The 50868-nt window shown below is 45.5% G+C and overlaps 1 protein-coding gene across 1 annotated transcript; it reads left to right on the top strand.

Annotated features, from left to right (window-relative positions):
- Positions 1 to 21357: 21357 nt before the first annotated feature.
- DHCR24 (24-dehydrocholesterol reductase) lies at positions 21358 to 50264 on the top strand. Its single transcript, XM_019742880.2, has 9 exons — positions 21358 to 21969; positions 25719 to 25874; positions 31812 to 31917; positions 32632 to 32750; positions 34679 to 34942; positions 39746 to 39889; positions 45703 to 45900; positions 46279 to 46457; positions 47518 to 50264. The coding sequence occupies exons 1-9, from the start codon at positions 21739 to 21741 to the stop codon at positions 47669 to 47671; spliced, it is 1551 nt and encodes a 516-aa protein (XP_019598439.1). The 5' UTR covers positions 21358 to 21738; the 3' UTR covers positions 47672 to 50264.
- Positions 50265 to 50868: the final 604 nt, after the last annotated feature.

Below are 50868 nucleotides of genomic sequence, written 5' to 3'. Positions count from 1 at the left end.
CCACTGTCTTCAAAGATTTGGCGTAAAACCAGCCTGAGTTGATTTAATTACAGTAAATATATCTTTCGATTCCACTAATAAAACATACATTCAAGTGCTAACCAGCAAGAGAACACCAGTATGCCCACACTGAGGTGTAATTCCAACCAAAGCCACAATACATGGTGCTTTCTTTCAATAGTTTATGACTCCCATCCATGGGTAAATGTATGATTTATATCATATCTTATGCAATTTTGAGAATTACCCATTACAGATGCAGGGGAAGTGTGTGTGATAGTGTAGGTTAAATAGCCCAGGCAATCCAGGCTGTGCTCTCTTTGTTCCAGACACTGTCCTCGGGCAGGGGATCCATAGAGGATAAAACAGAGCTGGTCCTCATCTTCCTGGAGCTTAGAGTTTAGAGGCAGAGACCAGTCTTAACCAAATAATCATATAAAAAATATCATCTCAAACTGAGATAAATGCACTGAAGAAAACATACATGGGGCCAAAAAAGCAAATAACTGGGGGATCATTTCTGGTTTGGGGGAATCCCTGGGGAAGTAAGTTTTGAGCTGAGATCTGAAGAATGAGTGAGAATCAAGGGAATAGCACTGCTATGGACTGAATTGTGTCCCTTTCCCCCAAATTCATATGTTGAAGTTCAATCTGTATTTGGAAATGTGGCCTTTAAGGAGGTGATGAAGGTTAAACAAGGTCATAAGGGTGGGGCACTAATCCGATAGGACTGCTATCATTATAAGAGGAAGAGGTATCAAAGATCGCTTTCCCCACGGGAGGACCAAGGAAAGGGCCATGCGAGGAAACAGTGAGAAGAAACCAGTCGTCTGCAAGCTGAGGAGAGTGTTCTCACCAGAAACCAATCCTGCTGACACTTTGATCTTGGACTTCTAGCCTCCAGAACTGTGAGAAAATAAATTTCTGTTGTGAAGCCACCTACTCTGTGGTGTGTTGGTATGATAGCCCAAGAAGACTAATACAAGCCTGTACAAAGTTCCTGAGGTGGGCAGGAGCCTGATCCATTAGAGACTTTGAAAGGTCACTGTGACAGTAGCGTGGAGGGAAAGGGGAAGGAGGTACAAGTTGAGTCTGGTGAGGTTGGGGGTTACCATAGCGGGGCTGGTAGGCTAGATCTGTCTAGGAACAATGGGAGACCAACGAAGAGTTTTTGGCAGAGGGCTGACATCTGATACTTCATTTAAAGAAAAAAAAAGAAAAAGAAATCTTGGTGCCATCTGGAAAATGAATTGGAGTGCGCACGAATGGTTTCAGGAAGACCTTTGAGGAGGTTATGGAAGGGCCACTGACAGGTGGTGGCAGTTTGTGCTGGGGAGATGACAGAGAAAAGTCAGCCAACTCCAGATATACTTAGGAGGCAAAAATCAGCAGTGCTTGGTGACAGAGATGGGGAAGAGGACAAGAGGGGGTAACAATGATTAACTCCTAGATTTTGGGCTTATTCACCCCCACAGACAATGGTGCTCGAGATGGGGGTCACTATAGAAGGATCGGGTCTGAGATGGGGAGCATATGTTTGGTTTTAGGCAGGTTGCATTGGAAGGGCCCGAGGGACATCCACTTTAAGATGAGGGGGTTAGGGACCGGCCAATAGGGCTGCTTCCTAGCTATGTCACTCGTTAAATTATGGAACCCTTCTGATTCTCCATTTTCTATGTCCAACAGGGATAAGAAAAAGTATCACATTGAGTGATTGCAAGGATGAAATTTGGCGAGAAGATTAAATGAGCATATCATAATATTAAAATGGAAATTTTTAATAAGATACCAAGATACAATCAATATCAAATACTAGGGGCCGAGGTAACTGCAAGGGAAGGCATTTTAGGAAAGCAGCTTTTTACCACTTGGCCCAAAAATGTTTCAATATTTTAACAACCAGCACAGCCACCAGTGGAACATCAGTACTTCTTAAAAGGTGTGAATTCTAAAAATGTACCCATATCTTAATCCCTGGACCCAATGAGTATGAGGAGGCATCATTCACATGATTACGTTATATGGCAACCTTAAGAATGGGTGGACCTAATGTAATCACTCAGTTTTCTCTAGCTGGTAACAGAAAAAAGAGGCAAAGAGTTTCACAGCACAAGGGGGATTTGATATGTCATTGCTGAAGATAGGGACCAGGCAGGTGAGAAGGAATGTGGGTGCCTTAAGGAGTTGAGAGAGAGGCCAACAGTCAGTTCTGCAACCTTAAGGAACTGAATTCTGCTAAAGACAGCTTGGATGTGCTTCTTCTCCCTGAGGCTTCAGACAAGAGCCCACCCACTGACACCTTGACTCTGGCACCCACTTGAGCCATTGTTTTGTTAAAAGGCCCTGTACATGCAAAATGAAGGAGAGACCAAAGAATGAGGTGGACAAGTCCAGCTTGTCGGTTAATGAGTGTAATGAGAGCTTACATACAGAAACACAGTCTTGGGCAGCAGCAAGACAATCAGCTCTCTGCACCTTTTACCTTCCAGACCATCTGCTTATATCCCCACAGCAAATGAGTCTATATGCTAAGAAAAGAAATGCATGGTGATCCAAGGGAACAAAGGGACCAGAACGGGGGCATGGGGGTGGGGCACTCTGGCATCAGAGTGAATTCAGACAAAAATAACATTAAGGGCACCTCATCCCCAGTGGAAGGGTTAATAAGGAATTCTGCAATTAGCCCCGAGCCTCTGTACACATTCCAGAGTCTACTCAGGGGCAAGGGAAGGGGGTCAAGTGTCTGGGTTGACTCTATAGGTAAGATGACGGATTAGCTCTACGATGGAGTCAGCTCTGTCTGCACAGCTATGTTAGACGTCTGCCCTGCAGAACAGTGAGACAATACATTTGTCTGGCTTTAAGCTTTACGTTGGTGGTCATTTGTTACGCAGCCATGGAAAGCTAATACAGAGGGTCTGAAAGTGTGGGTGCCAAAGGAGTGCTCATGAAGAGCTTTCTTTGGAGATGGTGGCTGATGTGCTGTGCTACTTGCTACCCTTGCCTCAGTTCCAAAGAGGAGGACTGCTGGGGTCCTCTCAGCCCCCTAGAGTTCGTTCCTGAAGCACAGCAGCCTGGGGCCTGACTCCCAACTGAAGAGCTGAGGAGGCTGCAGCAGGGGCTGGAGAGCAGGGCAGTTCTGAGAACTCCAGGTGGTCCCCAGCACCCACTGGGCCACAGACGAAGCCTGCTGGAGCCCTGGTGACTCCTACAAGCGGGCCATCCAGAGGTGATAGGCTCTAGCTGGGAGTCTACGGCTCTGACATGTGGGAAGACTAGAGGCTGAAAAAGAGGAGCATCAGCCAGACAAACAGAATACAGCAGAGCACCCCATCCCTGCCAGGCGTGCCTGCAGGTAAGAGTCTGCTTTATGCCCCAGAAAAGGCAAAGCCAGCCTCAACTGTGGCAGTCAGATAAAATCTTTCCTACACTCACTCCCTTTCCCTCTCCTTCCCCAGCTCCAGCAGAGGGGCCTGAAGCAGTTAGCAACCTTCATCATTTATTGAGCACATCCTCTCACCAAATCGCACAACTCTCCCAGGCAGGTATCTTTAACCCCCATTTACAGATGAGGAAACTGAGGCACAGTGCAGTGAAGGGACTTGCCCAAGATCACAGTCAGTAAGAGCAGCCCTGAGATTCAAACCTACCTCTGTCTAAAACCAAAACCCCTATTTTTACTGTGCCGTAAACCCTCAGGGAGACAAGAGTGTGGTGTAGACACTAAATGTACAAAAGTACAGTGTTTAGCTCCTTGCTTATACTATCCAGTTAAGTGTTTAAAGGTTTGACTATTACTTTCATTCAACTTGCGTCTTTTTTCTTTTTTAATTTTATCGGGGAACATTGGAGAACAGTGTGTTTCTCCAGGGCCCATCAGCTCCAAGTCGTTGTCCTTCAATCTAGTTGTGGAGGGCGCGGCTCACTGGCCCATGTGGGAATCGAACTGGCAACACCGTTGTTCAGAGCTCGCGCTGTAACCCACTGAGCCATCGGGCCGCCCCACATTTGACATGTATCTTAATTGGCTACTCAGCTCTCTCCAGGCCATTGACAGTTATCAGTAATAATATCCTCGGCCTCCATCTACCCTCCGCTCAGGCACCAACATGAAATCCTTAAAGCCCAAGGCCTATCCTATCACTCTGGAGCTTAATGCCTTCTCGCAGCTGTTTCCAATGGCAGAGTGTTCAGATTTCCTACTCTGGGCAATGGCCCAGACCCTGCCACCCCTGCCTCACCTCTGCACCTCCAGGTTTTCCCCCAGGCACCCTCCCTGTGGCCTGCACCCAGCTCCTGCTTCCTGCCTCCACACAGGAGGGCTCTCTGCCTCGCTGCTTTGTCTAACTCCCACTGGTCTTTCAGAACAATAGGGCTGTAATAAAAGGTAATAATAATAACTATGCATAATAATAACTATGCGTAATAATAACATATTAAATGCACATGTTGAGCATTTACTACGTGCTAGGCATTGTGCTGGGCATTTTCCACACATTATCTTCTTTAACTGTTACCACATCCCTGTGAGGTTATATATTAACCCATTTTACAGATGAAATCCACCTTAGACTTGCTCAAGGCCACACAGCGAACAAGAGGAGGAATTAGAATTCCAACGCAGACATGTCTGTCTGCTGAGCCAGAGTTCTCAGCCGCTAAGCTCCTTTTCAGGGCAGAGTGGAGCCTTAGGGATATGACTGCAGTGGCAGTGAGTTAGCAGGCTAGGTTGCAGAGGGAGAGATGGGGCCATTTAAATAGCAGGGTGTCCTCCAAGCCTTATTTATTTATTTATTTATTTATTTATTTATTTATTTATTTATTTTTAAGGAGGGTGCAGCTCACAATGGCCCTTGAGGGGATCAAACTGGCAACCTTGGTGTTATCAGCACCACGCTCTAACCAACTGAGCCAACCGGCCACCCCATCCTCCAAGCTTTACATGTCTGGTATTCTTTTGGTCTCACTTGGCCCTGATTAAATTTTGAATTCCTGAGGTCGGAGCTGACTTTAATTCACTTTGTAGCCCAGCCTGTGGCCCAGAGCCTGGCACCCAGCAGTCCCTCAGTAATGCGAGTTGAATGAATTAATCGAATGTCCTGTGCGCTTCCAAGACAACAACCCTGTACCACTCATCTCTCAGCCCTAGTGCCCAGCCCTGGGTCTGGCACATAGAGGTCCTCATGTCTGTGAGCTGATGGCCTCTCCCTCATCACCAGGGTCCTTACAAACGCAAAACCTTCTCCGAGACGTCTTTAGGCCTCGACTCCCTCCCTATCTTTACTTCATCAGAAAATTACCCCCCATTTATCTCATCTTCATGGACAATTTAACCTTCCCAGTCCACCACGTGCTTCTTGTTCTTCTCGGCTGGAACCTGATTAGAACAGCGTCTTAATCCTCTTTGAACATTGTGCCCTGGCAGCTCCAAGTGTGCTCCAACCTAGTGCCAGGCCTGACTTACATGACTTCTACTTCTAACAACAGTCCAAAGATACGTATCATTATCTCCACCTTCCAGAGGAGGAGATGGACAGGAAGTGGAAGCAATTTGCCTAATGAGTGGAAGGACTAAGATTAGAAGCCCAGATCCTGTTGATTCTAAAACCTGGACTGTTTTGCATTGCTTGCCACCTCTAGGAAGCCTAAAATTTATTTTCAGTTCAACCAGCATATATTTTATAATAAGGCCGTTCTGTGGGTCTAGCATGAAGAGGAAAGTATGTAACAGCCTCATCCATTCCTGTGTGTGTGCATGTGTGTGCGTGTGTGTGTGTGTGTGTGTGTGTGTGTGTATTTGCTGCTGTGCACCTGGCACTCACTCCGATAGACACGCTGGACTCATCACAATGATCTAGTGGCTGCCCTCCAGGAATTCAGAGTCTAGTGGGATGTTCTGCTGATTTTTAAATTAACATGTCATAGAGTATATTAGTCAAGGTCCAGTTATTTTCACAGAGAGAATTTAGTATACAGAAATGCAAGCTGGCTTAAAGTCGCTGACTCAGTAACTGAAAAGTCAAGAAGAAATCAGATATCATGGAGGGAGCACCTGCAGGAAGCTGCCCCACTCCTAGGGTGGGCAGGGGTGGGGGTGCAAAAGGAAGAAGATGGAATCATTAAAAGTAAACACTTGGAGGAGGGCTCCGTGGTCCTGAGGCCCAGCTCCTGAGGAAGGGGTGCCGGTGCCTGTGAGGCTGAGGCACGACGAAGAGGTTCTGCAAATCCTGGGAAAACCGCAAACTGGCTCCAGTGCTGCCACAGGAAGAAAATGCTACTGAGGGTGGTAGAGGAGGGTAAACGGGATCAAATATATGGTGATGGAAGGAGAACTGACTCTGGGTGGTGAACACATAATGTGATATATAAATGATGAAATACAGAATTGTATACCTGAAACCTATGTACCTTTACTAACAATTATTACCCCAATAAACTTTAATAAAATAAAAAAAGAAAATGCTACTGAAACAGGAGTATAGTCAGGTCAGATGCTCTCAGAAAAAGGAAAGCAAATACATGTCCTCATGAAGCAAACAGGAAGTAGCAAGTCCCACCCCCGCACCCCCCCACCCACCCCCACAGCACCCCACCAGCTGATTCTCTCTCTCTCTCTCTCTCTCTCTCTCTCTCTCTCTCTCTCTTTCTCTCTCTCTCTCTCTCCTCCCCCTACCTCCCCTCTTGAGCTCATGCATAGATCCTAACATGAGGCGAGTGGGCAAAGCAAAAAAATGTGGTTTGCAGAATTCCAGCTCCAGCATCCAAAACAAGTGTAGAAAGGTAGGGCTGCAGCTGAGTGCAGTAGCGTAATGACTGACACACAATGTAGGGAAGACTCTGGACTGGAAATCAGGGTTCCTGAATCCTTATCCTGCCTCTTCCACTAACTTGCTATATGGCTTGAAGTAAGTCTCTGTACCCCTCTAAGACTCAGTTCCTTCTGCTACAGAATGCGAGGGGTGCTCTAAACTCCTGCTTCTCAAACTGTGGTGCTCAGACCAGAAGCACTGGGAGGGATCATTTGGGAGCTTGTTAGGAATGCAGACGCTCAGTCTCCACTGCAACGTCCTGAATCCAAATCTTACCAAGTTCTCAGCACACAGTTGCACTTAAGCGTTGCTCAAGTCCCCCTCTAGCGAGGCCCATAGGAGGTGAGCATAGCAATGCACTGGAAAGGCACCTGGTTTATAGTCAGGTCAGATTTGAATCCTCGTTCTGCCATGGGAGCCCAGGCAAGTTGTTCATCTTCTCTCAACTTCACCTTCCTTATCTGAAAAAAAGGGGGGAGGTGGTTCCATGAAATGCACAGATCATGGTAAGGATGAACCGAGGTGAAGTATGCAAATGCTCCCAGCACCAGTGGGGTCGCAAGGTTATTTTGTACAATCTGTTACAGTGTGGGTGAGGACATCCGGGAGCAACACTGAAACTGGGCCTCAATGAATTCACAGGATAAACAGTCAAAGAACACTTCAAAGAAAATGGAATCTGGAGGGACTTATTAAAAATGTGGGAAATGTCAAACATTCTCTCTCTAGAACAAATGGTGCCATAGGAAGAGCAGGAACCTTGAATTGTGTTGTATTGGTCGTGTGACCTTGAAATCATGATGAGTCTTCTGACCTCAGTTCCCACATCTGTAAAATGGGATCATTTCATAATTTTCCCATGGTGATTAGTACTTATATAATGAAAAGATATTTATGTAGTGGTTTATTTTTCAAAGGATAAATCTAATGCTTCCAGCCTAGGGGACTGTACTGATTGTGCCACAATCCAGGATATGCTGATTTAGAGGTTGCTATAGGACTCCAAGTGGAACTGCCCTTTAGCATTGCCTACATAGGACAAGAAATGGAGGATATTTGTATATGTGTCCCACTTCATCTAATCAGTGTACAGATATGGTCACATTTGTTTTTCAAATAAACTGCTCAAGCCCCCACCTGCCCTTCTTAACACGTTGCGTACGGATCCCAAGAATCTTCACGAGGGATTTAAACCCCGCCGTACGCAACGTGTTAACAGAAAGTCCAACATCTCTCTTTTAAGAGACCTTCCTCCTTCCCAGCTGGCCAAGGACTCCCAAAGCTCTGAGGATGGAAGTCTTGCACTAACTCACCACTGTCAGAAGGTGTCACTGTTCAACACCACTCCGTTGCAGCCCATTAAGGCCAACCCTCCCTTTCTTCTCCCAAAACAGACCAGCACAGCTAAGCACCACCCAGGAACCAGCTCTCATCTTCATTGTGGGAGGGGTGCTCATCTACCAGACCCCCTGTGGTATGTTGTCTTTTGAGGCTTCTGATGTCCTCTCCACCAGCTCCAGGACCAAGGACAAGAGCATGGGGGTCTACCTGCTGGGTGTCCCTACCTTCAGATCTCAGGGACTAGGGGTTGGGGACGGTTGGTATCTCAGGCCCTCCTCTCCACAGGGCTGCTGGATTTCTATGTCACTTGGCCCATGCTCCCCTCAGATCCTCTACTTATCAAGTGGAGAGGCAGATTTGTCTAAGACCTTCTTCTCCCAGAACAGTGTGGCCAAGTGCAGACACTCTGCACAGAACCAAAAAGCTCAGCACCAAGGTATTTTGCTTGAAACCTGCGTTTCTGCCTTACCAAACTTCGGCCACCTGGGAAGGTGTGGGAGGAAGCCTCCCCATGTGGGTGATGAGTGAGATCACACTGGTAGGGGGAGGAGGGGTCAAATATTAAGAAAGCAGTGGGGCAAGAAGGGCTGAGGAGTCAAACTGGTTGAAGGAGGGTGCTGGGTTATAGGCCAGGGAGGACAGGGCTTCAAGGAGAAGGGAGAGAGAGGACCAAGAGGGCAGGAAGGAAGACTGAAAGGGGCCTCCGGATCTGACAATTCTAAAGTCACCAGTGGTCTGGATGCAAAGGGTTAAGGGAGGGCCATGGGAGCCCGTGGGAACAGAGTGAGGAAATGGGGACAGAAGTATGTCTATAAAGAGAGGCAAGAATTGGGGTGGAGAGGGAAGCAGAATCAAGAGAAGGCTTTGTTGTTAAAGGAGCACCTTTGAAAACAGGACAGAGAAGGGTAATTGTCTGAATGAGGGAGGAGAGAGGGGGACTGAGGACAAAGGTGGGGGAATAATAAGAGGAGAGGGAGATAAACAGGAAGGATGACAAGTCCCCTTCTTAGGTCATCTTTTGACAGCCAGCTTAAGGAACCTGCGTTTGTGCAGACAGCAAGGAGCCCTGGAGCTGGTTGAGCAAGAGCTGATAGGATTGAGCTGTGTTTACAGAAGATTCATTTAGCTGGGGCGTGAGTAAGCACTGGAGATCGCTGGAGTTGATAATGTGCTTTAAGCCAATTTATCAAGTGATTATCAATGATCTAATTAATATATATTTCCACACTCTGATTTCTCACCCCTACAATTTCCACCATGCTGGTGAAGAAAGAGGGGACTTGACTTGGGTTAAGCCTGTTTTGGAAAGATAAACAGGCCAGTTTCTGTGGGGGATAAAAATGTGCTACAACTAGATAGGGTGCTGGTTGCACAATTCCGTAAATATATTTTAAAAATCCATTGAATTGTATACTTTAAACAGACGAATGTTATGATATGTGAGTTCTATGTCAATAAAGCTATTATAAAAACTTCATACTCAACTAATATGCAGCCTCCTACGAAGCAGCAAGCCAAGGGAAACGATTGGTTCTCCCACCTGTGATGAGAAAATACCTTATGGCTGGGAGCTCCAGCATTCCCAAGCTGCCTGCACACTTCCCCTCCAACGTCAGCATCTGCAGCACAGCACTGCTCCGGGGCCAGCGCTGGCTGAGTTTTTGTTTCTATGGGTTTTGTTTCTATGAGTTTTGTTTCTATGTAATTAGAACAGAGTTCTAATTACAGAACATCTGATTTATTCACTGTGGCATCTGCACCATCTAGCCGACCACCTAACACATGGTAGATGCTCAACAGATATTTGTTGAATAAATAAAGGAATGACTTAGCTGGAACGAACATTCAGATTAATTTATACTATCACTAACTTAAGGACAAGATGCGCAGAGAGGTTAAGGAACTGAGACCACTTAGCTAGTAAGAAGCAGAAAAGTTCATTTCAACATGTATGTATTGAGCATCTGTACATGAAAAATTATTCTAAGCGCTCTGAATGGTACCCACACAATGAAAACGAACTCCTTGCTCTCAACAAATAGGGGATATAAATCATGTTACAGATGCAGGGGAGAAGGGATTGGATGCTGGAATCAGGCCCTGAACAGGGGCCTTCCATCTCCCAGTCTCCGTTAGTAATTACAGACACCATATGAGGGGGTAAATTAGGTCATCCCCAATTTACAAATAAGGAAATTTAATCTCAGGAACATGATACATTAGTTAGAGGAAGACTCAGAATTTGAATCCAGGTCTACCTGGTGGCAAAATAAAATTATTTGCGTAACACTATTATAATTCAAGAAATAAAGGCCAAATGAATTAAAAAATAATAATTTTCAGGGTAAAAGCCCAAATGAGTTCAAAGGAAGAAGTTGCCCACATCTGTTTGGGAGTTGTCGGAAATGTTTCATGAGAGAAGTAGCGCTAGGTTATTGAAAAAATTTTTGACAGAGTTATGGGGCACGCAGAGGCTTAGATGGAGACGGGTGGCCATTTTGGACAGAGAAAATGCAGGAGGAACTTCATGTATAAAGGAAAGCCCATAACTCGGTTCAGCTGAAACCAGAATCCCTGTAGGACAGAATCCAAGAATGGGATATGGGGGTTGGGGGAATTTAAGGACATAGCATATACAGACCCTTGGAAGCCTGGAAGAGAAACTTGGACTTAATTTGAGGGTGATGTTTCAGCAGGGAGATGACATCATAATCAGAGCTGGGCTTTAGGAAGATTTACTTTTCAGCATATGTAGGCTGGCTTGCAAAAGTCAGAAACTAGAGACAGGGAATCAGTTAGGAGGTCGCTGGAATAATCCAGGGCCAGAAATAGGCAGGTTTTCACTGGAGCTGGAAAGGAGACAATGATTTACGTTGCCAGAATGCACATGTGTCTGGATACAACCCATCTCTATTGTAATTATGTAATTGCTGAGTACACCTACTCAGTAATAACAGATATTTACTGTACTCACTCTGTACCAAGCACTTTGCTAAGTGCTTTATCAGCACTATTTCATTACTACTCATAGAGCCTTATGAGGTGGATGCTATTATTATCCCTATTGTACAGATGAGTAAATTGAGGTTTAGAGAGAATAGGAAATATACCCACGGTCGTATAATTAGTAATTGCAGAAAACGGAACTCAACCTAGATTTGTTTGACTCCAGAGTCCACACTCTTATCCCTATGCTACATCTCATCCCTCGTGGCCATCTCTTCCTGGCTCAGCCTCTCCTAAATTAACAACATTTTGATGGAAATTTAAGGGAAGTCTGGTGTAGTGGAAATAACATGAGACCTGGAGTGCCACAGACCTGAGCGTGGAATCCTGGTTCAGCTACTTACAAACTGAGTGATACTGAGCGTGTTACTTGACCTCCCTGAACTTATTTTCTTTCTAGAAAATGGAGATAGCAGACCAACTTCCCAGGGTTGTTGAGAAGATTAAAAGTGGGGAAAATGGAATTTCCCTAGACAGAGCATGGCACATAGTAGCAAGTGTTCAATAAATTGCCGTCGTTAATAATCATAATAAAAGGGCATCCAGATGAGGGTGATCAGGCTAAGAGTAGAGATCAAGCCCCAAGAGGGCCCGTGAAAGCAGTGGCTGTGCTTACCTGATAAGGGAGCTACAAAAGTCACCTTCAAATGTACAGTGTTGTCAAGTGGGGGTTACACAGACAGGATTCCTTCTATGTGTCTCGAGAGGGCGGAACTGAGACCAAGGAGGCTATTCTAGGAGTTTCTAACCACCTGAGGTGACTCACATGGGAACAGACTTCTTTACGAGTTGGGGGGCAGGGGGGTCCTCTCACTGGAGGTTTTCCAGAGAAGGTGGGTGCAATCCATCTAGAATGGATGCTGTACAACAGTGGCTCTCAGACTTGAATGTGTCAAAAATCACATGAGGGCTTGTTAAAACACACATTGCTGGGCCCACTTCCAGCAGTTTTGCTTCCTTAGGCCCAGGGGTGGAGCCTGAGAATTTGCATCTCTAACCAGTTCCCAGGTGATGGTGATGCTGCTGGCCTGGGTCCAACACTTTGAGAACCAATGCTTTAAAGAGCAGTACTTTCTAAATTCCAAGCCTATTTGGTTGGTCCAAATCAATGCTTCCAGAAATTACAAGAAAGTCAGAAAAGCTATGAAATGCATCAACTGTTTCACAATGCTAAATGTGTTCATTTCAAAAGACTGTCCTTTATTCGGAGGCTGTGATCTTCTGACTTTTTCTGACATTCAAATTTCCTTTCTTTTGAGGAAAGATAATGACAATAGATGGTAGTTCTTTTGTTAGTTTGTTTCTTGGTTTCTTTATATGGCAAATAATAAGCCTGGACTAGTCCTCAACTAAAAAAAAAAAATCTTTTTGGTCTGTGTACCTCTTAAATCCAGAACACGCTGCTCCTGGGCGTGTAAGTGTTGAGACCAAGTGGTTTCTTGTGGGGACAGAGCCAGGAGTGCAGTTTCCAGGCTCTCGGCCTCACGTGAAAAGGTGCTCACTTGGGTAGTAAATAGCCATCAATTGTGATTGGATGGCCATCAGCTGTGGCTAGTTGGCCATCAGCTGTAACCAGTGAGCCATTGGCTACTAATATAACTGCTGTGGCTACACTAGCAGAAAATGGGGGCTAGCAAGAAGATGGTGGCTGGCAATTGCAGACTGCAGAGAGGCGGATTGCAGCTAGCAAGTGAGATTGGTTGGCAGAGAGAAGTGGACGGCAGGTTGCGGAGTGTGGCGGATTATGGATTGCGGATTCTGTGGCTCCTGCTTTCTGTGTCTCCAACCCAGCCGCCAGCGAGAGTATAGTGGTATGACTCCCCTATCTATGGCTCCGTGGGTGTTCCTTTTTGGCCTCACCATGTCCTGCGTTCTTATGTGGGGAGCGGGACCAGAGACCCCACGTGACACCCTGCACGACATTTCTCTAAGAGATCCCATCAAAAGTTAAGCTCAGGTGTCTTTTAAAAAGGTGTTACACACCCCTTTGCCTGAATGAACAGCTTACTCAGAACATATGTGACCTTTTATTGATGCTTCAAGTGATCATTATGCACATCTATTACTATAAAAGCTGTCAAACCCACAACTATGCCCTCTGGGAGGCTATTTATATAGAACACTTTGTCCCTCATTAAACAACCCAAGCTGCTTTTCTGTCTATGCGTAGCAATCCTGCTGCCTCTGCAATTCACTCTCACCCCATCAGCTGTCCCTTCTCCGTGTGTCAACTTATTCTTCCACCCATCACTCCCCAGAATGTCAAGCCACCAAGCTTATTAAATCTGGTTTCATTTTACACCTCAATTTAAGTAACAGTCTGTGACTTGGGGTCCGTTTATCACTGCCCAAGAATAAGGGCATAGGCTCAGTAAATGATCACGGAGATTTGTCCCTTTCTGTTGGGAAATGATAATGCCAGATGATATTCACTGAGAACTTTCCGAGGGCCAGAATTTATTTAGAGCAGTTAAGTAACTTGCCCAAGGTTAACATATGGAAGAGCCAGGTTTCAAACCAGAACTGTCAGAATGAAATTGGTACTGCTAACCTCTACTCTCCCTGGCTTTACTGGTGTTTCTAATAGTGAACTGCCAGATGTCTGACCACTAAACAAATTGTTTGTATGTAATGCTTATTTGCTAATAGTTTTGTTTTTAAGGGATGTTCTGACTTTGTTAGAAGAAACTGAAATTATTCTGATTCAAGAATCAAGCTAGGGACCAGTTGACTTTGGGACACTGGCCACGTGCTGGGCACTTGGCACATGGAGATTAAAAATATTAAAACAAATAAATAAGAGGGGGCGCAAGCTAATGCATGGCAGCTTTATGACCACTCTCTTCGATAGATACTCAATGCTTTATTAATTGGTTTTTAAATGAATGAGTGTTGCAATCCAGAACTTTAGTCAAAACGTTTGTGGCTGACCTGAGCATAAAGAAGGCCATGGCCACAAAGGAGCTACAAGAACTGTCCTTGGGAATGACATATTAGGTTGGTGCAGAAGGAATTGCAGTTTTTGCAATTATTTTTAACCTTTTTGACCGCGATTCCTTTTGCACCAACCTAACAGTAAAGTGTGAAAACACTCTGGGCTGCCACAAGACCAAGCATAGAAATGGCAATACCCCTGATTTCTGTGGACTGCCCACCTCTTAATAGCCAACACTGGTCAGCCTGAGACATTTGCTTCAATGTTTCCTATCTAGAAAGCACTGAGAACTGGACATCATGGCAGGCTGGAAAAGGAAAGTGGTGGCTGAATTTCCTTTGTGGTCAGCTGGTTTTTGGCAAACTTCTTCCCTGTGTGCTAGAAGAGAGACTACAGGCCTGATGGTGCAGCCATTTACAGCGTCTGAAATGCCTACCATCTGAACAACCATGAGATATCATAATGTCAGTAAGGGCGTGGGGAAATTCTTACATCCTGTGCGTAATGTTTCTGGAGAGAAATTTAGCAATAGGTTGTAAAATATAAAAGGAAATTTAAGAAAATTTTAGAAGTTCAAAACATATATGATAACGAAAATTCACTGGAACTTTGCTCATCAAAATAAAACCTTGGAAACAACTTAAATGTCTTTCAATAGATGACTGATTGAATAAATTAAGCTACACACATGCACGCACGCGCGCACACACACACACAGTTATATACATACAGACAAACATACATATTGGGACACAAAGAAACTATTAAAATGTCATAGTATATGGTAAAGTTTTTAAAAAGCAAATTGTCAAGCTCATGTTGATTTGATCTTGTTTTGTAAAATTATATATGTGGGCCTAGAGATATATCTAGAAGGTCGGTCACGAATATGTGAACTTTAGTTATCTCTGGATGATGAGATTTGAGTTGATTTTTTTACTTCTCTGCTTTCCTACATAGTTGGAATTGTTTAGAAGAATATAGCCCACATTGACAAAAGCAATAAAGCTATTTTTACATAAAATATAACTTACAGCTGTTATTAATCTCTTTTTAAAAAACATTGCTCCTTCTATAACAGCCATGCTTTAGTAAGGGCTAATGTGTCAGATTGATTCATTAGCATCTTGGAAAGAAGACAACAGTACCCCAAAGGGAAACGATACAGGAAATGGACTCTCATGGCTTGTCTGCTGCTCACCCCTGATGATGTCCCATTATCATTTCTTTGCACCAGACCCAATGACCTCTGACACACGTCTCAGTCAGTTCAGGCTGCCATGACGGAATATCATAGACTGGGCGGCTTAAACAACATATTTATTTCTCACAGTTCAGGAGGCTGGAAGTCTAAGATCGGGGTGCCAAAATGGTTGGGTTCTTGGTGAGGGCCCTCCTCTTGGTTCACAGGTGGCTACCTTCTCACTGTATCCGCACATGGCAGAAAGGACCTCACATGGTCCCTTTATCTTCTTATAAGGGCACTAATCCCACCATGGGGACTCTACCTTCACGACCTCATCTAATCCCAATTACCTCCCCAAGGCCTAATACCATCACATTGGGGAGTAGAGTATCAAAAATAATAATAAATGGAGCCACTTCAAAATGGAGCTGAAGCTGCCATACCAGAGGAACTGCCTTGCACGTCTTATGCCTCAAACCTTTGGAATGTTGAAACAGGGTAAAATAACCTTCGGACTGGGCCTAAGCAACCTTGTGCCTTGCAAAAGAACAGTTTGCAAAGATAACGAGCAGTTATTATGACTACTGGACTGATGTACTGGACTGAAAATTAAAAACATTGTTTAGAATTAATATCACTATGTTATGTTATCTGTACCAATAGAAATGCCTTCCTTCTAGTGATGTAACTATTCCCCTTTCCCTTCTCATAAATACCCCTCGCCTTTGTCTACTAACTGGAACACTATTTGGGCTTCTGCCTGAATCCATGCATCCTAAATAGCTATTCTTACCTCAAATAAACATTTGTTGCCTCTCACTTTGGAAGGCCTTTTGATTTTTAAGTTAACATGGGTTTCAATATATGAATTTGGGGGGATACAAGCATTCAGTCATCTTTTCTCCTACTTTTCTCATCTTTTCTCCTACTCTACCCAACCTATATTCTCCACCTTGTTGGTAAACATCCCCATCTGCTTTGTCATCCGAGCAAAATACCCAGAAACCATCCCAGACTCCTCTTCTGCTTTTCCCTACCTTCTCCAATATCTCTCAAACTTTTCACTTATTTTCCACTTCTCCTAGTACTACCTTCGTTTTGTAATTTCATCACTTCTCAGCTGCATTCTTATTACGTCCTCCTACCTGGCCTCAGTTCTGCTCACTGATTCTTTTTCCTTTCTGCAACCAGAGCCATTGTTAAAAGGTGGGGGTGAACAAGGCACTTTCTCTTCTAAAATGTGCTAGTTGTTCCCCATTGTCTACACTGTACAGGATAAGTTCCTTTCAGTTGCCCAGATACCACGTCCTTCTGCGCTTTTGCACATGGCATTCCTCTGCTGGAATGTTCTTCCTTTAAACTCAAATGCTTTACCTGGCTAACTCCTATTCATCCCGGGACCATCACATAGTCATCAATGTGTCTCTGTTTAGTTATCAATTCTTCTCAGAAGCCTTCCTGGACTGTGTGTGTGTGTGTGTGTGTGTGTGTGTGTGTGTGTGTGTGCGCGTGCGCACCTCATGTGCTTCCGTAGTACCCTCTAATTCCTTATCAGAGTACTTAACACATTGATTTATCATTACTTATTGATTTGTCTAGATCTCCACGATGATCTGTCAGGGTCTGGCCTGTGCCTAGTTCATTACTGTAACCCCAGTACTTTGCACAATTCCTGCATATTAATAATCACTGAATGAATCTGCTGCAAATACAGGTAATTTCCATCTAAAATTTATTCCCTTTCTTTTGCTGTACGTTGCTGCACCTGATAGAGCACCAGAACCATGGCCATTCCAGCTATCCTCAGGAAAGCTGACCTAGGAAACACAGAGTAGGCAGAAGAGAGGAAGCACTGTGTCTGTCAAGATGTCATTGAGCCAATGAATTAACCAACTCTGGGTCAACCTACGTTCAGCCTGCTTTCTATATGAGAAAATAATCACCCTTGTTGTTGCAGCTCTTTCACTTACATGCAGCCAAATCATCACAAGTTAGACTGTGTGAATGAATGAATGAATGAATGAATGAATGAATGAATGACTCCATCCAATTGCATAAGAAAGCCAACTTCCCTAGAATCGAGTTCAAGTCTTGTCTTGGAGACTTCAAAAACTGTCTAATGTTCTTAAAAAATTCGAAGTAATAAGGTAATAAAATCTTGATTACCTGGAAGTTAGCGTATTATAGTTTTCTAGTTTTTTAGGTGAAAGCTGCCCTTTGCAAGGGAAAAGAACCTCTTATTAGGGCTTTTATTAAACAAACAAACAACAACAACAACAAAACAAAGAAAATGTTCTTAGAGAAGTTTCAGAGTCAATATGCATTCAATTCAATCTCCTCAATGTTAGTATGCATGAGCATAGCTTGGAGACTTTTTAAAAAGCCCATTCCTGGGCTTCACCTCTGGAGACTTAGATGCAATGGGATGTGGTGGAGTCCAGGATTCCGCATTTTTCCAGCATCTGATGTGGCTGGTCTGCAGACCATACACACTTCAACTAGCCCTATTCTAAAACTTCCACTCTATATCTATGGGACTGAACCTGTAGAAATAGTGTTTCACCCAAAAATCAAGGGAGCAGATTCAACTGATGGAAAGACCCAAAGGACAGGAGCCCTATCTTGACTTGTCTATTTACCAGAATAAGACACTGATCAGGCAAGTCACTTAATCTGTCTGTGTCTCAATGTCCCCATTTATTAAAAACAACATGGATTAATATTTCTCTGCACTGCCATCCCTCAGAATAGTTGTAAAGACCAAGGATCTCAGTAGATGTACTGTACAAATCTGAGAAAATGCTCTTTGTTAGAACTCTGGTGTTTATTTAGCTCCTTAATTAAAAAAAATTGTGTTCATTAGGCTTTAGTCATTAGGAAAGAAACGGGGACTCACGTGTTAAAAAAAATTGCTACATTTTGCTTAATTTCCAGTTAACCTGAGAACTTGTTAACCAGAACATCCTATTTCTAAGCATTCTAACTGACTGAGTTTTCATGCAAATAATGTACTAACAGTGGGTATTTATTAGCATTCATAGGTAGACTCCCTGTCAAAGGGAGCTGCCTTGACTTGGGCAACAATTAATGGGCCCAACACCCACAGAATGGGAGGAAATATTTGCAAACCATATATCTGATATGGGATTAATATCCACAATATAAAGAGAACTCCTAAAAGTCAACAACAACAAAAAAAACCAACAACAAACAACCTGGTTCAAAAATGGGTAAAGGATTTCAATAGACATTTCTCCAAAGAAGATATATGCAGGCCAAAAATCACGTGAAAATATGCTCAGCATCACTAATTAGGAAAAAGTAAATCAAAACTACAATGAGATACCACATCACACCCATTAGGATGGCTACTATAAAACAAACAAACAAACAAAAAAACCAGAAAGCCACAAGTGTTGACAAAGATGTGGAGAAATAGGAATCTTTGTGCACTGTTGGTGGGAATGTAAAATGACAGCCTCTGTGGAAAACAGTATGGTAGTTTCTCAGAAAAGTTAAACATAGAATTATCACAAAACCCAGCAATTCCACTTCTGGGTAAATACCCAAAAGAATTGAAAACAGGATCTTGAAAAGATATTTGTACACCCATGTTCATAACTGCATTATTCATAGTCGCTAAAAAATGGAAGCAACTCAAGTGTTCATTGATAGATGAATGGATAAGTAAAATGTGGTACATACAATGGGATATTATTCGGCCTTAAAAAGGAAGGAAATTCTGCAATATACTATAACATGGATGAACCTTGAGGACATTATACTAAGTGAAATAAGCCAGTCACAAAAAGACAAATACTGTATGATTCCACTTATATGAGATACTTAGAGTAGTCAAAATCATAGTCAGAAAGTAGAATGGTGGTTGCCAGGGCCTAGAGGGAGGGGGGATGGGGAGCTATTGTTTAAAAGTATAGAGTTTCAGTTTTGCAAGATGAAAAGAAGGTGATGGCTACACAACAATGTGAATTATTTAATACCATTGAACTGCACACTTAAAAATAATTAAGATGGTAATTGTTATGTTATGTGTATTTCACCACAATAAAAAAAAACTACTTAAAAAAACATTGATGGGGCCAAAATTACATACTGCCTGATCTCACTCATGTGACCTTCTGGAAAAAACAAAAGATAGTACAGAGAACAGAGCAGTGGGTGCCGGGGGGTAGGGGAGGGGAAAGGACTGGACTACAAAGGAGTCCTGGAGGAAGTTATTTGAGGAGTTGGAACTATTCTGTATCCTCATTTTGTTGGTTAGAAGAACCCTCACACGTGCTAACATTCATAATCTGTACATTAGATAAGCACTTCAACTATACGTTAACTTAAAAAAATAAAATTAATTGACCCAACTCACAGTAACTGTTTTCCTTGCCCAGATAATAGCAATCCAAAGGGTTGGAGTTCATGGAGAGAGAAAAGAAGAATCAGAGCTACAGTAGAGTGGGCAGGAAGGGAGAATGAGAATATGCATGCTGGGTAAACAATTGTCCTGAGTATTTTTTCACTTTTATTCTTGGAGAGTTGTCCCCTAAAGATCAGTCTTATTTATTTCTTGGGGCTTCCTCCTCCTCTTCCCAACTGTAAAACTATTCTGATTATCAGTAATTTCTGTTGTTTGTCCTACAAGGCACTCAACACTTTGGTGCAATGTTAATTTTTAGGTTGAATTTTACTTTCCAGATTACCTCATTCCCCAACAATGCTGATGATGGTTAAGCTTTCAAAGCAAAGCCCTCTCTACCAGTTCCAACGTTGTAATTCAGACAGAACCAGGGAAAAGGCATTTTTCAGTGTCTCTCCTCTTTACACTTTAAATGCCCTTCTTAATCAAAGCTGCTAGAAATATGGGAGACAAATCTGTAATTTTTCATTTTTTAGTAGCCACCTTAAAAACATGAAGCAAGAGAAATCAATTTTAATACTGTTTTATTTAACCCAATATATCAAAATGTTATCATTTCAACATGTCATCCATATAAAAATTATTAGATATTTTGCATTCTTTTTTGCACTCCGGCTTTGAGATCCAATGTGTATTTTGCCCTTAAAGTCGCAATTTGGACTAGCCACATACCAAGCCCAACAGTTAAACAGCCTCTCATTATTTGGACTTTAATCATTATTGAATGTTTGAGCCTCTGCCTCCATTCTTCATTCACTGATTGGTCAGCAAACACTGGAGGGTCTACTATGCACCAAGCATTATGCTGGAAACTGGAAATAAAAAACCAAAGGAGACATTGATTGGCCTAAAGCTCAGTCTGTGAGGGTGGGAGACACAAAGGGGCGATTATAAAATAATGCGAAGGAATGACATATATGCACTCTATCTTATGAGCACCTGAAAGGGTAAGGAAGTGCCGTAAATGTTATTTTAGAAGTGGTCCTGGGCTGGCTTCAAGGATGTGTAATGTTAGCTCTATGAAGTGTATGGGAAAGGGCATTCCAGAGGTGGCATTCCAGTGCCACCTTGAGCAAAGGCACTCAAACAAGGGAGCATGGGTCCCAGGGAACATCCTAAGAGTACATATTGGAGCAAAAATGAAACAGGAAAGTGAATACGTAAGCAACCCCAGTAACGGGGTTTGGTAGGTTGTTTGGCTTGTAAAATAAAAATCTCCTACATTTCCTAAAATTTCAAAAGAAGTGAAATGCAAATGACACCGGATTTAGGCTTTGGCCAGTAACAGTCGCCGTTCCTCTGGAGTGACTGGGTGCTCCACGAGGGCAGAGCCATCTGCTTTGCTCACCACCCTACCCCAGGGCCTGCCACATTGCCAGGCACAGGGTGGGTGCTAGAGGGTTTACAAGAGCTAGAGGTTTCTCCTTCATTCTCTCCCCTCCAGTCCTCCCCATGCAGCAGAGTGGGAAAGGGGAAAGGGCAATAGCCAGACAAGGAATCTCCGCTTAACCGCGGGGCGCCCCTGCCCCACGCCTCGGGAGGTAACTCAACGCTTGACCGCTTCACGCGCCTCTCGCGGAGGCGCCATCTAAGGGGCGGGGGAGGAGAGAGCAGCCGCGCCCCTCGGCTGAGGCTGAGGGGCGGGACCCGCAGCCCCGCAGGATCCGAGGCACGAGTCTGGCAGCCCGCGCCGCTGCAGACCCCACGATGCAGAGCGCTGGGGACCCCACCAGCGCGCAGGTTCCCGTCCACCCCTCCCCGCGCTTTGGCAAGAAGAGGGTGGAGCGGCATGACACCCGCAGCCAATAAAAGCAGCGGGTTCCTGGTCCGATCTCCGATGCGGCTCGCCATTGGTCGCCACCCAGGTCTCGGCCCACCGAACCTTTGCGACCCGAGCCAATCGCGAGTCGGCGAGGCGACCCCCAGCTCCCTAGAAGCCGGCTGCCGGCGCAGGCGAGCGCGGAGCGGCTGGCGGTGACAGAGGACGAGAGCTAGCATCCCCTCCCCCTCGAGGCGCGCCGCCGGCCTCACCATGGATCCCGCGGTGTCGCTGGCCGTGTGCGCGCTGCTCTTCCTACTCTGGATCCGCGTGAAAGGGCTGGAGTTCGTGCTCATCCACCAGCGCTGGGTGTTCGTGTGCCTCTTTTTGCTGCCGCTGTCGCTCATTTTCGACATCTACTACTACGTGCGCGCCTGGGTGGTGTTCAAGCTCAGCAGCGCGCCGCGCCTGCACGAGCAGCGCGTGCGGGACATCCAGAAACAGGTGAGCGTCCCCGGACGGGCGCCGGAGCCCCAGGCTCGCGGGACAGGGCGCGGAGTGGTGTTTGGTGTAGGGGGAACCCAGACTGCAAGGAGGAGGTGGGTTTGAGGGGGATTTGAACTCAATAAAAATGTGATGGTTGAGGCTTCCCGGGAAGGGAATGGAGTAAGCAAAGGCATGGAGGGAACAGAACATTGCTCTGCTGTTTATGGGGTGCTCGGGTACCCGGAGGGATATAAAGAATCCTAAGATAGGGGAAGGTGGGCAGCGCACAGGTAGTTGTTATTAGGCCCCAGCGATTTCAGAGGAGGGAGGGCTTCCGGGAGGTGGAGCTGGCACTAGAGACTGGAAAGTAGGGGAAATGATTGGGGGAAGGTGTATCGGGTGGAGGATCCGTTGTGAGCGACGGTAGAGAGGGGGAGAAAGTTGAAAAGTGAGTTTGGAGCTTGGTTGGGGAGAAGCCTTGAGTTTGGGGTTTACTATGTAGCAGCAAGGAGCTTTTGACACCCTTGCGATAAGGGACCGAAGTGGCAAGGTGGTGCATAGCCAGGGTGAGGAGGTAATAATAGCAATGGTATTATTGCAGTGGGGGCCAGGCACTCACTCCTGGACAAGGCATTCATCTACCTCCCGGTAACTGTCCATCCTCCCCTGTGTCAGTGCCCACAGAGCCTGCCCTGCTGCTGCCTTCTCCCACGGAGGGGCTGCATGGGCATCGAGCCTGGGCAGGTTCTTGGCTCCCTCTGTCCCTCTTTGTGTTCGTCTCTTAACTGGAGTCAGGTTGCAAAGAGCTTCTGTTTCTTGCTGCCCCTCTCACCGCAGGTGTAGCAGTCCCCATGTTCTGTTTGCACTGTGTTGAGTGCTGCAAGCAAGAGCATGAAGATGGATACTGAGAGGATCCCCATGAGGGGGGAGACGCTTGGGAGGTTGGGGAATGCAGCATCTGGAAGTGCTTTGCTTGGGCTGCCCTGGGTTTTGCTGGTCCCAGTCACAGCTCCGGAACCCTTCCTACCTTTCCTCCCCAACTGCACCCTCTTTCGTAGCTCTTTCCATGCGTTCAAATTCTTCATTTACCTGCTTGTCTCCCCCAACAGAATGGGAGCTCCTGGAGGGCAGGGACTGGTGTCCCACTCACCTCTGCCCCAGAGCAGTCCAGTGAGCACTTGTTTACCTAAACTCAACCAAAGGGCTCACTGTGCACACCCTGTACCACTGATGTCCATTATTTCTAATCCTTACAGCAACCCTGGTAGGTCTTGTACCTATTCTACAGATGGGAAAAGTTGAAGTTCCAAGTATAAATCAGTACTCAAGATGATGGGGCTGGAACCCAAGTCAGCTGATTTCAGAACCTGAACTCTGACATTTTTTCTTTCCCATCCCATCCCATCCCATCCTGTAGGTCTGGTTCTTTTGCCTCACACCTGGCGTGTTGTAATTAGCTACCAGAGTAGTTCCCCCTTCTTGGGCCCTCCCCACCTCTCTTTGGCCTACACGCAGTCACAAGGACTACTTTCCACAGCATTGCTTCCTTGTCCAAAATCTTGGTTGGATCCAATCCAACCCTTATTTCAGGCTTTATGGCTTCCCCATTCACTTCATGTTGTGTGGCCCACACTCCAGCTTGAATGCAATACCCCAATCCATTCCCCACGCCTCTGAGCTTATATTACATACTGGGACTGCAGAGTCATGCAGGGATAAGGCCTGCTTGGTCATGGAATCCCACATCTCGTGTCTTCACCTCTACTCACAGGAATCCATTCTTCAATAACTCCCCACCGTCGGACACCTCTACTTCCCGTGGCACCCTGGCCTCTGATTACAGGGAAGTTCTTCCCTGTGTTGAGTTGTTTGCCTGAATAGCTTCAATGCAAACTCCTCCAGGATTCTTGGTTGCAAATGATAGAAACTCAGCTCAGACTGTTGACCAAAATAAAGGGCGGACTTTATTGACCCAGGTCCTGAAAAGTCCCAGAGTAAAACTGGCTCAGGCATGACTGGATCTAGGATCTTCCATCTCCATGTTTCTGTCCGTCTGCCATCTCTTGGCTGTACTTTCCTCTGGGTTGACTTCACGCTCAGGCTGTCTCCCTGCACCACACACTACTCCCTAACAGTTTCTGGCTTATATCCAATCAGCTTAGCAGCCCCCTACAGCAATTGCCTCTCCACAAACGGTCTTATTGGCTTGACTTGGATCATAGGCCCATCCCTGAATCAGTCACTGTGATCAAGAGGATGGAGTCAGACCTCAGTCATGTGCCCACCTCCTGGGGTACGGGGAGAATCAGCATCACTTGAACCAAAGAAAGTTGGGAGTGTTAGAAGCAGATGAAGAGGGAATGGATGGTCACAGGTCATAGTGACAGACAGCCACCTCCCTGCCCTTGTCCGTCTCAGCAGGAAGGGAACACTTCCTTCCATGTTACTGATGGCCTGTTGTCTCCTGGGCTTTTTGTTCTCTGTACCCTGGTCACTTATCATAGAGGTTTTTCAAAAGTTCTTCCTTCATTAGCTTGGTGGTCTTTCTCTGCCCCAAGTGATACATGAGTTAACACATGCAAATATTGAGAACGGGGCTTGGCACATAACAAACCTCGGTTTGCGTTAGCTATTACTCTGTTGACTGTATATATATATATATATATATATATATATATATATATATATATATAAACTTTTTTTTAAAGACCAATGAAACTAAGAGCTTATTCTTTTTTTTTTTTTTTAAATTGGGGAAGGGATACAGGACTTTATTGGGGAACAGTGTGTACTTCCATGAAGTCAACTTGTTGTCCTTTCAATCTTAGTTGTGGAGGGTGCCGTTCAGCTTCAAGTTGTTGAACTTTTCAGTCTTAGTTGTGGAGGGCGCAGCTCAGCTCCAGGTCCAGTTGCCTTTGATAGTTGCAGGGGGCGCAGCCCACCATCCCTTGCGGGAGTTGAACCGGCAACATTGTGATTGAGAGGATGCGTGCCAACCACTGAGCCATCTGGGAGCTCAGTGGCAGCTCAGCTCATGGTGCTGTGTTCAATCTTAGTTGCAGGGGGCGCAGCCCACCATCCCTTGTGGGACTCGAGGAATTGAACTGGTAACCTTGTGGTTGAGAGCCCACTGGTCCATGTGGGAATCGAACCAGCAGCCTTCGGAGTTAGGAGCACAGAGCTCCAACCGCCTGAGCCACCCGGCCGGCCCTACTCTGTTGACTGTTAATACAAGCCCATCTGTTCTTCTAAAAGTCAGATAGTTCTGGCTGTTAATCTGGGCTCTATCCTTCACTGGTTGTGTGACCTGGGCAAGTTATTTTGCCTTCCAGTTTTCTCGTCTGCAAAAGGGGATCATCCCTACCTCCTGGGGTTGTTGTGAGAATTAAATGAGATGGTGTACAACAGGCGCCTGGCACAGTGGGGTTACCTAGTAAATGATTATCATTTTTATGGTTGCTGTTATTACCATTACAAAACCTTTCCTGAATTTCCCAGTTAGAGTTCATGTTTTCAAAACGTGATGACTCGGTATTCTAGCTCTTCATTCTTCTTTGTGGTGTGGCAACACCTGTCTTTTCTGTTGGCCTCACTAGCCTGGGAGGTTCCAGAGGGTAGAGCCAGTGAGCCTGAAAGAAAGCAAGAGCGCAGTAAATGTTGGCTGAAAGTGAAGGCCTCCTTCCCAGCTCCCTCTCCTGAAAGCAAGGCTTCAAGCTGCTCTGGGGACTCTGGGGAGGGCTAGCTCAGCCTCTGTTCTATGGTTGCAGGTGCGAGAATGGAAGGAACAGGGCAGCAAGACCTTTATGTGCACAGGGCGCCCCGGCTGGCTCACCGTCTCACTCCGGGTTGGGAAGTACAAGAAGACACACAAAAATATCATGATCAACATGATGGACATTCTGGAGGTGGACACCAAGAAACAGGTGAGCAGGGCATGGTTCCCAGACTGTGTGAGTGGGCGGGGCATTGCCCCAGTGCAAGTGACTCACAGGGAAATAATTTCAGCCAAGGGCATTCCAGGGTACACAGGTCCGAGACCGCTGGTCATCACAGAAGGCTCTGCCCACCACTGCCATCCTCCAGAGCCTCACACCTTTGGAAGAGATTGGTCGTAGCCCCACTTCACAGGTGGGCAGACTGAGAGTTCAAGGGGATTCTCTGATTATCTGCAGTTCCACAGAAAGAGAGGGATGGGCATATCATGGGCAAAAATGACACACAAGGCTTCCGGATCTCTGAGAAAGACTTGCAGACAAGTAGAAGGAAGCACAAAGTGAAGCCAATTTGATTGGCTTGCTTTATCTGGTTTCTCATTTTGTTTACATTTAAATATGAACATCACACCCTTCTCCAGTATCTGTCCTGCAGACTCCTGGTTGGGAAGCGCTGTATTAAATTTTGAGAATGTACCTAGTTTTCTCTTTTTCATACAGTGCTTTACACCTTTAAAAATTAACTTGTTTAATGCAAAATAAGACCTTGAATGATGAGTCATATTAGAGCTGGTTTGATTATTAATAGTTATCTTTTAGGAAGAAGCTTTTTCCCTATGTAAGATGTTATAGTGCAGATTTCAAATAATAGGCTATCAATAAAATGCTTGAAGTGATCATTCATGCTTGAAAAAAAAGGGAGACACAAAAGGGAATCTATTTACCCCTTCTCGATAAGGAAATGTGCTGGTAAACAGTGGGTTGTGCAGGTGGCTGGAAAGGTGAGCCTTGTTCAAACCTTCCTGGGGACCCACTTGTTAATAGCTATAGACATGTGTATACTCTTTGGCCTAATAATAATTCTGGTTCTTAAAACCTAACTTCAGGAAACAGGAAACAAGATTAAACCAAAACAACACAGAGAGAAATTGTATGATTCCTTCTCTCTCTTCCATCCTCCCATCCTCCCTTCCTTCCTTCCTTTCTTCCTAAATCACAGCTTTATTTATAATCCACAACAACACAATATTCAATAGTAGGGAGTTATTAGCTATGGTATCCGCATGATGGCCTTTTGTCGTAAGGCCTTTTTTCACCACTAAATAGCTTTATGAAATATGATTGACGTATGATAACCTGCACATACAGTGTACAATTTGATAATAAATTTTGACACATGCACCTATAAAACCATTACTACAATCAAGACAATCAGCATACTGATCACCAAAACTTTCCTCCTGCCCCTTGGTAATCCCTTCCTCAGAGCCCCCTCTGACTCCTACCCCACATCCCTAGGCAAATAATGACCTGCTTTTTGTCACTGTAAGTTAGTTTGTATTTAGAGTTTTATATAAATGGAATCATGCATTATGTACTCTTGTTTTGTCTGGCTTCTATCACTCAGCACAATTATTTTCAGAGTCATCCATGTTGACATATGTATCAGAAGTACATTCTGTGTTATTGCTGAGTAGTCCATTGTATGATTGTATTGCAGTTTGTTTATCCTTTCACTTATTGATTAATATTTAGATTATTTCCAGCTTTGGGCTATCACAAATAAAATGGCTCACAACTTTTAGGAACACGCTTTGTATGGACATATGCTTTCCTGCCTCTTGGGTAAATACCCAAGAGAGGAATGACTGGATCATATGACAGGTGTATGGTTAACTTTCTAAGAAACTGACAAATTGTCTTCCAACGTGGTTGTAGCATTTTACATAGAGGTTTAGCGCTATAAATTTTCCCCCTTGAGCCATCCCACAAACCTTGATAGGTTATCTTTTCATTTTCATCCAGTTCAAAATACTTTCTGGTTTCCTTTTTGACATCTGCTTTAACCCATGAGTTATTTAGAGTATGTTATTCTGTCTCCAAATATTTGGGAATTTTCTAGAGATCTTTGTTACTGATTTGTAGTTTCACCCAATTGTTGTCAGAAAATATGTTTTGTATGACCAGAATATTTTTCCGTTTATTGAGATTTACATTGTGACCCAGAATATGGTCTATCTTGGTAAATGTTCCATGTGCATTTTTTAAAATGTGCATTCTGCCATTTTGGGGTAGTGTGCACTGTAAATGTCAATTTGGTCAAGTTGGTTGATAGTGTTATTCAAGTCTTCTGTAGCCTTACAAATTTTCTCTCTACTTAGTCTGTCGATTATTGAAATCTGTGCCTATGACTGTGGATTTGTCTATATCTCTTGCAGGCCCATCAGTTTTTCCTTCATGTATTTTGAAGCTCTGTTATTAGGTGTATAAATGTTTAAGAATTTTATGTCCCCTTGATTAATTAATCCTTTATAATTATGAAATGACCTGTTTTATTCCTAGTTGTTTTTTTATAGCTAGTTTATTCCTAGCTTTTTTTTTTTTTTTTTTTTTTGACTTGTGGTAGCATGATGTGTCTTTCCATCTTTTCACTTTTAATCTTTGGTTTTTTGTATTCCAAGTGTGTTTCTTGTAGGCGGCATATAGTTTTATCTTGCTTTTTTAGCCAATCTGACAATCTCTGCCTTTTAATTTGAGATGGTAAGACCATTTACATTTAATGTTATTATTGATAAGGTTTGGCTCCACTCTGTCACCTTAGTCTTTGTTTTCTATTTCTCCCATTTGTTCTTTGTTCTCTTTTCTTTCTTTTTTTCCTTATCTTCTTTTGAATTACTGAAAAATTTTTATGATTCTATTTTGGCTCTTTTGTTGGATTAAGTATAACCCTGTTTTGTTATTTTAGCAGTTGTTTTAGGATTTATAGTATATACTTATCAGCGCGTACCTTCAAATGATATCCTAATTTATGTGTAGTATAAAAATCTTATAGTAATATACTTCCATTTTTTTCCTCCTGACCTCTGTGCTATTGTAGTCACACTGTTACTTATGTCATAAAGCCCTCACTACATTACTTTTTAATAGTCAGTTATCTTTTAAAGAAATTTAAATAAGAAAAAAACTTACATACTTACCCTTATAGTTGCTAGTTCTTCATTTCATTGTGTAGATTTGTATTTACATCTGGTTTAATTTTCCTTTTGCCTGAAGAACCTCCTTTAACATTCGTGTATTCTAACTCTGTTGGCGATGACTCTTTCAGCTGTTGTATGTCTGAAAACATTTATTTTGCCTTCATGTCTTTTCCAGTTTTTATTGTGGTAAAATACACATAACATAAAATTTATAATAATAACCATTTTTAAGTGTACAGTTCAGTGGTATTAAGTATATTCATAAAATTATGTAACCATCACCAGCCATCCATCCTTATAACTCTTTTCGTCTTGCAAAACTGAAACTGTACTTTTAAGCAATAACTCCTCAGTCCCTCTTCCCCCAGGCCCTGGCCACCACCATTCTACTCTTCTGTCTCTATGATTTTGACTAAGTATCTCATATAATTGGAATCATACAGTATCTGTTGTTTTGTGACTGGTTTATTCCACTTATCGTAATGTCCTCAAGGTTCACCCAGGGTGTGGCATATTGCAGAATTTCAATTATTTTTAAAGCTGAAAAATACTCCATTTTATGTATATGCAATATTTACTTGTATATCTATTCTATCAATGGACAGTTGGTTGCTTCAACATTTTAGCTATTGTGAATAATAGTGCTATGAGCATGAGTGTACAAATACCTTTTCAAGACCCTGCTTTCAATTCTTTAGGGTATATACCTAGAAGTGGAATTGCTGGGTCATATGGTAATTCTGTGTTTAATTTTTTTGAGGAACCGCCATACTGTTTTCCACAGTAGCTGTATCATTTTATGTTCCCACCAACAGTGTGCAAGGGTTTCAGTTTCTCCACATCCTCACTAACACTTGTTATTTTCTGGGTTTGTTTGTTGATTTGATAGTAGCCATCCTAATGGATGTGAAATTGCCTTCATTTTTGACAGATATTTTCACTGGGTATGGAATTCCAGATTGACAGTTTTTTCTTTCAGCACTTTAAAGATGCCTCACTGTCATCTTGCTTGCATTGTTTCCAACAAGAAATCTCTTATCCTTTATCTTTGTTCCTCTGTATGTAACATGTCTTTTTTCCCCTGGCTGTTTTTAAGATTTTCTCTTTATCACTAGTTTTGAGAAATTTTACTGTGACATGCCTTGGTATAATTTTTTTCATAATTCTTGTGTTTGGGATTCATTATCATTTTCATCAAATTTGGGAATTTGGGGGTCTTCATATCTTCAAATATTTTTTTCTGTCTGCTACTCTCTTCTTTGAGAACTGCCATCACACATATATTAAGCCACTTGAAGTTGTTTCACAGCTCAGCTCACTGATACACTGTTGATTTTAATTTTTTTTTCCTGTGTGTTTCATTTGGATAGGTTCTATTGCTGTGGATTAAATTTAGTACTCTTTTCTTCCACAATGTCTAATTTGCCATCATCCCAACCAGTGTATTTTTCATCTCAGACATTGTGGTTTTTATTTCTAGAAGTTTGATCGTAAATCTTTTTAATGTCTCTACTTAACTTTTTGAACATAAGGAATACAGCAATAATAACTATATTAATGTTCTTGTTTGCTAATTTTAATATCTGTCAAATATGGGTCTGTTTTATTAAAACAGATTAATTAATTTTTCTCCTCATTGTGGGTTGAATTTGTCTGCCTCTTTGCATACCTAGTAAACTTTGATTGGATTTTAGACGTTGTGAATTTTACCTTGTTGGGTTCTGGATATTTTTGTATTCTTATAAATATTCTTGAGCATTGTTTTGGGATATGGCTGAGTTACTGGGAAACAGTTTGATCCTGTTCTTGATTTTTCAGTTGGGGCCAGAGCAGCATTTAATCTAGGGGTAGTTATTCCCCATTGTGAGGCAAGACCATTCTATGTACTCTACCCAATGTCCTGTGAAGCATGAGGTTTTCCAGTCTGGCTTATGGGAACAGATACTGTTCCCTGCCCTGTGTGAGCCCCTGCACTGTTTCTCGTGGCTGTTTCCCTGGCCTCAGCCTCAGGTAATTTCCTCGTGTATACACTGATCAGTACTCAGCTGAATACTCAATGGGCACCCTTTTGAGTTCTTCAGCGTTTTCTCTCTATACAATTTCCTCTCCAACTCTGCCCTGCAAATTCTATTCACCTCAGCCTTCTGGGATTCTCAACTCAGTCCACTGGGCCCCCCTGGGTTCCCCTTTCCTGCACTGCCTAACTCCAGGCAGTTAGCTGGGGCATTTGCAGAGCCCCCCTGTCTCAGCGATCATTAACTTAATTGCTTGATATGCACTATGTTGAAAACTCTTATATATTTTTCTCTGCTTCTTGTTTTCAGGCAGCAGGGTAATCTGATCCCTGTTGCTCTATCCTAGCTGGAAGCATAAGTCCACATGATGGCATATTAATGTATCCATTAAAAATCATGTTTTTCAAGAATATTTAATAACAGAATAATGGTCATGGTATCGTGTTAAATTTTAAAAGCAAGACATAAAAGCATGTGTTCGTGTGTGTGTGTGTGTGTGTGTGTGTGTGTGTTCACATTGTATTAAAACATACAAAATAGCAATATAGACATACATAGAAAAAGACTAAAAATAAATACATTCCAGTGTTAACATTGATAACTCTGAAGAACTGGATGGATGATTTTTGTCTTCTTTATATGTGTTGTTTCTTCCAAATAAGGGAGTATTTTTTCTATAATCTAGAAGAAAAATAAACTCAGTATTAAGTGTAAAGATATTTGAAAGGACAAGATTAAACAGTAGCAAACTCAGAGCCAGAAACTTCATTCATTATAATGAAGTGTAACGTTCTAGAAAGAGGCTATACGGGCAATGTAGGAATCTCTGCATTGATTGTTTTGGAAGATTTGAGAAGATACCTTCTACTTGCAGAAGCCCCTGGTAGGCCTGGCAGCCTCCTTGTGACTCAGGGTCTCTCTTCTTGTGTCAACAGATTGTCCGTGTGGAGCCCTTGGTGACTATGGGTCAGGTGACTGCCCTGCTGAACTCCATTGGCTGGACCCTACCTGTGTTACCCGAGCTCGATGACCTTACAGTGGGTAAGGACTCAGACAGTCCTAGGATCATAGCTGAGGCACCTTGGCCCACCTTCTATCCAGTGCAGGAGTTGCCACTGTACCATCTGTGACAGAAATCCGCCCCCCATCTCTGTTCGCCCAGCTCCAAAAACGGGGTGCTCCCTGCAGGTCATTCCATTTCTAAACAACTTAAATTATCAGCACTGTTCAATCTCTGGCTTGAATCTGCTTTCCGGTGACTTGTATCCATGGCTCCAGTTTTGCCCTGTGGAGCACACAGAGTAAATCTTTCCTTCTAAAGGATTCATCATCCCCAAAGCCTTCTCTTTTAAAGGGGAAACACCTTCAGTTCTTTTAACTGTTCCCATGGGACATGGCTTCCTGCCATCCAACCAACGCCCCTTTTCATTAAGGTCCCTCTTAAAATGAATGCACACAGGTTTGTAGGTTGGGTCTGGCCAGAAGTGAGGGTGTAAGCGTCCTTGACAGGGTCTCCCATCCATCCCTCTCCTCTGAGCAAGCCCTTATCCTCCAAGCTGAGCCCCTCCTTCTCTCTCCTGCTCATTAGCTCCACAGAGATGAGAAATCTCCCCTAAATGAACAGCCCGTTTGTGCCAGCCCTGTCATACCACCCTTGTGCTATGAGCTTCCCTGCTCCTGCGATGTGCCCTTTACCTAATTCTCCCCCACCCCACACCCTGCTGCTCCACCTGGCTAACATGTGTGTCTCTACAGGGGGCTTGATCATGGGCACGGGCATTGAGACATCATCCCACAAGTATGGTCTATTCCAACACATATGCACTGCCTACGAGCTGGTCCTGGCTGACGGCAGCTTTGTGCGATGTACACCGGTGAGTTCAGAGATGGGGTGTCCCCACCAGCCTGCCCTGGGCATCAAGGACCCTGGCACTGGGGAGGTGGCTCCCCTTGGGGTGCTCCATTTTAAATACACTTATTCAGTCTGGGTCTGTATTCATAATAATAAAGATGTATATAGCCCCTTTATGTGCTCAGACACTATAATAAATGCTTAATATATATTAAGGCTTTTAATCCTTCAACCACTTTATGAGGTAGGTACTATTATTAGCCACATTTTATAGACAGGAAACTAAAGCACAGAGAGGTTAATCAACTTGACCAAGGTCAGATCGCTAGTACATCCTGCTTAGCTGGGATTCAGATCCAGGTTATCAGGCTCCCAGGTCAATGTCCTTAGCTTTTCATCACACTGGACTGCTTGTTTGGGGGCAGGCAGGTCTCAATATCAAAGCTCTATGTCAGACGGTGTGAGAGGTAACTAAAAGCGATCAGAGGGGCTGTTTTGCAGAAATAAAAGACAATTCTGCTGCCCAAAGTGGGACACAAACATTTAAGGCATTTACCCTAAGGAGTGGGACAGGATTGAAACTTTAAATATATTCAGATCTCTCCAAACATATCTGAGGGGCCCCTGGGATGGGAGGGAGAGTGCAAGCCTTCAGAAGCAAATGTTTCAGGGGGTTACCGGAGTTGTTGGCCTCACAGAAGAGTGCAGGGCAGGACTCCCGGATTGGGAGCTCTGGTCTTGGGCAAGAGAGACCCCTTTCACATTAGTTCAGTACTTTTCCCTACACGGGCTGGGCTCTGCCTTGTGACTATTACCAGCAGAGAGAGGAGACAAACATTCATGAATTCCTTCCCTTCTCTGAGGCCAGGTTTGCTATCTGACAAATGTGATGTCAGGAGGAGAAAGTAGACCCCGTAAGGGAAGCTCCTAGCATAGAGCTGGGCACGCGGCAGGCAGACGGTTGTTAGTACTGATCTGACTGTGATCGGGGGGTGGCCCGGGTGGGGGTCGGCTGGCCTACTTGAGTTGTTCCAGAGGCTTCTACTGGTCCACTGCAGAGCTTCCTGGCTCCATCCCCCTGTCCACTGCACCCACCAAGCCCACACTGAGGGTCTTCAGCATGAGCAGACACCACATAGCTGTCCTCTGGGTGAAGACCATACAAGGCTGGACTTTTCCAAAAGGCGCTCTATTAGAATCAGAGAATCTGAGTTAGAATGGCCAGATGAAAAGTCAGTCGTCTGTCTCCCAGACAAATGACAAATGATGAATTTAGAAGCAGATGTGGGGAAGCAGATGAGTGTCACAGGCAGACGCTGGATCAGGCGGTAGGCCATCTAGCCTGAGTCCCGGCGTCACCACGCTGTCTGTGGGGAGCCTTGGATGAGCCTTGTTACCTCTTGGTGCCTCACTTTCCTCACCTGTTCAGGGGAAGTGTTAATGCTCTCCCTAGGTTATGGGGGAGAGGGTACAATTCCACAGCTAACCACTGGGAAAGGCTTTGTAAATGTGGGTAATGGCCCAGAAGGGAGGCTTTTTAATGTTCTGTGGTGACCCTGACCCTCAGTAAGGCTTCAGCTCTTTGTTTAGCCTGGCCTGGGATTCCTGGCCCTTAGTCCCCCATTTTGGGTCTTTGGGCAGTGCTGGTCATGGCCTCTTCCTGGGTAGCCTGTGGTCCAGGAGTTGTGCCTCTGTGGAGGAGGGAGGAAGCGCCCGCTATGAGCACCCCTGACCAGGCACTATAAGGTCCATTGTCATGCTGAAGTTCAGAGGGAAAACTGAGGCCCAGAAAGCACAGTTTGGAAAGTGCCTTGTGGGGTTTACATAGCAAGATGGTGACAGAACAGACATTGAGCCCAGGCCCCGGGTCGTTGGTGCCCCTGTGTACTGCATGCCACCAGGCGGGACCTCGGCTTCAAGCTCTCAGGAAGTGTTGACTCTGCCTTGCAGTCGGAAAACTCAGACTTGTTCTACGCTGTGCCCTGGTCCTGTGGAACCTTGGGCTTCCTGGTGGCGGCTGAGATCCGCATCATCCCTGCCAAGAAGTTCGTCAAGCTGCGGTTTGAGCCCGTGCGGGGCCTGGAGGCTATCTGCGACAAGTTCAAGCTTGAGTCCCAGCGGCAGGAGAACCACTTTGTGGAAGGGCTGCTCTACTCCCTGGATGAGGCCGTCATCATGACAGGGGTCATGACGGATGAAATGGAGCCCAGCAAGGTAGGCCAGGGCGTCAGCTCCTGCAGACCACAGCCTGGCAGGAGCAAGGCCTGGGTGGGCTAGGACTGAGCCCTTTGCCCCACCCTGACCCTGGCAGCCACCCTCCTCGAGGCTGCAACCTGGGTCAGCTCACCTGGGGTTCGGGCAACAGGATCTATACTCAGAGCTTTCTTGGCAGTGACAAAAGCTTCCATTTCCTCTGCCCGTACCACCTGCCAGGTATGTGTGTGTCTCTTGATGGGTGTAATCTTTAATCCTTACAGCAACCCCATTTTATAGATGAGGAAACCAAGGCTCCACGAGGTCATATAAACTTCCACAAGGTGACAAAACCAAGACCTGAGTAATTGATTTGAAGCCTTGGAATCCAGATGGATACTCCTTCAATTTATACTATGTAATTTTTAATAGTACTTTTTTTATGAGAGTTTTTTAGATTTTTGTTATGAGAGACTTGTAAACAAGTAAAAGGCAAGACTCTACCTGTAAACATGACCCAAAGCCAGCTATTGCCAACGTGTTTGGTATATTTATTTCTTCTTTTTCAGTGCATATTTTTTTTTTTTTAAGTGTTTAAGCTACAAAAGTAGTGTAACGTTAAAATATATAAAGAAAAAGTTAAAGTGTATCTCTTTACCCCCAGGCACACAACCACTTGTAGCGGTTTGGTGCGTGTTCCTCAAGGCCGTGTGTGTGTGTGTGTGTGTGTGTGTGTGTGTGTGTGTGTACACACATACATGCTCTCATTTCATTCCATAGGATACCACTGATGCATGTAAATTTTTGACCTAACTCATTGCTTACTGATGAGCCTTTATATCACTTAACATAATTTTGTTTGCTCTTACAATTAAGAGTGCGATGAAAATTCTCTTACATCTATCCTTGGCCTCTTGTACGAGCATTTCTGTAAGATTGAGTCTAAAAAGTGGAATTTCTGACCCCAGGGTTTGAGCACACTAAATTGATAGCTACGACAAAACGGCCCTCCCGAAAAGTACTGCCCACTTCCGGCAACGGTGTGTAAGAAGGCCTGTCCCGTCCATTCTTGCCAACACTAGAGAGTATCACTCTTCCTATTTTTGCCAATCTGATAGGGTTAAAAATAGTGTCTTGTTTTATTTTGCAGCCCTCAGGTCACTTGTGAGGTTGAACATCTCTTTATGCAGTTTTTATTTGTTTTCAGCTGTGATCACCTATTCCAATTTGTGGGTTTTTTTTAATGGTCTAGTGTGGTAAGCATTCCCTCATGTAGTTACATTGCCTTCAAAATGATCATATTTAACATCTACAGAATGTTGCATTGAGTGAATGCCCTATTATTTACTAAACTACTGGCCCATAGTTGCAAATTTAAGTTGCTTCCAGTTTTTTATTACGTGAATTAATGTAGCAAGGAACATCTTTTGTCTGTAACTTAAATAATATCTTAAAGTAGAATTAGTAGATCAAAAGTTAGGCACCCTTCAGGCACTTGATCAATAGCTATGTACTTAAAACATTTTAAAATTGGAAGGGACTCAAAAATCATGTGAGACAATCCCCTCTCCAAATAAGAAACCGGGGCCCAGAGGGAGCTAGAGACTCCCCTGAGGACATACAGAGAACCCAGCGTAGATTTAAATTTGGGTCTCTGACTCCTACTTCAGTGTTTCTTCCCCTGCGTCTCAGCTTCTAGAATTTAGCATCATCCACAAACATTGATCAGGCACCTTTCCTTGTGGGAAATCTGGAACAGGAGTGGGAAGTCTGGACACTGAGCCTAAGTTCCCCAACACTCCCAGGCCCTAGGCTGAGCCCAGTTGCATGTGTCACCTCGTCACCTGGCCAGGACTTCTAGTCCAGAGGTTTGCCAACTTCTCTGAAGTGTTCGCTTAGAGGCTGCCAGTAGTGATAAGCTGAGGGAGGGGGCCACAGGGAATCACTTCCCCCACTGTACCCACTCTTCTGTCATCTGTTTGATGTATTAGATGCCACCTAAGCTTACAGTTAGGCAGAGGGGTTTTTACAGCTTTTTCAATGTTTAAACACCATGACCCTGATTTCCCAAGAAGACTGAGGCCTTACCCAGAGGCTTGTCTAGTGTCAGTGGCAGAGGCTGGGCTCCCAGGCCATAGCCTTTTGCAAAGTGTCACAATGAGCAAGACCCTGATACCCAGTGGGAACAGGGCTGGGGGAGGAGCCTGGTAGATGCCATTAGATGTGTAGACATTTTGTTTGAGGAGCATTTCTTCCAAATATTCCTTTTTGGCGGGCTGCTCAGGAATTTGTCCTTGGATGCCAGGCACTGTCCAGTGGAAGGCTCACGGTGGCCCCAGGAGCGGGCAGCTTACCCCCAGTGTACAGGGGAGGCCCAGAGGTAGGAAGTGGCTTCCTATCTAAGTGCCAGGGTTAGAACTGGAACTCACGCCTGCCTGGCTACCCCATCAGCGTGTCCTGGGAGAAGTAGACAGCCTGGGTTCTTGATCATATCCTGGGCTTCTCTGGCACAAATGGTTTCTGATAAGTCAGTGAGCACCGGGAGTGTCTGTCTCCAGGTACCTCCAAGTTTCAGTTACATTATGCAGCTGGTGCCATTGCCAGGTGTGTGGCCAGGCCCAACCTGGGGTTAGATCAGGTTGCTGTGTTTCTGTTGGGTTTCGGTCTCCTTTACATTAGCAGGCAGAGGCCAGTGCACGGTGTCTTTCGCCCTCCCCCACACTGTCCTCACCGAAACTGACTTGTATAAACAGGCTCTGTGTCCCCCGTTTCCTGGCACGTTGTGGCCCTTGGTTTCCTCCCTGCAGCATGGCCTGCACAAGAGGGTGACACCCAGATAAGCAACCACTCAAAGGGTTGGCTGGCTCCAGGGTAGAGGAGGTTGGTGAAGGGATGTCGGGGGTGGAAGGCCAGTGGGGGTGAATACTGTGACCCCGCTGTGGGCAGGCACCAGTGCATGCTCTCTCTACCTTATCTTTTAGTCTTCCCAACCACTCCAGGGGGTAGTAATGTTTCCATTTTGCCTGCACCGGCAATGAGGCTCAGAGAGGCTAAGTAACCCGCCCAGGGTGAGCTTAGTGTCTTACAGGTAGAGGAAGCAAATTGGCCAAGAGGATGCATAGGATGGTCCCATTTTTGTAAATCTGTGTGCATGTGTGTACACAGGAAATAAAACCTAATGAATGCACATCAGTTTTAGTGGGCTATGGGGGTGAGGGTGAGGCTACAGAGGTGTCTCTCTAAGTCACACATTTTTGCAATGTTTAAAGTTTTCATAGATTATACATTTCTTTTAGAATCAGGAAAAAAATCAATAGGATTGTTGTTTTGTTTTGTGTTGTTTTGTTTTGTTTTGTTTTGTTTTGATAGTGCCCACATTCTGTAGCCTACCATTCAGGGTGCTCTGCCCTCTGACCCTGGCCTTGTTGTGAAACATGGGTTGCATCCTTGCCCTGCCTCATGCCAGCCTGGTGGCCTCGGACAGTCTATTCAACCTTGATGATTCTCATTCTCATCCATGACACAGGGACAGCCCCGCTATGCAAGGTTGTGGAGAGGGTAAAGAACGAAATGGTTAGGGGCCAGCGTCGCTGTGGAGCGTGAGCGCTCAACACACGTTGTGATTCTTCTCCTCCACCGGTTCCCCTAGAGCCGGCTCACTTCTTGCCTCTGCTCCTGCCTTTTCCTCCCTCATGGTCCCCTGATAGCATTCTTCCTCTCCTATGTGGTCTCCACTCTACTTCTTCCTACCCTTTGCCGAGCCTGCCCAGCTGGGTGTGATTTCACCTGCCCCATAAAGCTTGGTGTCTCTTCTGCCCCTTAGAGAAGCTGGTCTGATGTGGGGCATGAGCATCTGTAGTGTGTGTGTGTGTGTGTGTGTGTGTGTGAGAGAGAGAGAGAGAGAGAGAGATTTCTAATAGGTATCAAACAACTCCTGAAAAGCATATATTTTTATTACCATTTTACATGTGAAGAAACAGGCTGAGAGTGATCTGCTCAATGTCACACAGCTAGTGTATGTCCGGGATGGGGTTGGGCCCCAGCCCCTCAACCCTGGAGCCTGTGCTCATTTGGGGCTGCCACTCTGCCTCTCTCTGAAAGCATCTGTTCAGAATTCATCTCACAGATGAGGAAATTGAGGCCCAGAGAAGCTAAGTCACCCCAGGGCACTCAGCAGGTGAAGTTCGGAGCCGCTTAGGGCTGAAGAAGACACCAGCTAAATGCAAGGTTTAGGCACTAGGGCCGCAGGACCCAGTGCCAGGGAAGCACGTAGGCTTACTCTGAGTTCCCTCCATGGATGGTGGCTGTCTCAGGGAAGCATCGCACCCAGAGGCTTGTAGGACTTAGTCAAGAGCAGCAGGGAAAGTGCCGTGGTTAATTAGTGCTGTCAACCATGGGACCTGCTGAGGAGGGGATGGATGACCCATGCTTAACGTCTGTGCCAACTCCAGCCTCGTGGGAGGGAGGGAGGGAGGCATTCAGCTGCACTGCGCTGTGGCAGACACCAGTAAACATTTGCACTTTGATTTTCTCACTGAGAAGGAACAGCACACTAGGTCGGGGTCGCTCAGCCCTCTAGACTGTCAGGAACGACTGTTGGGCCCTGGGCACACCACTTAACCTCTTTGAGCTTCTGCTCTCTCTGCTAGAGAACACACGCTGTGCTTAACCTCACCAGGCTTTCAAGAGTCTCAAAGGCGATAATAGACACGAAAGAGCTTTGAAAAGGCCAGGAGTGCTGAACAGAAGCCGGGTATCACTGTTACACCCCGATGGCATTCGGTGCTTGTCTGTGGGCTGACACAATGCTCTCTGTCATTGTAGCTGAATAGCATTGGCAATTACTACAAGCCGTGGTTCTTCAAGCACGTGGAGAAGTACCTGAAGACAAACCGCGCCGGCCTGGAGTACATCCCCTTGAGACACTACTACCACCGGCACACGCGCAGCATCTTCTGGGAGCTCCAGGTGAGGCTCAGATTTCCCCGTACTCCTGGCTCCTTCCAGGCGCTGGGCAGGAAGCCAGGATGGTTCACACTGTGGCCACACTCTCTCCCCTTAGGGGAAAAGAGTGGCTTTGTCCTAGGGAACTGGACACCCTCTTACAAAGCAACACGGTCGCTGCCTTCTGAGGGATTGCACCATCTTCACTGAAAGCAGCAGGCTTTCCATGAGCAGTTGAGAATGGGGTGCTAGCCCACGTAACTGGGGGAACACGTACCTGTTCCGTCCTTGAGGAATGGTAGCCTAGTAGCCAAGCAGACAGCTTCTGCCCTGTAAAGGGCCACAAGAACAGGAAGAGGAAGTGGGTAGTTTAGTCCTGCCTAGGGTTGGAGGTCACCGTCAAGCTTGGCCTTGACAGGTGAGCAAGAATTTGCTGTTGTATGTGGAGGGATGAGGAGCAGCGACATTTTAAATAAAAACATCAGAGTAAGTAAGGCCTCTTAGGAGATGACTTCTGAGCAGCGACTTGAACCACAGGATGGGCAAGCCATGCACAGCTCCAGGGGAGACTGTTCTAGGCAAAGAAAGGACCAGAGCACAGGTTCTCACACGGGCTGCATGGGTTGTTGTTGTTTTCTCTTTTTTTTGATTGAAGTGAAATCATACAACATGCAATTAGCCATTTTAAAGTGCAAACTTCATTGGCATTTGGTACGTTCATAATATTGTGCAAGCATCATCTCTGTCTAGTTCTAAAACCTTGTCATCACCCCAAAAAGAAATGCTGTAGCCGTTAAGCAGTCGCTCCCCAGTCCCCCTTTCCCTCACCTCTGTCAACCATCCGCCTGTTCTGTCTCTATGGATTTACCTGTTTTAGACATTTCATATAAATGGAATCATCAAATATAGAGCCTTTTGTGTCTGGCTTCTTTCACGAAACATGTTTCCAAGGCATATCCGTATTGTAGCATGTGTCGGTTCTCATTCCCTTTTATTACTGAGTAATACTCCATCAGAAATACCACGTTTTGTTTATCCACTTATCTGTGGTTGGACATTTGGATTGTTTCCACCGATGGCATTGTGAATAATGCTGCTATGAACATTTATGTGCAAGTATTTGTCTGAGTACTAGTTTTCCATTCTTTGGGGTATATGCCTATGAGTGGAATTGCTGGGTCATATGGTAACTCCGTGGCTAACTTATTGAGGAACTGTCACCCTTTTTCCCACGGTGGCTGAGCCATTTCACACTCCTAACAGCAGTGTTCCAGGGTCTCTACATTCTTAACAGCACTTGTTATCTTCTGGGTTTTGATTACAGCCATCCATCCAGTGACGTGGAATCTCATTGTGATTTTGATTTGCATTTTCCTAATGACTAATGACGTTGAGCATCTTTATCTTTACATGCTTGTTGGCCATTTGCATATTTTTGGGAAAAGTGCCTATTCAGATCCTTTGCCAATTTTTAATTGAACTGTTTATCTTTGTTGTTGAATTGTAAGGGTTTATATATTCTGAATACTAGATCCTTATCAGATACATGACTTACAAATACTTTTGTCCCATTCTGTAGGTTGTCTTCACTTTCATGATAATACCTTTTGATGCACAAAAGATTTTAGTTTTGGTGAAGTCCGGTGTTTCTATTTTTTGTTACTTGTGCTTTTAGTGTCATATCTAAGAATCCATTGCTAAATCCAAGGTCATAAAGATTTATGCCTATGTTTTCTTCTAGGACCTTTATGGTTTTAACTCTTATATTTAGATTGTTGATTTAAGGTTTTTTTGTATAGTATGAGGTAGGGGTCCGACCCAATTCTTTTGCATATAGTTTCCAGTTGTCACAGCAGGTTCCATATTTTTGAAAAACAGCCAGAAGTCCCCTGAATTAGAACCATGGTGGGGAATGAGGTCACAGCAGCCAGAGCCTAGATCATATGGGTCCTTGTCGGTCAAGGAAGAATTTTATAGTTTACTCTAAGTATGATAGGAAATTGGCAGAGGGCTTTGCACAGAAACGTGACTTGACCTGATTTTTGTTTTAAAATAATAACTTTGACAGCTGAATGGAGAGTAGATGGGAGTGGAAGAGTGGAAGGAAGAAGATTTCTGTTATCTAGGGTGATAGCAGGTCTGTGAGATACTGGGAAGGTTGAACCAACCAACCTTCCAGGCGGATTGGCCGTGGGTGTGATTCCAAGGTTCGGGGCCCAAGCAACTGGGTGCCACTGACCGCCATGGGCAACATGGGGGAAAGGTCTGGGAAGGGACACCGGAAGTTTGGTCTGGGCCATGTCAGTTTGAGAAGCCTTGCGGGCATCTAGTGGGCAGCTGTGTCTGTGAGTCTGGGCTCCGAGGCAGAGGTGAGGTTGCACATACAGTGTACGTATAATCAACAGCATTCTAGGTGATCATTCCATTCCTCTCAGACCTGGGCTATCCCCTACTCACCAAGCTCGGTCACTCAGCAGTATTTCGGTCAGGACTAGCTACACAATACAGTGCAAAAAGCAGGGGAAAGTGCCATCAATGTACTAACTTACAAAATTTTTTTTTTCTTCTGTGGTCTCTCTCTTGTCATAAATATTTGCTATTTAATGTTATTCTACGTAAAGAAAATTTAAGTTATTAGTGTGAGTTTTACTGTTCATCTTTTAAATACAAGTGCACTTAACTCTTCAGGTATACGCATTTCATTTTTAAAGCAGCAGTGGAAACACTGCACCAAATTAACTCAACTGTTTTTATTTCCCTTGATAATATTCACATTCTACCAACACTCCATGTTGGCTCCGGGTGAGTAGGGAAGGACTGAAAAGAAAAGGGACTGAGCAGCCCTGCCTTTCCCTTCCCTTTAATGTCCTCATTTCCAGCAGTGTTATTGGTTGGCTAATACAGGGAAGTAATGTCAGGAAGGTCGTAATGTCAGGATAGGTCGTTGGTTGTTCATGTTTCTTAGAATGTCATTGTCACAGGGCCTGCTTCTAGAGTTTGTGGTCCTGGCTCAGGCTGGGCCCATTGGCCTGTAGTGTGGCCCTGCAGCCCAGCAGAGCAGAGGTGGCCAGTAGCAGGCTGGACGCAACACAGGCCAAGGGCAGCTGAAGAGCAGGGGGCCAAGGAGGGAAGAGGCTACAATGAAGGTCCTTGGAGTAACTGACCTTAGTGTGCTCGTCGGACAGGACCAGGAGTGAAGCCCGGGACACAGGACTAGGGGTCACTCCAAAGCAGAAAGATGAATATGGAATAGACAGAGGCGAGAAAGGAGAAGGGCAGGGCACACTGTTTAAACTTGAACTTTGTGAGGTTGAGACTTTGGAAAAGGAGTGGTTCCAGCTGGTAACTTTTGTCTAACAATGGACAATGTTAGGGAAAAAAATGTGAATGGCTTTTAAATATAAGAAAGGTGATGCAGTCTCCCTCAGAATTACAGACAGGCAAAACAGAACTGCAGGAGACTCATTTTCCACCTATCAGAATGACAGAGATGCAAAAGTTTGATAACTCGCCACGCTGGCCGGGGTGTGGGGAAACGGTGATCTCCTACATTGTTTGGGAGAGTATTAAGTGGTACAAGCTCTTAAAATAGCATCCATTAAAATTTCACACACTGTCTGAACCAGAATTTCCACTTCTAGGAATTTATCTCACAGCTAAACGTACGTGTAAATGGGCAAAGATACATGCACAAAGGACACTCATTGCAGTAGTCGGGAAATAATAAAAATGCCCATCAGTACAGAACTGATTAAATAAATTAGGCTACAGTAGAGCAGAGGTGAGCAAACATTCCCTGTAAAGAGCCAGGTAGTCGTTTAAAGCTTTGTGAACCATGAGGTCTCTCTAGGAGCAGCTCTGCCCTTATAGCCTGAAAGCAGCCACAGACAGTATGTAAATGAACGGGCATGGATGTTTTCCAATAAAACTTTATTTACAAAACCAGAGGGTAGGCCAGATTTGTCCCAGGAGCCATAGTTGGTGGGTCCCTGCAGCACACTGTTAGGCACCCACGACCAAGAATGCAGTAGCAGGACGTGAAGGGAGGCTTAACCTGTGGACTGTTGGGATTTCTGCTGTGGGCATGTGTGGCTTTTCCAAAAACAGCCAAGGAAACAATAAAAGCCACACTACGTATGGCGCTCCTGTTGTGTACCAGGCATTGATTTGCCGTGTTTCCCTGAAAATAAGACCTAGCCGGGCCATCAGCTCTAATGCTTCTTTTGGAGCAAACATTAATATAAGACCTAGTCTTATATTATATACTATATTATATTATATATCATATCATATATCATATCATATCATATCATAATATTAGACCCGGTCTTATAGTAAAATAAGACCAGGTCTTATAGTCATCTTTGCTCCAAAAGATGCATTAGAGCTGATGATCCGGCTAGGTCTTATTTTCTGGGAAACATGGTAGGTGCCAGAATCTAACAGAAGAGAGCAGACAGGTCCGTCCCTCATGGGCGTGGGCTGGTGATCAGAGAGGTAATTCCACAGGAGTGGAGGGGAGAGTCACTCAGCCCCAAAGCTTAGCATGGTGGCTGCTTTGGGAGCCGCCCCTGGTCCTTGGTCTGATGTGGACCCCATATGAGCCGCCTCTGCATCTCTGTCCCAGCTTCTCCCATGCTGTAGTCCTGTGGCCTTTCTCTTCCACACCTGAGGACCGAGACCATGTTTCAGTTATCTCGGTATTCCCAGGGCCCAGCATAGAACTGGGCACCTGACTTCATGGGCACCTCGTAATTAATTGTCTAATGAATGAAGGAATGTTCTTGGCATCAAGGGCCCAGGAACTGAGAATGGGGCATCGGTGGACACTGGTGACCCTCAGGAAGACAGCAGACTTGGAGCAGGGAGGAAGACTGAACAGGAGGGCCACACCTCAGTCTGACTGAGCAAGGGGCCACTCCACAGTGTGATGGGGCGTGGGCAGGATTGCCAGCTGGTGGGAGCCGTAGAGGAGCTGGGAGGGCAGCAGAGGGTGTCTTTGGAAAGTGGCAGTGCTGAGTACGGCGGCTCCCTCGTGATTTGAGAAATAGATGAGGAAGAACAGCCTCTACTCGGGAGGGTTTCCAGGAGACCGAGTTGGAGTAGGCAGGTGAGGTGGCATTGTGAGGGCCATGAGAACAAGAAGAGGAAGTGACTGGTTCTGCGGAGGGTTGGAGGAAGCCATCAAGCTTGGCCTTGAAAGGTGAGCAGCAATTTGCCGTTGTGCGTGGAAGGATGGATGGAGAGCAGTAACATTTTAAAGGGGAGTCAGGGGGTCAGAGAGGGCCTCTCAGGAGATACTGTAAACCAGTGGGCTCACTCTTGAACCTGAGGCAGACTTTGCTCACCTCAGTGAGAGCTGTGCTGTCCCTGGCTGTATGACCTTAGGAAAATTGCTTAAGCTTTCTGAGTATCCCTCTTCTCATTCAACAACATTTGTTTCTCAGACATTTGTAGTTGCCTGTTCTGTGCCAGCCACTCTGACTTCAACAACTGGAACAACAGTTATAGGTACCTTATTATTTTGCTCCAAGCACTGGCCTGAGTGACTTCTATTTGGTATGCCATTATTCTCGTAAGTCCCATTTTACAGATAAAGAAACTGAGCTGAAGAGGTTATATAATCAGCCCAAGGTCAGCACAGCTCATAAACGCCAGAGTTAAGAATCAAACCCAGGTCCAACTGGGTAAATCCTGGGTGCCACCACACCCCTCCAAATAGGAGGCGTGGACCCTGTCCTACGTGGCGAGCACCGAACAAGAACCTGGCCACTGGCACACGGGGCCGCTCAATCCTTATTGGTTCCTTCTCTCTATTCCCAACCTTTGTCTCTCAGGATATCATCCCCTTCGGCAACAACCCCATCTTCCGCTACCTCTTTGGTTGGATGGTGCCTCCCAAGATCTCCCTCCTGAAGCTGACCCAGGGCGAGACCCTACGCAAGCTGTACGAGCAGCACCACGTCGTGCAGGATATGCTGGTGCCCATGAAGTGCATGGTGCAGGCCCTGCACACCTTCCACAATGACATCCATGTGAGCGGGGTGGACCAGGCGAGCCGGGAGCCAGCCCATGGAGGCCACGATCTCCTCCCCCAAACTATGTCACTGACCTTGGGCATGCCTGCCCTGCAGGCCTCAGTTTTCCTAACTGCAAAATGGGTCCACTCAGCAATGGCCCCAAAAGGAGAGAAGTCATAGGGCCTGGTGATGAGCACGTCCGTGAACTGCTCAGATTGTGCCCTGCAGTGTGGTGGAGTTGGGGGTGGGGGTGAAGCTGTGAGCAGCCAGAGGAGGGGCCCCCTGGAGAGTGCTGCAAAGCCTCCCTTTAGCCTCCCTTTGGGTAGTGTGGGGTGGGCCAGCATGTCACCTGTTGGAGAAAAGCATCAATACCCTGCTCCCTGGTCTACCCAGGTCTACCCCATCTGGCTGTGCCCATTCATCCTGCCCAGCCAGCCGGGCCTGGTGCACCCCAAGGGAGATGAGACTGAGCTCTACGTGGACATTGGAGCTTATGGGGAGCCACGCATAAAGCACTTCGAAGCCAGGTCCTGCATGAGGCAGTTGGAGAAGTTCGTCCGAAGTGTGCATGGGTGAGTGGCCCCAAGTGTGGCGAGTTCCCTCTGGCCACCAGCCCCAGGGGACAGCTGCAGGGGGGTGCAGGGAAGGGCAAAGGTGGCCAGCTCCAGAGTCAGACCAGCTGGTCACTTCGGGACTCTGTCACTATGGTGGCCTCTGCCTTGGGAATTACCTTGTGAAAGGTAAGGAGGTGGGATTGCAGGGCTTCTGCCCCTCTTGTCTCAGCATCTCTCTCCTCCCCTCAGCCCAACTGCATCCCCCCAGCTGCTCAAGCTGGGAACCCAGGAATCACCCCACTCTTCCCCCCCAGGGCAGATAATGGGATGGTTTCCAAATGTTCTGGGGCTGCTGCTCCAGGTGAAGAACAAAACTAAGGAGGGAGGGATTCGTGATTGTGAAAGCCACACAGAGGCTTGGGATAGTGGTACTCAAAACACGGCCTGGAGCCAACTACTGATCTACATAACACAGACAAATCTCAAAATAATTATGCTGATTGAAAGAAGCCAAGATTTGCAAGATTGAAAGATGTTTCCATGTATATAAAATTCCAGAATCTCGGGTGACAGCAGGTCCACCTGGGATGGTGGAGGGCGATCACACAGTGGTTAAGGAAAGTGGGGGGTCCTTATGGTCATTATCTGGATGGAAGTGATGCTTTCTAGGTTGGATATGTAAGTCAAACTTAACAAGTTGTACACTCAATATGTGCAGTTTATTGAATATCAGTTATAAAAGGAAAAGAAAGCAGCCAATGGCCCCATAAAGGAAGAAGTGTGTGGTGCACCGAGCACAGTGGAGAAGCCAGCTGTCCCAGTTCTACTCCTGACTGCCTCCGCTGACACATCACTTAATGCCCTGAACCTCAATTTCCCATCTGCAAAATGGGGACAAGAATACCCCTACCTCCCTCCACCACTAGATCATTAGGGGGATTAAACAAGAGAAATCCTCCAAAAGCACTTCCTACACTGCAAACTGCGCTACACATAAGGGACGGTTGGGGTTCTCATGCATTCCCTGCCCCACTGCCATCGCCTCCCCGTGTCCTTACCACCCATCTCTGTTCTACAGGTTCCAGATGCTGTATGCTGACTGCTACATGAACCGCGAGGAGTTCTGGGAGATGTTTGATGGCTCCCTGTACCATAAGCTACGGGAGCAGCTCGGCTGCCAGGATGCCTTCCCTGAGGTGTACGACAAGATCTGCAAGGCTGCCAGGCACTGAGCAGGAGCCTACCCACAGAGAAACAGATGTGGGTAGACCCATCCCCAGCACCAAGAGGCATCTTTCCTTCACTCAAGTTTGGCTGCTCTCCCAGATCCGTACTTTCAAAAAGAAACCCCTCCAGAAATCCCACCCAGACAGCCCTGACATCCTGCTCCCAGCTTCTAGGGGCCTCCCATGGAGTGGGAAGGACATGGGATTTGGAGTCAGACAAACCCGAGTCCAGGTCCCATTTCAACCACTCATTAGCTGTGTGACTCTGGGTGAGTCACTTAACCCCTCTGAGCCTGCCTCTTCATCTGTTGACAGGTGTTAACAATATCTTCCTGCAGGCTGTGGTAGCTATTACTGCTTCCCATTCAGCATCACATCTGCTTTGGATTCAGTGGTTGAGTCCCAGAGGCTCCACGTTAAGTCACCTGGGCACAGGTTTGGCTGAAATGATGAAGGGATACCCTGGAGTTGCACTGCCATTGCTTCAGTCAGCTAGAATTGCTCCTCACCAGGAGAAGGAAGAAAGGTTTCTCTCCATCCCTGGGGTCTCAGGAGGGCAATAGATGGGTGGGCAGGCCCAAGACATGCTGTGCCAAAGCCAGGTCCGATCCCAAAGTTTTCTCTGCTATCCTTGGTGATGTCCTACCCCATCCCTCCTTTACTCTCAGGCCCACCCCAGCCATCACCCAATCTGAGAGGACCATGTCCCTGGGAAAGACATTTTAAGGTTGAATCCTGTCCCAGCCTATCCCCCAACCCCTGGTAGAATGAGTGGTTTCTGCTCTGAATTGGATCCAGAGGACCTGGTCTCATTCTTGGCGCTCCAGCTTTCTATGCCTCTTTTCCCCAGAACCCACTTAATCTGGTGGGGGTGTGCCCACACTGCCTTCAGAATGGAGGGTCAGGTGGACCACACAAAGTAGGAAAACAGCCTGCCATTGTTAGGTTTTATGAGGGTTCTTTCTCAACCACGGGGCTGCAAGCATAGAGCATCAACTTGATTATTCTAACCATTCATCCTGTTTTTTTCTCCCCCTATAGTTAATTTCAGTGCCTTACAAATACTAAGCTCAGAGAAAAGTTAGCTCCATTTCCGTTCCAGAGGAAAGGGAACCTCCCTAGGTCCTTCCCCACCTACGAAAACTTGGTTGTTTATGCAACTCCATCTTAAGACCTGCCCAGCCTCAGCTAAAAACCAAGAATCTGAGAAGGAATTGTGTCACGTAAGGGAAACTGGAATGAAGTGAGCTGTGCCAGGCAGTGACCTTCTGAGAGAACACACACACTGCACCAGGAGTCAGGAGACCTGGGTTTTAGTCTCTATTGTTAATGGGCTGTGCAACTGTGGACAAGTCATTTGTTCCTCTACACTAGTTTTTGTTCCTCTATCACATCATCTACAAACAAGACCTCCCTGTGGCCCTTCTGCTGCAGGAGTTCATGGCTGTCGTAGACCCCGTGGTTGTAAAACCCATGGAAAGCCTTGTTTGTGTGGAAAGGCAGAGGAAAAATAAATGATCCAAGTGGACACTTGGGGTGGTCTGTCATTTAAGGTCCTGTAGCCCAAGGCCAGCTCTCATCTCATCTTCAGAAAGGCACGTATTGATTTGCAGGAAGTGTCACTCTTGTCCCTGCAGAATCATCAGTCACGCTTTTACTGACAAATGCTCACTCACCCCACGCAGGGCTTAGTATCTTAGCATGGTCCTGTGGGTACTGGGCACATTCATGGCATTCAGAGGGCAAGGGAACCCCCTTGCCCATTTGGCCTCTGGAGGGGGCGTAGGGAAAAAATAAGAAACTTGGTTCTGTAGCTTGTATGCAAAGCACATGCATTCTGGTATTAGCTCTCATATGAGCCCATGTGCTTCCTGCTCAGGGTTAAACTAATGAACCTATTTGATGTAGAGGAATGGGTTAACCCGAGCAAGTTAACCCAGCAGATAAGACTCCATCACTTCACCAGGGGACTTCCATCCCTAAGCCACTGAGAGTGTGGCCAGAGATGCCAGCAGCCTCTGCTGTCAGTCTTACAAACCCAAATCCCGTGCTTCACAGATACCCAGAACCTGGGGCTTGGAAGGTCTTGACATTGCACCAGCCTCAGGTTAATGTTTTGCTCCAGTACCATCTTGCCTGGAAAGTGGCAATCTCTCCAGCGTGGTGAGCCAAGTTCCAGCTTTTTCTTGTAGCACGTGCTGTCACTGTCCATCCGAGTGGTGGTTCCAGATGGAGATGAACTTTGCACTGGGGGACAGTGTGTATGGAAAGTAGAAGAATAGGCCTCTTCCCTCCAGATCCCAAGTTTCTTGGCTGCATGACGGTTTTCTGTAAAATCAATTGATAGCCAGTTTCATTGGCTGGAAGGATGCATCATTTAATTGGATATTACTAAAAGGGAAGGGATGGGGTGGGGATGGGTATGTTGTGTGATGTTTATTATTTTTTCCTTGATCCTGGGGACCAAAAAGAAAGGCATGAGTCTCCCCTGGCAGGATTTTACTGCCACAGGCGCTGTGCCTAATGTCCAGAACGCTTCATGTCCCTGTGGCTATGTGGCTGCTGCTTCTGTAAAAATAAAGAGATGACCTGGAAAGTAGCCTTTGGTTTTTTGGTGGTTTTTTCGCTTTGGGAACCACAATGTGAAATCAGAGCTCGCTTAAATGGAGGGTCTGCCCTTCAGCAGGTCAGTTTTCCTGTGAATCTGTACACCTTTGAACAAGGGCCGAAAGACAACATGGGGGAAGTGTCAAGTTTATGAAGGCAGTGCGGTCATGGGTGATTTTCTTTTCCGTTTTTGAATTTCTGTCATTGTCACAATGATCTGGCGTGAGTGTTAACAGGATCCCCCATCTACAAGGTGGAGAACAGACTGCAGGGGGAAAAGGTGGAAGCCAGGAGACCAGTAAGAGTCCAGGTGAGAGACAATGGTTGGGGCTGGGCTTTTTAAGCTACCAGACATGGTTGTCAGGAGTTTTGGGCTACAGTCCTGGCTTTGTCACCTGGTTGTGACCTAACATTTTGGCAAGTTAGTTAACCCTGTGAAGACTATTCCCTCATCTACGAATTGGTGGAGACCACTAGCTATGCACTAAAATCTATTCCTCCCTTTGAGCACACTGCTGACTACATTTCCCAGGCTCCCTTGCAATCAAGTATGTCCTTTTGTTACAGTTCTCTAGTAGAAGGTGAACAGAAGTGAT

The sequence above is a fragment of the Rhinolophus sinicus genome, linkage group LG06 (genome assembly GCF_036562045.2).
Source record: "Rhinolophus sinicus isolate RSC01 linkage group LG06, ASM3656204v1, whole genome shotgun sequence".
NCBI classification, from domain to species: Eukaryota; Metazoa; Chordata; class Mammalia; order Chiroptera; family Rhinolophidae; genus Rhinolophus; species Rhinolophus sinicus.
Note: the sequence above shows the minus strand (reverse complement) of the source record. Positions and strands in the feature narration are given on the sequence as shown.

Coding starts and splice junctions, on each gene's coding strand:
- DHCR24 (XM_019742880.2), top strand. CDS start 21,739: ATGGATCCCGCGGTGTCGCTGGCCGTGTGCGCGCTGCTCTTCCTACTC. Junction 21,970..25,718: donor TGCGGGACATCCAGAAACAG/GTGAGCGTCCCC, acceptor CTATGGTTGCAG/GTGCGAGAATGGAAGGAACA. Junction 45,901..46,278: donor CCTTCCACAATGACATCCAT/GTGAGCGGGGTG, acceptor TGGTCTACCCAG/GTCTACCCCATCTGGCTGTG.